Source organism: Prunus mume, linkage group LG1 (genome assembly GCF_029339155.1).
Source record: "Prunus mume cultivar Tortuosa linkage group LG1, ASM2933915v1, whole genome shotgun sequence".
Classification (NCBI taxonomy): Eukaryota; Viridiplantae; Streptophyta; class Magnoliopsida; order Rosales; family Rosaceae; genus Prunus; species Prunus mume.
In genome coordinates this window covers 10533865-10594812 of record NC_142698.1, presented here as the reverse complement: position 1 = coordinate 10594812, position 60948 = coordinate 10533865, and the positions used below count along the sequence as shown (strand labels likewise).

General features: G+C 36.6%; 5 protein-coding genes and 1 long non-coding RNA gene across 8 annotated transcripts; 5 read left to right on the top strand and 1 right to left on the bottom strand.

The window, feature by feature from the left end:
- Window positions 1-4506: 4506 nt before the first annotated feature.
- LOC103336010 (L-type lectin-domain containing receptor kinase IX.1) lies at window positions 4507-6582 on the top strand. Its single transcript, XM_008239047.2, has one exon. It carries the CDS (start codon window positions 4507-4509, stop codon window positions 6580-6582), a length of 2076 nt encoding a protein of 691 aa, XP_008237269.2.
- An 11673-nt stretch (window positions 6583-18255) lies between these two features.
- LOC103335338 (Rhamnogalacturonate lyase family protein) lies at window positions 18256-23607 on the top strand. 2 transcript variants are annotated; one of them, XM_089043116.1, is made up of 17 exons: window positions 18256-18461; window positions 18672-18792; window positions 19587-19656; window positions 19787-19908; window positions 20346-20396; window positions 20488-20607; window positions 20703-20822; window positions 20900-21035; window positions 21142-21312; window positions 21405-21560; window positions 21644-21750; window positions 21839-21929; window positions 22049-22190; window positions 22302-22458; window positions 22674-22790; window positions 22875-23001; window positions 23093-23607. In XM_089043116.1, exons 2-17 carry the CDS (start codon window positions 18683-18685, stop codon window positions 23330-23332), a joined length of 2037 nt encoding a protein of 678 aa, XP_088899242.1. In that variant the 5' UTR covers window positions 18256-18461; window positions 18672-18682; the 3' UTR covers window positions 23333-23607. The 2 variants fall into 2 exon arrangements, with proteins under 2 accessions (XP_088899242.1, XP_008236572.3); XM_008238350.3 differs by lacking the exon at window positions 18256-18461 and adding an exon at window positions 18572-18596.
- Window positions 23608-31089: 7482 nt separating this feature from the next.
- LOC103335323 (8-hydroxygeraniol dehydrogenase-like) lies at window positions 31090-33709 on the top strand. Of its 2 annotated transcripts, none has more exons than XM_008238335.3 (5): window positions 31090-31251; window positions 31353-31466; window positions 32399-32912; window positions 33083-33236; window positions 33318-33709. In XM_008238335.3, the coding sequence occupies exons 1-5, from the start codon at window positions 31154-31156 to the stop codon at window positions 33524-33526; spliced, it is 1089 nt and encodes a 362-aa protein (XP_008236557.2). In that variant the 5' UTR covers window positions 31090-31153; the 3' UTR covers window positions 33527-33709. The 2 variants fall into 2 exon arrangements, with proteins under 2 accessions (XP_008236557.2, XP_088897848.1); XM_089041722.1 differs by having other exon boundaries at window positions 33083-33248; window positions 33322-33459.
- Window positions 33710-34730: 1021 nt separating this feature from the next.
- On the top strand, window positions 34731-39006 carry LOC103335314 (putative mannitol dehydrogenase). Its single transcript, XM_008238329.2, has 5 exons — window positions 34731-34893; window positions 35126-35239; window positions 37589-38102; window positions 38214-38367; window positions 38566-39006. Exons 1-5 carry the CDS (start codon window positions 34793-34795, stop codon window positions 38772-38774), a joined length of 1092 nt encoding a protein of 363 aa, XP_008236551.2. The 5' UTR covers window positions 34731-34792; the 3' UTR covers window positions 38775-39006.
- Window positions 39007-46658: 7652 nt separating this feature from the next.
- LOC148921001 (uncharacterized) lies at window positions 46659-49335 on the bottom strand. The gene is made up of 2 exons (XR_016121903.1): window positions 48830-49335; window positions 46659-47529 (listed from the first exon to the last, which is right to left on the bottom strand). It is a non-coding gene; the product is annotated as an uncharacterized LOC148921001 (long non-coding RNA).
- A 4625-nt stretch (window positions 49336-53960) lies between these two features.
- On the top strand, window positions 53961-58687 carry LOC103335298 (putative mannitol dehydrogenase). The gene is made up of 5 exons (XM_008238312.3): window positions 53961-54147; window positions 56994-57107; window positions 57177-57690; window positions 57858-58011; window positions 58240-58687. Exons 1-5 carry the CDS (start codon window positions 54050-54052, stop codon window positions 58443-58445), a joined length of 1086 nt encoding a protein of 361 aa, XP_008236534.2. The 5' UTR covers window positions 53961-54049; the 3' UTR covers window positions 58446-58687.
- Window positions 58688-60948: the final 2261 nt, after the last annotated feature.

Below are 60948 nucleotides of genomic sequence, written 5' to 3'. Positions count from 1 at the left end.
TTTATTTATAACCTTTAGCTTTTCAAAATTGCACATCCGCCAAAATATTCATGGGTCCGCTAGGGGTCATAACTAAGTCAAATCCCCATAGCTCAATAAATTGTTGCAACTAGAAAACTTCATCATCATTATCAATGAATTAAATAATTATCTAATCTTAATATTTTATGGAACTTATTAGATCCACAACCGAGAACCAACATAATACCCAATACAATCAACCTTTTCAATACCAATATTTGATATGGCCTGTTTGTGATACACTCACCTCCCATTACAACCTTCTTTGGCAATCTATAATTTAGAAGTCAACAAACCAGTGAGACCTTCATCAACAAGAAAATATAGATGGGTGTCGAGGTAGCCACTGAACAATTGAGAAACAAATTTGGCCATGATTTAGGGGAGAGAGAGAGAGAGAGAGAGAGAGAGAGAGAGAGAGAGAGGACCAAGTCAGGCGGTGCGAGGTAGGCAACGGTTGGGGTTAGCGATTGCTTGTCACTTTTTATTTTCTTAATTTTATTTTAAATGGTGAAAATTATGTTCCAATCCCAGCTGTAAAATAAAGTGTGGGTTGTTTAAAAATATGTCACATGGCATATTTTAAATGGAAGTATCACCAGCAAATCAGTTAACAAGTGTAATTCAAATTCACGGATTGATTCTAGTTAATGTGTGATTAAGCCATGATGTATGGTCCTAACCTTGTATTCCTAATTCCTAATTAGATCCTTATTTTCTAATCTAAATTAAGCATTAGAAATCCATTAAGCATAGAAGAATGTTTTAAACAACCAAGCATGTATCTAATCCATGTTGTTAAATGTCCATATATACTCTTCATATTCATAGTTCAATTCAAATTAAGGCATATGGTGTCTACTCTTAATTCCAACCAAGATAGCTAACATATAAGTTTTAATGGTGATCAATCATTCAAACAAGCATATTAACTTATAAGTATAACGAAGAAGAACAAAACAGTAATTGAAACTTGGAAACTAATCAAACTTGAAAATTTAAAATAAGAAATTGCATGATAACGAAAAATAAAGTATAACTAAGAAAAACATAAAGGAAAATTTAGCAAAAGGGTTTTGTTACAACAATTGATAACTTAAAAGAAAAACTAAGAGAATTTGAGGGAGAGAAGGGAGAGGAGCCCTAGAGAGATGTTTGAGAGCTCCCCCTCCGGGGTGTGTTTGTAAGTTTGGAGAATCTCACTATTTATAGGCCTAAGGGAAGTAAAAATATGTTTTGAGTATTTCATCTATCTACAACACCCGCTTCACCAACTTTACCTAACTTCCCCACCAAAAAATTAGATCATGTGGAAAAATTCCTTGTTCCACTGAATCATTCCTACTTTTTCTGCTAAGTGACCCATCTTAGTAAGCAGAAGCACTTTTGACAACAGCTACTATTGTAGTCAACCGGGCATGTATGACAATGCACTACAGTCTGCTTGTAGCCCAATTTTGGGCTCATTCCTCTTCTCAATAAATTCTGAAAAAATATAGACCTTCAAGCTCTTTGTCGTATCTTTCTAACCATATGTAGCCCATTGCAAGGCAAAATCGGAAAGGCCTTAAAACATCTTTTTTGGCACAGTAATGCATATGCTTCTGAAATTCACCTTAAGTTGTCAAAACTTTCATAACTTCTTCTAAAAGACTTGGAATCATGAATAGTAAAATGCTCCAGAAACTAAACTCTCATATCTTTTTAATGGTGTAAGGCTCATTAGCTAGTTCTTCCTAAGCACATACAGTCCAATCCGTGAATTTGACTGATTTGTAGACACAATTTTGAGCTAACTTGACTCCAAAATGCATTAAATAAGTCCTAAAGCTTAATACACTGAAACAAAGATAAAAGATGATTAAAAGCACAAGTTTAACTAAAAAAAAATAACCAAATCATAAGCTAAAAGGGTACAAAATGAAATAAAATTATGCACTGATCGGTGGCCATACTATTCTATAATTTCTCGTAGTAAAGGGGGAAGTAAGGAGTTGGTATTGGAAGAAGTCATTCCTATTAAGTTGTTTATTAACCATATGAAATAATCACATAAATGAGAATTGTAAAGTTGTAAGGGTATCTTTGGAAGGCAGTAAGGGAGAATAGGAATGGAATTGGATCAACTACCTCCTAGTTGTTTTGATTCCTTATTTTGAGGGTGTGTGATTACAGATTTTAAGGTAGGACCACATTATTTTTTCATTCCTAATGTGTTAGTAAACCTGGGGCAGTCAGAAATTAGAATTATTCCTTTCTTTCTCATACTTCATTGCGTGTAAGTATACATGTCATGATTCCTTATAATAAGATAATGAATAGTCTCATCCCCCTTCGTTTGCTCTTTGAGAAATCCCTAAAGAAAAATCCCTAGCTGGGGGCAGCGGTTACCCTTCCTACTTCAACCCTTTTCTTCTCCCTGCATCCCCTTTCCTCTCATTGGCTTCATTTTCCCTGTGGAATCTTTTTTTTTTTTCTTTTGTGATGTAGAAGCAGACGTCGCCATGATATAGTTGTTGTCTATTGACCCACGCATGCAAGGAATTGGCTCTAGTTGTCAGCCTTTGATATAGATTTGGAGCTATAAAGCAGAGACTATTCAACATCAATGATAATTAAATAAAATATCTTTCTGAGTTATATAAAAGACATTGTGGATTTTTTTATTTTTTATTTTAAAAAAAAAACAAAGGAAAGGGCCTAACTGGTTTGAATCGGCGACCTCTTGATCTACAATTAAAATGCTCTACCGCTGAGCTATGGACCAAATTGATTTTTGTTATAACTACATTTATGCTACTCCATCTCATTACTAATCAGTGATTATCATGCCTATGACAAGCTGATATCATTGTAACTCATCTACATTTAATTTGTATATTGTAGATGGTTCTCTGTATTGTAAGATCGCATTATCTTTACGGACTACGATGAACACACACAAACAAATCGGCAAAAGTGATAAACCAGCACCCCACAAACAAACAAACAAAATTAACAAGAATACAAGAATTTGACGAGATTCGGCAGTTTGTGCCAATGCCATTGGTAACCAACCTTACAAATTTAACTAGTCAAAAGAGAACAATTTTGGTTACAAGATGAACCCCTTAGCTCTTTTTTAAATCCTAGGTCTTATGTACTCTCTCGCCCTTGCTCAATCCTCTTGGTGACTCTCTTGTACTCTCGTTTTGATTCCAAAATCCTCCTAAAGTCCTAATAGTACTTAGGACTAGTTTATACAAAGCAGAAGATCCAACACTTGTAGCTCACCCATCTCCTTGTAGATGGAATCTTGGGTAGTGATACAATCGACCAGAAATGAAAGACATGCAAATATAATGGGGTAACGAGGGGTTCTTAAGAGAGAAATGCCAAATATTTTGAAATTTAAAAGAATTAATATGTGATTAGTCAAATTTGTAATAAATCATATTTTAAATTTAATTAGGTAAATTAAATCATAGTAATTGGGTTTTACTTATAAACGTCGGGTTTTATTTGCAGAAAAATAAGACAATAAGTTGCAGGTAAGAAAAAATTAGTTTGAAGGGTGGAGAAGCCAAATTTAGTATAAAATGTATATATTACCATTGAAAGATTTTTGAAACAACCAAAAGAAAAGTATTTTATTTGTGGGATATATGACCACTCTGACCCTTGTTTCTCAAATCTTTTCTTATTCGGCAGGCTAGGGTGGAGATGGTTTTGTTTTCTTTGAGAATTCAACCATCCTATCCAGTCTCTTCGAAAATACACAATTAGGACGGCGGCCGGCGTTGTTCTTGAGGTGTGGAAGAAAATATCAAAACACAATTTTGTCCTGTTATTTTGTCACATTCTTACATTACTTTAATTCTTAGCTGTTCTCCAAGCCTGATGTAATGCATAGTTTAAATTAACGTAAGAAAACAGATTATTGTGTTTAATGTTTTGTTGAGTTGGGGTAGATAGAACAATTGAAAAAGTCAGAATGAAAGATACAGTCATATTCCTGGAAACCATAAATAATTTAATCCTGACCAACCATGGAAAAAGAAAAGAAAAAAAAAGCAGCTATCATCTTAGATACCTCAGCAGACCAGCAAGCCGACCACACATCACAATGGTTAAATTAATCAGTAACATCTGCTTCCACATTCCCCGCCAAATGCACAGACAAAACACTAAAATCCTGCAACTCAACCGGCACGATACACGTATTTTATGATCATATTAGCTAATCACATGATGCATGTAATTAATAAGTACACTTCAAGAATGATATCTTATGGTAAAACAAATATGATCAGAATGCAGTGTGTGTATTTGTGGAGTATTTGAGTGAGAACAGCTGAAAAGAATATCCTTTGATGAAATTGACTTGGTTATTAAAACCAAGTCTTGAAACAGGACAACCATATGGTTGAACTGTCTAGGCCTCTCCATCCAAATAAGCATACATCTGCCTTGCTGCTTTTCTTTCTGAATGCAGGCCTGGCAACCATGGCTTTCTTCAAACCATTTTCACACCTCCAAACACAAACTTTACCCTCACTTCTCACTCACATCTTTCTGTTGCTGTTATTACTAAAAAATGTTAAGTCATTCTCCTTCAACATCTCCAGTTTTAATACCAATACGAAGGATTTAAACTTCCAAGGCGATGCATTTCCATCAGGAGGAGTCATCCAACTCACAAAGAATCAAGTTGATGGTCCCTTGACTGAGAGCGCTGGTCGAGCCACATACTTTCAACCGGTGCGCCTTTGGGACTCCAGCACAGGGAGGCTCACTGACTTCACAACTCATTTCTCCTTTGTCATGAAAGCTCTCAACGACACATACTATGGGGACGGCATATCTTTCTTCCTTGCACCATTTGGATCGGAGATTCCCAACCATTCAACTGGTGGATACCTTGCACTATTTAGCTCTGAGACTGCTTTAAACGCCTCCAAAAATAACATTGTTGCTGTTGAGTTTGACAGTTATGAGAATGAATGGGATCCAAGCCCTGATCATGTAGGAATCAATGTCAATTCCATTGCCTCAGTAGCCAATGTTTCATGGAAAACTACCATAAAAAATGGATCAGTAGCAAATGCATGGGTGACTTACAACTCCACCACCAGGAATTTGAGTGTTTTCCTAACTTATTCTAACAATCCAACGTACAATGTTGGAGATTGTAGTGTCTCTTATATTGTTAATTTGAAGGATGTGTTGCCGGAGCTAGTTAGCGTTGGTTTCTCTGCTGCCACAGGTTATTGGGTTGAAATACATAACATCTTGTCTTGGTCATTTAGTTCAACCCTGGAGATCAAGAGTAATAAGGAAGCGCAAAAAAAGTTAAGGTTGGGGATTGGTTTAGGAGTGGGTTGCGGGCTTTTGAGTTGTGGATTAGGCCTGTTCTGGTTCATGTCTTGGAGGAAAAAGGTTAACAAGATGGATGAGGCATGTGACATGTCTATGGATGATGAGTTTGACAAAGGAACAGGGCCCCGGAGGTTCACTTACCGTGAACTAAGTCGTGCAACAAATAACTTTTCAGAGGGAGGGAAGCTTGGAGAGGGAGGATTTGGAGGTGTCTACAGGGGCTTGTTAAGTGAATCCAACACAGAAGTGGCTGTGAAGAGGGTGTCCAGAGGATCAAAGCAGGGGAAAAAGGAGTATGTAGCAGAAGTGAGGATCATCAGTCGATTGAGGCACAGAAATTTGGTTCAACTCATTGGTTGGTGTCATGAACAAAGTGAGTTCCTTCTCATCTACGAACTTATGCCAAACGGAAGCCTTGATTCCCATCTGTTTGGAATGAAACTCCACCTAACTTGGACACTAAGGTACAAAATAGCCCTTGGTTTGGCCTCTGCCATTTTGTATCTTCATGAGGAGTGGGAACAATGTGTGGTGCATAGAGATATCAAGTCAAGCAATGTGATGTTGGATTCAAACTTCAATGCCAAGCTAGGTGATTTTGGGCTTGCAAGGCTTGTAGACCATGAATTGGGGTCGCAAACAACTGTTTTGGCAGGAACCATGGGGTACCTAGCCCCAGAGTGTGTGACAACTGGCAGGGCTAGCAAAGAGTCTGATGTGTATAGTTTTGGGGTGGTTGCCCTAGAAATCAGTTGTGGAAGGAGGCCAGTTGAAGCAAAGGCAGAACCAAGCAGGGTAAGGCTGGTGGAGTGGGTTTGGGATCTCTATGGAACAGACCAAATACTTGAAGCTGCTGATAAAAGATTGTGTAGGGATTTTGATGAGCAGCAAATAGAGTGCTTGATGGCAGTTGGGTTATGGTGCTGCCATCCTGATCCTACTGTTAGGCCCTCTATTAGGCAAGTCATAAACGTTCTCAATTTTGAAGCTCCAATGCCAAGCCTGCCACCAAAGTTGCCAGTGCCAATGTACTTTGCACCTCCATTGAGTATGTGTAGGTTCTCCTACACATCATTTAACCTCACCGGATCATCGGTTAAAGATGGAACGCAGTGTTCATGTAGCAGCTGCGCTACTAATAATTCATCACAGTCAGCAGGTTCCTCAAAAGCTCTGTTGAATTCACGCAAAGTCGATGTGTAGCTATATGCCTCAATTAACTTTTTTTGTTTCATTTACATTTTTTGGTTTTGTTTATTTCTTGTCCATGGTTCAGAGAAAGAATTCTTGTGCTTTCTATTGTTTTCCTTCATAGAAAGTGTTGGCTTACTTAGTTTGTAAGTGTATTTTTTATGTGCTTGTTAATTAATAACTTGCAATGAATGTGTGTAGGTCAATTTGAACTTGTGTTAATGTTTCAGGTACAAGGTCATAGTAATATTACTAATTTAAAACGTTTTTACAGAGTTACTGAAAGGACGTTTTTCTATTTTTCTTGAGAGGTTTATCGGAAGAACCAGTTTTTACAACTGGAGGTAGAAATTGGTTCTCATATAATTTATTGCAAGTTCTTTGTTCCCACCATCAAGTTGATTGCAGGTTTAATTTTTTGCTTACTTTGCATATGTTATTCCTCTCCACCCCTTTCATCACGTAATAAGAGAGAGAGAAAGAGTGTAAAAACAAGTGACACCTAAGTTTTTCTCGTTTGAATGATCCTGTGTTTCTCACACAAAAGCAAATACAGAATAGTGCTTTGTACAGCTACCAATACTTCATGTTTGAACTGGATTTCTAAGTGTGGTCCAACCATTTTTAAGACCATCAAAAGTGTGTTTTGGCTTGAGTTATGTTCCTTTTTTGACCAGGCTTGAGTTCTGTTCCGTTTTCACTAGCTCTATTGCCAACTCATGCAGTCGGAAGAGACATATTATATTTTAAGTTGGCATATTGGCAATAGGGGTCAAAAAATACATATCTTTTTGGGTTTGTGCCGCCACCATGAGCATCTGGCAATGTGGTGCTGACATTTGTTCCTCCTATGGCATAATTGGTGTTGACATGTTTGACAACTTTGGCCGGCAGATGCTTTTATTTTCCACATTTTGGTGACTTGGATTTCATCGAAATTAGCTCATGATGTCCTTTTGGTTCATATCTTGGCTTACATGAAACGGAAATAGTAGAAGTAATGTTATTTCTGATCAATTACGATATGTCACGTGTGATAATTTTCTTACATAGCATTTTATAATTGACCAAAATAGCAAACTAGATTATCCCTATTTCATACAAGTTTTTCTGATCCTTTTAGCTCATATCTTGGTCCGTTTCTAGGAATCCATGGAATTAGCTTAGAGACAAATCTGTCCAAGCCATGGATACATAACGCAGCTTTATGCTTTTGCCAAATATCTAGTTGTATGTTCACAAGATTTGAACAAAGACTTTTTTTAACAAAGTAAAGATTTTTTCTAAAATAGTCATTGTTGCGTCTACCCAAGTGCAAGTAGTCACACGTAGTAATAATCTTGGAAGTCCAAGTACGCTTTTATCTGCACACAAAGAAATAATTAAACGTACCACAATAAAATTTTGGTGACAAAATGGAAAAGTAATTTGATTTGATTGTTGTGGAAAATTGAGTTTAAAAGTGTAATATCAATAATGGAAATGCTGAGGCATCAAGGTTCAATTCTTTAAACAAAATATGTTTCATGCTCTTTAATCCAAATTATAGCTCATCATTGAGAACTTTAACCGAAGATGATATCCTTTTATTAATGATTTTCAGAAAATGGAGTTGCTGAATATCTATCTAAAAGCATGTCAAGTCAGTTCTTAACAATGAGAAAAATATAATTGAACTCATGAAAAGATAATAGCACTTAACATCAATCAAAATGAAAGGATATGAAAATATTGAACAACAAAAATAAAAGTAAAGTATTGATTAAAGAACAATTCACAAACTTCACAAACTCAAAGAACATTCCCTTTAGCCTTAGCTAGAGTTCTAGCAACTCATACGAAGAAAACATAAACGATATTTTACAAATAAGTTGATGGGTGATTTATAGTAGTCAATGAGGTGAGTGGGAAGTTAATACATTCATGGTAGGTGATGAAGGGTCTAATTGAGTGATTAATTGGATTAAACTGGAAAAGAAATAACGGTGAGGTAAGTGGGCGTTAAATGGCTGACAGGCTCTTTGCTTCAACGGTTTTGGCCAAATCACACCTAGCTTGAACTTGGACAAATGTATGTCTTCATCTTTTGGCTTTCCAACTTCCTACGGAAGATAAATTCACCTAATAAGTTCACCAAATTAATATAGAAAATTCATAAATCCAGTTGGTGAGAATAAAATGTAACAACAAGTGAAATTATATTCATTAAGCCAAAATTATATCATAAAGTCTCCAAAATAATAGTAAAAAGATGTAATTTGAGACTCTCATCAGTCATCATTTGCTGGTAAAACATGATTTGAACGAATATTCAGGGCTCCTTCCCTCAGGCTCATGAAGGAATTTGTTCTGACTTTATAAAGTTAAATATTATCATACGTCAAACCATTCTACAGGTCACCCCAAAAGAAAATAAATTGAGAGAGAAATGTCTATTTTGCACAAAAATAATTTTACGCTAGCTGTAAACGTTTATGAAACCAGTTTATGTTGAAACAAAATATTATGGAGCGAAAGCAAAGAAAATGCTAGGAAATTGCTTGCCTGCCTGCTCTGGTATAGGTCGGAAAGGCACTTTGTATTTCTAAATACGTTAATAACCCCAAAAGTTCACATCATTAAACTCTGCAATCTTCACAAAAACTGAAAAAGAAAATAAAATTTGCATGTGATTTCTAACATATAGAACCATGGATGAGCTAGAAATTCCTGAACGACTCTTCAGTCCTTTCGTCTTTGGTGTGGATGCCCTATGCAGCAACTATCTCAATATTATTAGTACTATTATTGAATCCTAACATTTCTATCACACTCCGTTTGGATGGAGGAAAATAACTCGAGATTTAGCTAAAAGTCAGGAATTGAAGGGGAGAATTTGGTATTTCCATCGTTTAACAACTTAATAATGGAGCTTATTAAATGACACAAGGAAAAAATTGTCAAAATTGGGTATAGAGATTTCCAAGTTTAATTTTAGCCAAAAGATGCGTCATTTCACAATTTCTATTGAGCAAGAATTCTTTTTTCCCTGTAATTTCTATCATTTACAAAATTCGACATACATAAATACAAACATTGAAATTATTAATTGCTAGAAATTTAAACAATAGAGATCTAAATTCTGTCATTTAAGAATTCTATGCAATTTTTAATTTCTTCATCCAAATAGAGGGTTACTTCTTTGATATATTTCGGTAGCCTTTTGATTTCGAAAAGTCGGTCATATGTCGGTTCCTATATTTACCAAAACCAAACAAACTCTTTTTGGTATTTTTTATTTATTTTTATTGCGAAAACCGGTTACACATACCGAACAACTTGAAAATTTCAATTTGGTTGTTACTTTGGACAGGAAAAAGCCAAAGCGGTCAAAAACCTTTGACTAAAAAGTCAACAAAAGTTAAAAAAAAATCTAATCAAATTGATTCAACCCAATTTCGATTCTGATTTTATCTCAAAAGATGGGTCCGCACCGAACTTTTTATACTATATATATATATATATATATATATATATATAGAGAGCTTCCATTGCCTCAAATAAGCTTATTTGAGGGATTCTAACTTTCATTAATTGACATGCAAACCATGTATTTTGTAGATTCATTCAAAAATCTAACAAATAAATGTATTTTTTGTCCATATTTTGCTCAATTGAGTTATTGAAATTTTAGAACTTTCTTGAAGCACCGTGTTCATTGATTTTGTAAGACACAATTGGATGTCGAAACAATGTCCGATTTTTTCTAATTTATTTGTCATCTATTTCGAATGAACCGGTTACCATACAAAATTGGTAATTTGTCAATTGTGGTTGTTACTAGGCGGGTCCCTCAAATGAACAGGATTCGGAACCTAGTGGACCGATATGAACAAAAGCGGTCAAAAACCTAGTTCAAAGCCCATATACCTTTTACCTTTCTTTTTTTGTAGAAGTCCGTACGCTTTTTTTTTTTTTTAAGAAGCCCGTACACTTTTCTTTTCTTTCTTTATATTTTTCCTTTTCTCTCTTCCATTCCTCTCCGACTTCTTTTTTTTTTTCTTCTAAAAATCATAATGGTGTTTCACACATCATCCGGTCCTTTTTGGAGTTTTTTTTTTCTTTTCAATTTATAGCTTTTAGTGTTTGTATATAAAATCAATGCAAGAAATAGATTTATTTTTAAATTTATCAAATATATTAAACTAAAAGCTAGTTTGTGCACGAATATAGAGCTGGTTTGATAAACCGCACTTCTATGATTATAATTCCCTTATATTTGGTCAACCTGAGATTTTAACTGTAGAGCTTTCCTCTGAATAACGGGCATTATTCGAAATATTAAATCAGATTCAAATTGGCAATAGATTCATTAATTTACCATATATATGAGAGAATATCCAACCAGTTCAAGTTTCGACCCATTGACCTGTGAGTAAATATTATGCACCATGGGAGGAAATTTATCGGCTTCCAATCACAAGATCAGGAAATTTATCGGCTTCCCATCACAAGATTTCACGTGGACAAGAAGAATATTTCTTAGGTTAATTAATTGAGCCCATTTATTTGGCCAATTAATTGATATTAAAAATAAGGATATTATCTTAAATATGAGATATTATATATCTTTATTTGGGAATATAATCACCAATTAAAAGTTAATATCATCAATTTAGGTATTATCTCATTTTGGGGATAGTATCATTAATTAGTGATCTCAATCAAATTCATAATTGACTCAATCTCTACATTTTGGGGAAATAATATCTTCCTTCCAAATAAGAAGATATTCTTTGAAAATCATAAGGGAGACGCAGGACAACAATTATGAGGCGTCTTAAAGGAGGCGCAAGGCAACAACCATGAAACGTCCTAAGGGAGACACAGGCCAACCAGGCCCTAGCCCATAAGAACCGTCCTAAGGGAGACGCAAGGCAACCACCATGAAGCATCATAAGGGAGAAGCAGAAGAACACCCTTTAAGCAAGCAGTAGGTAAACATTCAAACAACCCAAGGGCAATGCACTACCAAGGCTCTTGCCAGACACTCAAGCGAATCACAAGACACAATAACGAATTGAAATGAAAGAAACCACTGAAGTTTCCATAGTAAAGTGACCAACCGACCGAGTTCAAAAGAAAGTATATTACAAAGCTTGAAAAGATAAAAGAGTCTCCATCTACTGGTCGGCGGCCTGCTCAACTTCCACCTAATAAAAGAGTTTAGTTACATGCTCATCGATGCAACCATCTCTAGTGCCTACTCGCCAAGTTTGCCGTCACCTTGTCACTCGCCCTCCTTAACATCATCCTTCTCAGTCTCATCAGCCCACCGCTCAACTTTGGCTACCTGCTCCATAGCATCAGCCTAAGCCTCATCGATCGACCTTCTTGGCTTCATCGTCCTCGATTGCAGACTTATCAACCATCATCTCACCAACTACTCGCTCCTGACTGTATGTGTTCGTGACAGCATCCTGCTCACCTTAAGCAAAAGATCAATTGATCGTCTGAGTCGAGACCATGATGTTTCCATCTTTCTACATCACCAACTCAGGGCAGAGCATCTTCCTACTTTCATGGCTTGACAAACTTTTGCCATGTACGGCTCGAGATCAAGCTTTTTACTGATCTTGTCAAACTACAAGCAGAAGACAAAAGTTGATTGCCCACAAAAACTCACATTTGACAAAACTTTGGATATGTGAGTAAAGCATATCAGTAATTTGAGACATATCATAGCAAGACATAGTAGCCCACGACCGCAGAAGTAGCCCATGGTTGTAACAGTCGATATCAACCGGCTAATTAGTCCTTATTGCAAAAAATAAAAATAAAAACCCAAGTGTGACCTACCGCAACTATTCTCTCAACAAGCAATACAATCCTCCAAGATCTCTCTCACAAGCTAGAAAGTAGAGGAAAGCAAGTTTACGATATGAAGATGAGTGAAGAGAAGTCTTACATTTATAGTCGTTGGGTATCCTTGACCAATAAGGAATCACGAGCCTATTCCTATTGGGAGCCCAACTCCAAGAAAAGTCAAAAGCCTATTCCAATTAGGAGCCCAATTTACAAAAGGAGTCCAACTCAAGGATGAAAACTCATATGCAGTTGGAAAGCCCAGAGAGTATTTCTCATCTCTTCCATGCCTCATAAGCACCATGCAGAAGATGGGGGGCATTTGTGGGAGCAAATATTCTGTCTTCCAATCACAAGGTGACATGTGGACAAGAAGAATATCTCACAGGTTAATTAATTGAGCCTATTTATTTGGCCAATTAATTGGTACTAAAAATAGAGATATTATCTTTATTTGGGAATATAATCACCAATTAAAAGATAATGTCATCAATTTAGGATATTATCTCATTTTGGGGATCCCAATCAAATTCTAATTGACTCAATCTCTACATTTTTGGGAAAGAATATCTTCCTTCCAAATAAGAAGATATTCTTTTATATAAAAAAAAAACCTAGGTGGCTAGAGCCCTATAAATACATAGCCACATTCAACACACAAGGTAATCCGATTTTTTTTACCCGAGAGCCCTACTCTCTCTCTCTCTCTCTCTCTCTCTCCATATTTTCCCCACACGGCTCCGACCACCAGACTCTCCCTATGAGAAAAAAAAAACTTTGTACCCTTTTTAGCTATTGCCACATCTTATCTCAAAGATCCAATCAAACTAACTTAGGCATCAAAGGCCTCCAACACTTCTTGGGTGTGGTCTTTTACTCCTATTTGTTTTGCAGAACCAAGAAAGAGAGAGAAAGAAGCTCAAAAAGGATCTACACATAAATACTCTCCCATGAGAAATTTGTGCAAACACACTCCACCAATCTCTCAAATAAAAAATGAAAACATTATGCACCCCAACAAAACTTTTTGACTTATCCACTTTTCTAATCTATATGTCGCCTCCTTTATTCCGAAGCTTTAATTGGACAAGGTACATAGACCATAGAATGTGCGTGATCTACAGTTTCAAACTATCGACTAAAAATCAGCTTTTAGCATGGAGAGGAACACAGGTACACTTGAGTGAAATTTGATGTTTCCATGAATTTGCTTATTTTATATTCATATTCATTATGGTATGTGTTAATATAATTTGTGTGAGTTCTTTTACCCTATAGCTTAGTGACTTGTAAGTTTTTTTTTTTTTTGATGTGGTAATTGTAGTATGTCTTGAGTTCAAATCTCATAAATCAGAGTTTAAAATTATTTTTACATACATTACTTGTGTTAATAGAAGTGCTAAGGTAATTAGTGCTTTGTATTTCAATATCATATTTTAAGTTAGAAGGATGTCGAAGGCCTAATAGAACAATTGATGGGGAAAAAAACCGGGTTAATGGAACAAATGCCAATTTTCTTTTTACTAGGAAGTATTGTCATTTACTTGCACGTTTTCTTTGTCCTAAACATTGATCGTAATATTATCAAAAGTCAGGTGGATTTTCATACAACGATAGTATAGATTTACCCTCAGATATAAGCGTGGACTCGAGAATTTTCAGCGGACATAAAAGCTAAGAACTCAGAAAAAAGAAAAAGTATATCATATAAACATTGCTACTAATCTTACTAATACAGAGAGAGCTAAATAAGTATTATTTAGATTATCACTCAAAAGGATTCGGATTTAGGATTCAAAAGAGGAATTATAGAAGTAGGTGAAACGTTTACCTTAAAAACTGCGCGACGGTATGAATGAATTCAAAGAAAGCAACCTACAATTCATGCATACTAACTGTAAACAACCGATTTGCTTATTCAACAAAAAGATACACCTAGTCGGGGAGAGTGTAAGGAGATTACCTCCTGGCCCTCACCCTATATAAAAACTTAACCAAAAAAAACTAAAAAAACAAATTAATGCAATGCAACAAAAAACTAAACTATTTAAATCTAAAACTAAATTAAACTATTAAAAAACTTAAGATGCATACATTTATTTTAGGAAAAACCCAATAGAAGAATACTTATTGGCCTTAGATATGAGAAAATGCTACCAAGAGAGAATGTCCAGACTCAAGAAGAAGCTGCAAAAGATAATGATTTGGGACTGTCGACTATTGCACACCGAAAAGGAATTGGCTGCTTACTTATATTGCTTCCCGGCCTTTTCTTTTAAGTTTGACTGAGCATATAACACGCTCTTAAGTTTGGGTAGGCATGGGTTCACACCATTACACGGGATGGGTAGGAATAGCTTTGCTTACATATAGTTTTTTTGGTGAAAAATTTGAGTAGGCAACTGCCTACCTGCCCTTGCTGTAGAATCGCCACTGTCTATACATGTTAAATTAACATGTTAGACATGTACTTTTTTTTTTTTTTTTGACTAAGTGATATTCTTTACTAGTCTAACGTACGAAGAAGGGAATCAAAATCAGGTTAGACGGGTACTTCTTACTCCAACATTTTTTAAGAGAATCATTCTTCAATTTTATTTTGAGAGACTGAGGGCCCAAAGACACCAACAGACAACTTGGGGTCTCCCACTCTCATAACCTTCCAACGCGGGAGGCCCAATAGAGGAAAGGCGAAGATACTAAAAACTTTAAGACCAAAATATCTAGGCCCATCAAACTTTTATTCCATTCGAGATTTGTTGTTCAATAAAAAATTGACTAAAATTAAAAAACACACACACACACGTACATAACAATACGATGTTGTCGTTTAGCTGTCAATCTATGGAAAAACTGTCATGCAAGACAAATCGTAAGTGCATGATGCATCATGATTCCGACACGTGGCACTACTTTAGTATCACGAGACTCGATCAAAACTCGTAAATAGTAATTAAAAAAGCTCATGTCAGCTCCCAATGGATTCTTGAGCACAACACCCCTTTGTCCTTGGGGAGTAGGTTTGCTCCAGAAGCAGCTTTGGTAAGGAAAGTTCTTCAAAACCAAGAAGATACTTATTTTAATATTGTTATCGGATGTCAAATCTATAATATTTTGTTTGGTTGAAGAAGATTTTGGAAGTATTTGGTAACATAAGTTACAACAAGAGCACATGGGATGCGATTAGGGAATGTCTTATTGGTTAAGTACGAGAGATTAAACAAACAAAATGTCCCATAAAGTAGGTTTAGGATTTGGAATTTGGAATGAGACATTTGGGTTTTGTAATCTTATATAGTATTAAGATAAGTTAATTAGGTACAAAGACATAATTGCAAGTCAAAAGGAGCTAGCTAGCTAGGGTAAAACCAAATTAGTTGTTAATGATTAAACTAGATTAGCTTAGGAGTTGGTAGACCAATCAAATTAACTCATACTCTTCAAGGATATTGAAACGAAAAAAAACAATTAGTGGCAAGAAGTGAAAATAGAGATATCAAAATACTATTTGTATTATATTTATCGACTCTAAGTCTTTAATAGAGATGGACTCCACTAGTGTATACCGAACTCATCTGTATTAAAAGGTAATCAACAATGTAATTAGTAAATATGGTACTCACCTGTATTAGATTGTGCAAAATGCAAGCGTTAATATTCCTCCATAGACTATAATGAAAAAGCGACCATCTTTTCCTGTCCTTCCACCATATATAGAAACAATGATTAATCAAGCTTCCTATCTTTATGCTATACTCTTTTGTCTCTGTCATTTGGGGTACACCATGTAATTATCAAACCACCATAAAAGAAAAAAAAAAAAATACATATTCTCTCGCATGCAACATTTGCATCCCAATACTGTTTAACTTTTGTTGTCTTGTTCCTAGAATTCTACATTTTCAAAAGTAAATTTCTATTTGAGGGATTATATATACATGGAAGAGGCAAAAAGTAGTGGTTGAAAGCATAGTGTGTTCAGATCAATGTCACGGGCGGGATGGTCTTGTTTTGTGTGTGTGGGAAAATGTACGTGGCTGCCATGTTCAATGTGGTTTGGAATCACATGAGGGGCGGATTCTTTTTCAGATTTGTTGTTCTTGCCCTGGTATGTGTCACAGGTGGGTTCTCTGTTGGAAATTAACATCCATCATGGTTTGGGTTTATTTTTATTGAATTTTGGTATGAAAAATTGGGGTGCATGTACATTGTTAACAAACATTGAAAGTTTGTAAGGAATTTTTAGCTCAAGCGATTTGAAGTTTCGATCTGTATACTCTCGAGGTTGTGTTTCCTTTCTCATTTTCCTAAAATCTGTAGGAGAAACAAAGGTGAAGGCTTATTAACCAATAATTATTTGAAAAAAAATAAAAAAAGGAAAGTTGAAGGCTTAATTTGATCAGTGCCCTATTTCCTTATCAAACAAAGAATTCTAAATAGGAAACATCTTGATCTAAACGATTAGGAAAGGTTCACATGTCCTCAAAAGATTAGGAAAGGTTCGAAAAAGGAAAGAAAAAAGTCTAGTCCTAAGGGGAGTAGGATTCGGAGGTGACATTGTTTCTTAACTTCTGATTTTATTCTGGCAAGAGTGCTAAAATCTATCGTTTCTTAACTTCTGATTTTGTTCTGGCAAGAGTCCTAAAATCGTTTCCAAGTACAAACAAATTGCTTTTGCGAGGTACGCTTTCTAACGTTATATTCTATATCATATTAAACTCAGTCATGGTGCGTTCTAGAATGTAAGATGTAGTTGTTTAGCTGTGGGGTTTCTGACATGGTAGAATTTTTGTTGAGGGAGCTGGTATTGATACTTTAAAAACGTCATCCTGCACTCATTTTGTATAAAAAGATAAGATAGAAATTGCATTCCGAGAAGTGTATGATTACTTTTTTAGAATGATAATAACTGTTCCTTTTATTAATCGTGTACAATTCGAATTGAGTTTCCATCTATCTTCTAGTGGTTTGAAAACTGAAGCATGAGACTTTGTGAGTTGCCGTTTCTTCATAGTCTACTTAAAAAAACACAAACGAAAGAAAACAGAAGTATTTCTGAGACTTTTTTGTGTGGAGAAATTAGTATTTCTGAGACTTCAACTTCAAAGAAAGAAAACAGAAGTGTTTCTGAGACTTGAACTTTGACGCCAACACCCAACGTAATCAAACTTTGACGGCCTAAACCCGTCGTCCAAGCAAACTTTGACGGCCTAATCAATACATTTATTACAACAACGAGATTTGAAAGCGCACGTCTTGAACATTAGGTTGAACCATTAGCATGTAATTATAAGCTAATGGAAGATTAGTATCTCCTGATTAGCTGATGATTACAGTGTATTTGAATGTTAATCACTTCCTAAAAGTTAGGCACCACTTGCCACCTTTCTTGACGCCCTCCAAAGGAAAATCAGCCGTCAGCTTGCTCTACCAAATACCAACAGGCAATTATAATAATTTAATTACGGTATGGCCCTTAACGAAATTTGTCAAATTTTGGTATAACAGCACAAACAGTTCCGGAAAAATACACCCCATCATCAGAAATTCAACCATATTAGTACTGGAATCTGAAAATTTGTCAAAAAGTTAGCACAAAATTCTAGAAATTTGTCAATGATTTCAGTTCACCTTACCATCCTAAGCCCACATAATATTTCCCCTGGACGAAATTACCCTTTCCTGAATGAGTTGGGAGAGTAGGCGGGTTGCCTTAATTGAAGCAGGTAATTATTGGGATTTCAGCACAAAATTGGGAAAATATGTAACATGCCAAACAGGAAAGCAGATCTCAATTGTCCACCTGCGGTTATATATATGTTTGCACGTTTTTGAAGCCTTAAGGATCCAAAAAGGAATTTAGTAACGACCAGAGATAGAGAGAGAGAGAGAGAGAGAGAAACAGAGAGGAGAGAGAGAAAGTACACATTCTAATAAGATAACTTGTTCCTTGTCGCCCTCCATAGTTTTTCTTTTGCTTCCAAAAGACGGCCATCGATATAGGAGCTTAGCTAGCTACAACTCCATATAATTTTGCGTGAATCAAGGTACATCCGATATTTTTGGAATTTTGCTTAGTTGGGTTGCGATTAAATTTTGGTGTAATTACCACACCATGCAGGAGTTTGTTGTCATGTATCTTAATTTACCATATGGAGCTGTTGTGCTGCTTGTGTATTCATGTAATAAAATACCATCGCCTTTCTCTCAAAAGTATGCATGTCTTCTGATACCTCCTGTGAAAATTCAATCTGCAGGGTGGTTGAAGATGTCATTTAACCTAAAGCAATGGAGCTGGGTTCTTGGGTCATTCGCAATGCTTGCCTTGCTTTCCTTGTCCCGTGACGATCACGGTTCCGTGAGGACCACCCCAGTAAGGTTCGTCCTCTATCCTTTCTCTTTCATTTTTCTTTGAATTCATGTTCGATCATCATATTATAGATAAATTCCAATGCATAGTTAACAGGTTAAAGAAATTCTCAAAAAATAACAAAAAAAATAGGTTACAGAAAGCTCTGTCTGCAAGATAGAGCTTGCATTGTCGTTTTAATGGCGATGAGCTCTGAGTTGCTAACGTACGTCTGCAAAAGATGGCCCTTGAAATTTTTTCTAACGTCTCAAGTATTCTTTTTTTTTTATTTAGCAAAAGTATTATTATATTATATTAAATGCTTTTAATATGTTGATTTCCCAAGAGTTCCGTATTATTTTTCTTTTTCTGTGTTTTTTTTTTCTCTGTCGAGGACTTCAACAAGTCTTCATCAACGTATATACTTTCTTGCTCTCATTGGAGCGCCTATCATGGTAACTGTAAAGAATTTTATGAGTCCTATGAATGAACCCCTCCCTTTTCAGATTAGTTGTCTTCGTCTGTCTCGTGAGTCACACGTCAAATATTTTCATTGACACCTATATAGCCTATACGATGTTTGTAGGCCCACCATGTTTTGCCTTTAACTTTCTTGCAGTCTTTACCAGAAGGTCACGGTTAGTACTAACGACTCACAAGACAACATATATGCTAATCATTAAAAAATTTAAATTAAATTAAACATAAGAGAACATATGTATTCACACTTCTAATTCGGGTTACCGAGAATTCTTATGTATAACGGAATTAATAATTAATGAGAATTTTTAGTGAAATATATTTGGTGTTTGTTTAATTGCAGAAGAGAACTAAGGAGCATTTCTAAACGAGATAATACGTACAATCAGATGCTATCGAAGACTGATAATCAGGTAATTTTATTGGTTATTCAAAGCTTTTTTTTTTTTTTTTCACATCTGAATTTTCTCAATATCTGCATGAAAGCTATCTCTATTCTATATTGTCAAAACATCATGTGACTCAGAGGTGATTTCTTTTTAGGTGGTGCTTAATAATGGCCTTGTCCAACTCACTTTTTCTTATCCGGGAGGAGACGTCATTGGAATCAAGTACAAGGGAATTGACAACTTGCTTGACATCAAGAACCAGCCAAGCAATAGAGGGCAAGCACACAAATTCCTTCAAACTATTTTTGAATAAAATTATTTGTACTAGGAGATTCATTATTATATTCAATATAGGGGCCCAAATTATAAAAACACCGTATATAAAATGGACTTTAAAGCACACCAAATTCCATTTACAACATATGAAAGAGACTTCAAACTTCCTATAAATTATAAAACTACCATCAATTTCTTAAAACAAGTCTAACCTCAAAACCTCATTCAAAAAACCCTCACTAGGACATCAAAAGTAATTTAATAATCAAAATTAAATTCAATAGAACCAGCTGCCTTTTTTTGGTTTTTTAAATGTTTGTTTATAGAAATTAAATGGTGTAGATTTTATTTGTATCATTAGTGTTAAGAATAGGTATATGACTAAATATCTCACTGTTCACGAAGTCTATAATCTAATTTGCAACTTAATCACACAGGTACTGGGATCTTGTCTGGAACAAGCCGGGAGAAAAGGGTAGTGTGGACAAGTAAGTACTCTTGCTTCTTCCCTTTTATTCATTTCATACTATAAAATGTTACAACTTTTGACTAAAAATTATGTACATAAATCACGTGCAGGCTACAAGGAACAAGATTTAAAGTTATTTCAGCGACGGCAGACCAAATAGAAATTTCTTTTACTAAAACCTACAGTCCTTCCCTCGGTAACGCCACAGTTCCCTTGAATGTTGACAAAAGGTATGTTCTTAAACCTTTTCAGTTAGAAAATAACAAGTACAGACTTTATGTTGGAAGTTCTCTCAAACTTTTGCATTAAACTTTGCTACGTACAGGTACATAATGCAGCGCGGTCGCTCTGGGTTCTATGCCTACGCCATTTTCGAGCGCCTCAAAGGGTGGCCGGAGGTGGATATGGATCAAATTAGAATTGTTTACAAGCTTCAACAAGACAAGTAAGTGTAAAGGGCGCATTGTGTTGGATTCTAACAAAAAAATTACAACTTACACTAATTATTGTGTTCAATTGCAGATTTCGGTACATGGCTATATCTGACGACAGGAAAAGGGTCATGCCAACAGCCGATGACCGTGCAAATGGTCAGCCCCTTGCCTATCCCGAAGCTGTTCTTTTAACCAATCCCAGCAATCCTGAATTTAGAGGAGAGGTACTGGCATATTATCTATCCCAGCAATCCTGACTTTGAGTATAAAGGGATTCTCAAAATTATTTTACTTGGGTATCTCGTGACATAATAATTTATGATTTTGCAGGTGGATGACAAATACCAATACTCAAGTGAGGACAAAGATAACAACGTCCATGGTTGGATTTGTAAAGACCCAGCTGTGGGCTTCTGGATCATCACACCCAGTGATGAGTTCCGTACCGCTGGGCCCTTCAAGCAGGACCTCACCTCCCATGTGGGCCCAACTGCCCTCTCTGTAAGTCCACCCATCTAATCTCTCTCCCCACCCGTATGTATCCGTATCCATATTTATGAGTGACAAAAGCTAATTATTTATACATTTTGCAGATGTTTGTTAGTACCCATTATGCTGGGAAGGAAGTTGGAATGACATTTGAAAATGGTGAGGCATGGAAGAAGGTTTTTGGGCCAGTCTTTATCCATCTCAATTCAGCTCCAAGCTCAAATGAATATCTCACACTCTGGGAAAATGCTAAAGAGCAGGTATGTATAAATAATATTTCATCTTTAGGCAACATTTATGCTACTAGTAATTTAAATTTATAATGACCCAAAAATTTTCTTAGTTGGTTGAAGAAGTGCAAAGATGGCCATACAATTTCACTCAATCAAAAGACTTTCTCAGCTCTGATCAGCGTGGATCCGTTGCCGGTCAATTACTAGTTCGGGATCTGTACGTGTTAATTCCTTCCTTTTGTTTTTATTTTTGGTTCTGGAAGTGTAAATTTTTGCATAAAATGATCAAATTGTTCTTGGTTTAGGTACAGGAATAAGAAGCTTATTTGGGCAAGCTCCGCTTATGTGGGATTGGCTGCACCTGGAAATGCAGGATCATGGCAAAAGGAAAGCAAGGTAATTTGTGACACCAAATCCGTTCGGTAACGTTGTTGTTTTTCGGGTATTGTTTGTTTACCCGAAAAACAAAAACATGTATGTCTAAGGTGATAACCTTACCTTTTTTTTTTCTCCAGGGTTATCAGTTCTGGACTCAAGCCAACAAACAAGGTTATTTCCTCATTAAAGATGTTCGACCTGGGAACTATAGCTTGTATGCAACTGTTCCTGGCTTTATTGGGGATTACAAATATGAGGCTAATATTATAATTGAACCAGGTAAGTTATCTATTGACATCTTTCATTGCCTTAAATTGGAAAGAAAAGAACGAACAAATATCTGTACCATGAAAACCAATTTTAACATTACTGAGTTTTAATTATATGCAGGAAGTGAAATTAAGTTGGCTGATCTTACTTACGAACCTCCAAGAAATGGCCCCACCCTGTGGGAAATCGGCATCCCGGATCGATCAGCTGCTGAGTTCAACGTACCAGATCCGTCTCCAACCCTTATGAACCAATTGTACACCAATCACACAGAGAAGTTAGTTCTCATATAAGCCCTCCTAATTCTTTTTAATTAGAGGGTCATGTTCTTTTGTGAGATAGTTTGACACACTCTTATCAAATTGTCAATTTGGATCGCACATTATAATTAATCTCGGGCAGTCAAACTATCTAATAAAAGAACATTTCCTTATACTTCAAATAGAAACTAAGCTATTTGTTTATACGCTTAACACATTGCATTGCTTACAGGTTTAGGCAATACGGCTTGTGGGAACGATACTCAGATTTATACCCTAACCATGATCTCATCTACACCGTTGGTACTGACAATTACCCTGACGATTGGTTCTTCGCTCATGTGACCAGGTACTTGTTTTTCCTTGGACATAACAATGCCTCTGCTTTATTAAATTTGTAGGTCCTGTTTCTCAAAATTTCGCACTACTACAGGAACACAGGAAATCAAACGTATGAACCGACCACATGGCAAATTCGATTTCAACTTAATAAGGGGGCGAATCCTGGAAGTTATACACTGCAATTGGCATTGGCCTCAGCCACTAATGCAGAAGTGCAGGTATTGCTTGAATCCCAGAAAATGCTAATACAAGGTGCAAGTGATATAGTGTAGTTTTTGGCTAATTTTTTGTTTGACGTTGTGTTCTTAGGTTCGGGTTAACGATTGGAGCGCAAACCCACCTCATTTTACAACAGGGCTAATTGGGAAGGACAATGCCATAGCAAGACATGGAATTCATGGTTTGTACTGGTTGTTCAGTGTTGGTCTACAGAACGATCAGCTACAAGAAGGAAACAACACCATCTATCTTACTCAGTCAAGACACAAGACAACCTTCGACGGCGTCATGTATGACTATCTGCGATTAGAAGGACCTCCTCAAGAGTGATGCATCAGTTATACTTCCAATAGACAGGTAGTGACATATAGAGGTTTCTTTCACGACAAATTATACATTCATTTACCCTGATGTAGATATAGTGTAAACAGGCCTCAACTACAGCAACTAATCATACGAAAATCAATCCCATTCATAATTTTTTTGTTTCTGGTCACAATAAGCTTAGAAGCTAGGCAAAAGTCATTCCATTCCTTGTATGTTTAATAAGGAATTCATGTTATTGATACTAATGGTGTATATTTAATAAAAGGGTTTTTTATGTCTCCACTACTTTATTTCTTTCAAACATGACACTGCACAATAGTACCAAACATTCTTCTGTATCCTCCAACTTTCCATTTGAACTTACTCATCAGACAGGGAAAGCAACAAAACCAGAATGAAAGAAACAAAACAGAGAGTACAAAAAATAAGCTTTGAATCAATTCTCTGTTATTCATATTCAACCATCTGTTTGATACAAGTCCTGAAACTGATTATCATAGGTAAACAAATAGATTAAAGAAAGGTGACTTTACTAACCTCAATTTATCAGGTCCAGTTGTTAAAAAGAAATACTAACAGTCCTTACCTCCTAAATTATCCCGAACGGGACTTAATCTTAACAAAATTATGGTTGGATATGCATATAACTTGTCATATAATTTTGGTATAATTTTGTTTTGGTCAGAAAAATGCCGGCCATCGAGAACGCACAACCTTTTGGCATTCCCATCTCTGTCTACATGCCTTTGAACCCAAACTTGTGGTTTCAGCCCTGTATCAACTCGTTTTCTACCAGCTTTTCCTGCTTCAATGGTACGATGAACTTGTATTCGAAAGTCACGAAACAAAATTTCGAAGCACGCAAGGGCATTTCTCAAACTTTGGCGGATCAATTACAGTTTTCCTGCAGATATACGTACAAGCCAGATCGGCTGCATGGACTCTCACATAAGTATTTTGGTAATTTTACTTTGTCTCCAAGATAACAATGTTGAAGGGAAATGTGGAGAAGATTTTGGGGAAGTGTAGAAGGGGAGAAATGAGCCGAAGCAGGAGGGAGAGATAGAAAAGAAGGTTCCTCGGCTTGTACTACAATTAGCTTGGGAAAAATGAGTACCATCAATGCCACAAGTTTCCACATTGTTAAAACAAATTATATATGTCTATGTCGTTTGTATAAAGTTTTCCTCACTCTGAAACTATGTTGTATTTTTTAAGGAAACGTTTTTGTCAAATTTATGTTATTATACTCGTTAACTCTGTTCCGACCAAATGTATTCCGACAAAAATCAAACTAATGAATGATTCATATTCATAATCTTACTTAACTAACTAATTGAAGGTTGTCTTGTCTTTCATGTGCATCACAAGCTTTTTGTTGGGATTTATCTGATCTTCCCGACTTCCATTTTTTTTTTTTTTAATATAATGTTTTTGTGTGTGTGTGTGTTGATAGGTTCTTATTTCTCATGAGAGGTTATGGTCTTCTTTGTTCCCCCTCACCCAACTATGTGTACCCCTTTATTTTATATTTAATAAATTTCTCACCTATTGTTAATGTTATCTAAATAATAAAAAATTCAGTTTTGCAATATAATATCTTATTTGCCATATAGTCTGTCCAAAGGTTTCAAAAGACATAATAAATTTTAGGTTTTATAATTGTTGGAGACGTATAAAGGCTCAATATGAGTTGGTATTAAGCTATTGCTCACAACGAATAGCATTAATTATCACAACACATGTTTTTTTTTTTTTTAAAAAAAAAATACAAGCAAAGGGATTTCTCACACACACACTACCAAAATGTCACAGATGTTCAAATATGAGATCACTAATATCTAAGTCAATGCCCTTGGCTATCACCACAAAAGTTTGTTTAATTTTTCAATTATACCCATATAAACTAAAATATAAAAAGAATGCATTTAATGCTGTATTGTAATTTTGAATTGTTAATAGGGACAATATGGTAATGAAAAATGTGTATTTAATGTTGGTTCATTTTTCCAAACTTTCTCCCTACTTTCTCATGTGCAAGACAATGATTTCTCATGTATGGACTTACCAAACATGGGAAAATAATTGATTTTTCATCCCCAAACCTCCTTTCCCATGAACCAAACGGGGCCTAAGGTTCATCATTTATAGCCCATGGGTTTCGTTTAGAGAGTTTTTTTACTTCTGTCGACATTTTTTTTGCAAGGAATGTTACCATAATTGTAGATGATACAAAAGGATTCAACCCAAATCCTACTCTCGATTCATTTTTTATAATGAAGTCATTGATGGCATATTAACGGAAGATAAATTAAAGATGGAGAAAATGACTATCTATGTTAAACTAAAGATTGATTATGATTTGTAAAGTTATGAATGATTGTATTATGATTGAAGGATCTAAAACTAGGAAGTTTATATGTTAATGACTAAAAAATCCAATTTCGAGTATAAAAAAAGAGATTAAAAAAGCCCATTACAGCACGACCCGGTTGGACTATTAAAGCCTAGCCGAGGGCAGGCCTAAGTATTGAAATTTTGGAAAAATGACAGCCCAGCCCGTTAATTTCATTTTGTTAATTGACGCTCAGCTCGACCCAACCCATTGACAAGCCCTAAAATACAACTACAATCAGCTTTCATTTTAGTTCAGTAGGCCACACATCAGCAAATAGGCATTACTCAGCGCGTGTAGGACGCATGAACCAAATGGTCCATTCCTCTCTCCTCCTTTTCCAGCTCTGGGGCCCGCCAACACAAGATGTAAAATTATATGTAAATTTTCATTATTTTTCCCATCTCACTTCCGACGGAGAGATTATAGAATAGTACAGTGGTGCTTTGTCGCGTGATATAATTTGTTCATGTGTTATAATATAAGTGGATATTTATTGATATTATTCTCTAGGAAAATATCAACCCCTGCTCGTCGACGCATATTATGACATTACATGTTTATACCACATAACCGTGCTATTCTATGATTTCTATGCACTATAGTTGACCTAAATGAATCTACATCAATATATGCCTCTGCATTGGAGAGGTTTTCGGCCAAAAAAAATGTAAATTTGGTTTACATCCTCTTATACACCTTTGCATTGGAGATGCTCTAATAAGCACCTTTGCATTTGGCACTAGTACGAATCTCTCTGTAATGCTATCAATGAGAATTCTAGAGTCTCTCCATTGGCAGCCCAAAGAAAAATATCAATTATGCTGAGGATTTACTAAAAACATTTGTTGTCAAGTATTTTCCTATGTGAGAGAAACTATCATTGGTTATTATGCATATTTAATACCTATATGAAGAAGAGGCCCGCCCGATAAGTTGGCAAGTTCCACTCACCTTCGGCCTTGTTCCCAAGCAGAGTGTCACCACACCCTTATCATTGGTCGGAATGAATGAGATGCTTCACAAACTCTTTCTTTTTCGGCAAGTCTATTAGAATTATTTAGGGGTGGTTGCGGTTGTAACGTGAATTTTTGTCTAAACCGCGAACCGACCGACTATTTGCGGTATGACGATAACCGCAAGTTCTCAAGCATTCACAAAAAATATGAATTCACGACCTAAATAAATAAATACACAACCTCAACTTCTCAAACATATTATAAATTCACAATCTCCTCAAGCATATTATAAATTGACAACCTAAAGAAAATTAAAGTTACAATTCCAAGCATTTCAATTAAAGTTATACTTCTCAAGCATTCCAATTCCAAATTCTTTAAAGTTACAAACCAAAAGCAAAATGCAAAGCAAAATGAATTAAAGTTACAACCAAAAAGAAAAATTCAATTCAAAGTTAATTAAAGTTACAATATAAAAGGAAAATGCAATGCACTAATGTTACACACTAAAGTTACAAACTCAAGTGTTGGTGGTGAGTGGATTTGAAGAACCCCGTTGTGTTGTTTAAGCACCAATGCTATCTACAAATAAAATAGGGAGTTTCACTAAAACACCCAAAATGGAGGTTGAAATTATAAAAAACCCAACACCCAAAACACTTTATAAACACACCCAAAACCCATCATTACACACACTCAAAACCTATTTATAAATTTTGGGTGTGTTTCTATGTTTAAATAGTGCTTGGGTTTTTTTATAAATACATGTCTAGGATTGGGTTTATTTATAAATTTGTAAATAAAATAACATAGTTTAGTACATTTTATTAAAAGAGTGGCTAGACTCCATCTATAACACAACACAACACAAAAGCAACAACATAAAAGAATATTAATAACATTAATGATTCACATATTCAAAACAACATTAACATATCCCAGAATTAACATTAACAGATTCCAGAATTAAGATAACAGATTCAAAACCAAGCTGAAACCAAATACAAAAATACAGAACTTACCCTTTGCAAAACCAAATGCTCCAAGCTTAAAACAGAAATCTCCAAACAGTTTCACTTCGGCAACAATCCCTGCAAAAATCAATAACCGGTTTGTCTTAATGGATCCAAAGACTACTTATTTTTCCATTAGTGAGATAGGTTCTGTCTGTAGGTATAAAAATAAAATGATGAATGTCTAAACTCTATAGCCACTAAAATCCCATCAACAAACTCAGTTCAAGGGTTTTGATTTCGATTGCCATTATAGGTTTGGTTTCTCTGACCTAAAAATCCCATCAAATTTAACATTACAAATTCCCAATTAAAATCTAAAACCCTATCTTTGAAACAATTAATTTCAGAAATTAGGAACACCATAATTTACCTCCAAAACTGGTTATAGTGGTGGCCGACGGGTTTGAGAGTGGTCAGTGATGGTGGGCGGACTGTTTGCCTAGGAACACCCTATCACCGAGAACGGCTGTTGAGCTTGAGACTGAGAGAGAGATAGAGAAGAGCTTGAGTTGGACTGAGCGTGCTTTGGAGGTTCAGTTGAGAGAGAAGAGATTGAGATAGATAGATAGAGAGAGAGAGAGAGAGAGAGAGAGAGAGAGAGAGAGAGAGAGAGAGAGAGAGAGAGAGAGATGGGTTTGATTCGGGTTTGTGAGAGAGAAGCGTATTTTCAGAGTTGAGAGAGAGAGAGAGAGTCGAATGAGAATCAGTGAGAGTGAGATCGCAATTGCATCTAACGGCTAGAGATAAGGCTACATACAATTAAATGGAAATAAGGCTGTAGAGTATAGCCGTGCGGCTATACTTTGCGGTTTATGCGGTAACCGCTGTATTTGAGTATCAAATACTCAACCGCTAACCGCAAATGCAGTTCGTTCTTAATACAAATGCGGTTCAGTTTACATGATTGCGGTTTTATTTCGATAAATTATCGGTTGATTTTTGCGATTTTTCGGTTTTTCGTCCAAAATGCCACCTAGAATTATTAACAAGTTTCGGTCGGGTACAAATTTAGCTAGCTTCTACCCAAAGACGCATATTCGTTGAATGTGTATATGTCACTTTATGGTCAAACAATTTCACTAGCAGCTACACCTAGGGGTGGCATTTTAAATCGAAAAATCAAAACCGCAAAACCAACCGATAATTTACATAATGAAACCGCAATCGCTTAAACCGAATCGCATTTGCGGTATTAAGAACCGAACCGCATTTGCGTTGCAGTTCTGATATTTGATTTTCAAATTACTTGCGGTTACCGCAAACCGCAAATATAGCCACACGGATGATGAAGTTGAATTTTATAAGGAAATAGAACATATGACAACTTGATAAGTAATTAGTTTATTTATACTAATGTTATTTATGCTTCTTCTTATAATAAAATGTACTACACTATGTTGTTTTATTTGTAAATAACATTGGTGCTCAAACAACACAACGGGGTTCTTCAAATCCACTCACCACCAACACTTGAGTTTATAACTTTAGTTTGTAACATTGGTACATTGCATTTTCCTTTTAGTTTGTAACTTTAATTAACTTTGAATTGAATTTTTCTTTTTGTTGTAACTTTAATTCATTTTGCTTTGCATTTTCCTTTTGGTTTATAACTTTAAAGGATTTGGAATTGGAATGCTTGAGAAGTTTAACTTTAATTGGAATGCTTGAAATTGTAACTTTAATTTTCTTAGGTTGTGAATGCTTGAGAAGTTGATGAGATTGTGAATTTATATATGTTTGAGAAATTGAGGTTGTGTATTTATTTATTTAGGTTGTGAATTTATATTTTTGTGAATGCTTGAGAACTTCGCGGTTTTAAACCGCTAATTCGCGATAACAAATCGCATTTTGCGGTTTATCGCATCAATCACCGCAAAACGCGGTCGGTTTGCGGTTTCAAAATCACCAAACCGCAAATAGTCGGTCGGTTTGTGGTTTGAGTAAAATTCGCGATTACCAACCGCAACCACCCCTACCTACACCTCACCCATCACGTCAGCCAACACAGACAGAATACTATATATACCAAGGCTTTTGGTGGTGATGTTTTCATAAACATTCCTGCGCCTTATTGTGTCCAAGTTTTTGAAGCATTACCATTACTTGTTTCTTAGTCTGTTATCGTTGTTGTTGTAATTATTTGGTACACATTGAATTTTGATTATAGGCTGCCATGGGCACGTTTGATGGCATCATTGACACAGTCTCTGCTGTGCATGCAATTTCACCCTTGATTGACCTTTTGAAGTCTCATGGGAAGCTTATTATGGTGGGTGCACCGGATAAGCCACTTGAGTTACCCGTCTACCATTTACTCATAAATACGTTTGCCATTTTATGCATTGTATTTCATGGAAAAATTTATACCAATCTTATCAAATTTTGCTTAGAGAGCCTAACATATTTAAATATGTGAATATGTAGGAAGGAAATTGGTGGCCAGTAATGCAGTTGGGGGTATGAAGGAGACACCATAGATGATTGATTTTACAGCAAAACACAACATAACGGCAGAGATTGATGTTATTTCAATGGATTACGTGAACACAGCAATGAAACGTCTTGCTAAAAACGATGTTAGATACCGATTTGTCATTGACGTTGGAAACACTCTAGCTGCTACCAAGCCATGAAGACTTGTATACTTCAATTTCAAGTCTCAATGTTTCATTGATATTGTATGTTGTTGGAAGTATATTTAATAGAATTATAAAACAAATAAAACTATGTTTTAATACATGTACATTTTATTTGTGACATTCTGGTCAATGCCTCCCACAAGCAAGAAGCGCAAATGGAAATGTAAAAGTGATTTTTACACCTTTAAATATACATCTTGCATTATGGATGTGATTTTGGCCAAGTCAATAGGACTCAAAACTTTTGGCAATAGGAAAAAAAATAAAAAGATAGCTAAATGATAGTAAATGGTAGACGTGTAAAAACATAAATAAAATGTAAAGGGTGAAATTGTTTAAATATATATATATATATATATATACATATATGTTTTAATAAATGATAGGACTCAACTCGAAAGAACACGTGTAAATATATATATATATATTATTTTTTTGGTTATAAAAATGATAGTTAGTGGGTTACCATTCCGAGTCGGAGCACTGTTTAAGGAAAGCTTTCTCCAGAAGGATCTTTACAGGACTGGAACCCTCGAGCCCTCTAAGGATGGTGCTCAAAGGCATTACCGAACTCGTGGACCTAGTCACTTGGGTAACACGTGGAAATATTTTGTTAATCACTTCACCCAACTAAAGTGGAAACACTGTTGACCAAAGAAAAAAAGAAGAAGTGGAATGGAAACACTAATATCATGCCTGCGGGCCCTACCACCCACTTTCAGTCTATTTATATCCAAACTTCGAGCTTTTCATGATCACTCAACATACTTTGTCTTCAGAGATTCGACACACTTGGGCTTCTCAGTGCGTCGAAAATGGCAAAGTCCCCTGAAGAAGAGCATCCTGTGAAGGCCTTTGGCTGGGCTGCCAGAGACGCATCTGGGCATCTCTCTCCCTTTAACTTCTCCAGAAGGTAAATATTCATCTAATTTATTTTCAGATTTTTAATTTATATATATAGTTTTTCCCCAATTTGTGTTTCCACATAATTTCTGTCGATATACATATACACAGAGCAACAGGCGACGAGGATGTGAGGTTGAAGGTGTTGTATTGTGGGATTTGCCACTCCGACCTTCACAGCATCAAGAATGAATGGGGCTTCTCTGTGTACCCTATGGTTCCGGGGTACGTACTATAACCATCAAACTACTTTTTATTATCCTCCTTTTGTATTTTCTTTTATTTTCTTCTCTGTTAATAAACATGTAAAAAGTAATTCATTCTTGTATATATATAAATTAAAGTTACATATATGTGTGCAAAACTTTTTCTTTTTGTAATTTTAATAAACTATTTATACATATTATATCAAACCGTGATTCGTCTGTCATGAAGTTATACAATCCATTTATTTTCATCTTTTACATTTGCTATCATATTTTATGAAAAAATGAACATGAGAAAGTGGCGATGATATTTTATTATAAAAAGCAAGTAAGTCATTAACTTGTTGGCGAAAGTGTGTATAGTTTACCCATCTATTTGTCTATTTCCTTTGAGCTTATGATTGCTGATTTGACAAGGTTTGACTTCCTTTCGCCTCATCCCTGGAGATGCTGAACACGAGTACACAATCTCAGCCAGTAGCAATATTTGGCTTAGTGGAAACGACAAGATTGAGAGTGTTGAACTTTAACTATTATTTTTTTGACACCTTTATCTTGGTACTAGTGTGATGTCATGCTTATTTTTGGACTTATACATGTATTGATGTCGTTTAGGTACAGCCTTTTGCTGAGTTTTTAAACATTTGAGGATTATTTCTTTTTCTAAGATAGTTAGCATTTGGATACTTCTGTATAATTTTAGTAAGAAAAGTAGAGGTGATCAGAATTAGCAATTCCTACTTTTGTAGAGAGATATCACATATGTAGTACATGAAGAAAAAAAATCATAGTGTCTCCGGGAATCTATGGGCAAATATTATAACTTGACGACGTTAATCTCCCACCATAATTACTCTTTATTTTGCAGTGAGATCCATTTGTAGTCTCGTTTTTTCAATACAGTACGAGTATTACCAGACCCCATTGGAATTTAAATTGGCTAATTTGCAGGCACGAGATTGTTGGGGAAGTGACAGAAGTGGGAAGCAAAGTGAAGAAAGTGAAAGTGGGAGATAAAGTTGGTGTGGGTTGTATGGTTGGTGCTTGCCATGCCTGCGACAACTGCAACAATGACCTTGAAAACTACTGCCCCAAAATGGTACCTACCTACGGTTCCGTTTACACCGATGGAACACTCACATATGGAGGCTACTCAGATTCGATGGTCGCCAACGAGCACTACATCGTGCGTTTCCCTGAGAATATGCCACTGGATGCTGGTGCTCCTCTACTTTGTGCTGGGATCACAGTTTATAGTCCCTTGAAATATTTTGGCTTGGCAGAGCCAGGTAAGCATGTTGGCATTGTAGGGCTTGGTGGGCTTGGGCATGTGGGTGTCAAATTTGCAAAGGCACTTGGGGCAAAAGTGACTGTGATTAGTACTTCCCCTAGCAAGAAAGATGAAGCTTTGAATCAACTTGGTGCTCATTCATTCTTGGTTAGCAGCGACCAGGACCAAATGCAGGTTAAATTTTCTAGCCAGTTTATGATATGTTTCCCTTTGTTGTTCTTCCTGCTTTTAAGTTTGAGAGATCGGATTAATTTTCATTAATGTATTTAATCAGAGGAATTAGAAATATAGTATATGCATAAATTTATATGCCTAATCCTATATATTGGGGTTTTCAATTGCAGGCTGCCATGGGCACATTGGATGGCATCATTGACACAGTCTCTGCTGTGCATCCCATTGTGCCATTGATTGGTCTTTTGAAGTCTCATGGGAAGCTTATTCTACTAGGTGCACCAGAAAAGCCACTTGAGCTCGCTGTGTTTCCTTTAATCGTGGGTAAGAATGAATGTATGTATGTATCTTGTCAATTATTTTGATCTAGACACTCTAGAACCTAAAATCAAAGTGTGAATACAGGAAGGAAGGTGCTGGCGGGTAGTGGAATTGGAGGCATGAAGGAGACACAGGAGATGATTGATTTCGCAGCAAAACACAACATAACGGCAGATATTGAGGTAATTTCAATGGAGTATGTGAATACAGCAATGGAGCGTCTTGCTAAGAACGATGTTAGATACCGATTTGTAATCGATGTTGGGAACACCTTGGCTGCTACCAAGTCTTGAAGACTAGGCAGGAGAAGAATGAAAATTCATCATCCAAGTGCTTGGAGTTATGCATTGCAGGGTTTGTTTCGTCGGTGTTTAATTTGATATCTCAAATAAGAACTCAAGTGCCAAAAACATTACTTGAATGTAAAAACAGTCACGTTGGCTGGGGATAACATCATAATTAAGTTCGTAACCCAACGACCTTCACTTAGCGTAAAAAATCCTCCACCAAAAGATTATTTTTAACCATACCAACCACTTAAAAAAAAACCAAATAACTGTACGACTTACGCACTCAGAAACTACTTCTTTTTTGGTTGGTCAGACACCCAAAACTATTATTTAAGAAAGTATTATTGCAACTTTTATTGTTCAATACATAGTAGTATATTTAGTAACGTTGCACGATATGTTATTGAATTATTCCAGCCAGGTCGTGGCACGTCTAATGTTTTATTATAATCGCTAGTCTTCTTCTTCTTCTTTTTAAATTAATCGGAATGGATGGTATAGTCAAAAATAAATATGAATAGACACTTTGTCATTTTGGCTCTTGTAGAGAATAATGTACCTACTGTCATTGAATCCCGGACCAATAGGACGTGGTACCACAAGGGCCGGTAGAATGTCGCTATTTTTATTTTATTTTATGAGTGATATTGGGGGAGAGGGTTCGAACACTGGACATGAGCTATAAGGGTAAAATGTTGTTATCGAAAATAATATGAGCTTGTTTGGAAGTGTTTCTAGAAAGGCTTTATGACAACTGAAAGCGTTTCTGACAATGTTTGGAAAAAATTTTAGAAGTGCTTATCGGTCATATAAACATTTTGTGGAGAAGCACTATTAAGTACTTTTGGATGTCTTATATATAAAAATTTCAACGTTTTTATAATAAAAATAGTTTTTTTTTTATTGAAATGCTTACGAGGAAAAGTGGTTTCTAGAGAAGTCAAACCAAACCAACCCAACTTTTAATTTTAGTTGAATTTTTTTGGAATTCTAAAGATATAATTTCAAGAGTAATCATCAAAAGATTAAATAGTCTTCTCTTTCCTTTACTGTTTTTTTTGTTGGATGATGACGTGCAACTACCGTATATATTTGAAATTTCCAGCTCTTACGTTGTACTTGTTATAAACAGGTCACCCAGGCAAGTGGACAACCCCTCTTTCTCACTATTTATACGTACCAAAGCTTTTAGTTATAATTCGTAAAGCAAACCAAGTCTCCACCTTATAGTCAAGTAACTCTCCTTATTAGTTTCTCTGTGCAACAAAAATGGCAAAGGCCCCAGAACAAGAGCATCCTGTTATAGCATTTGGCTGGGCTGCCAGAGACAGCACATCGGGGCATCTCTCTCCCTTTAACTTCTCCAGAAGGTGATAACTTGTTTTCAAATCCAGAAACAAAGGGGGCTTTATTTTTCAGATTTTTTCTTAGTACAAGCGATAGTCTAAAGTACAGAGAAGGAGGTTTTACACACACACACACTACCACAGTGCCATGGGGGTTCGAATTTGAGACTATTAGTCTGTATATCAAGGCCATTTTCAATCATCATTAACAGTATTGAAATGATATATATATATATATATATATATATATATGCAGGGCAACAGGTGATGAGGACGTGCGGTTTAAGGTGTTGTTCTGTGGCATATGCCACTCTGACCTTCACAGCATCAAGAATGATTGGGGCTTCTCTGTATACCCTATAGTTCCTGGGTAAGTATAATATCAAACTTTGATTATCTTCTCTTTACTTTATTTTTGGGTATAATGGATAGTTATGTTCCATAAAAATAATATTTATTATCTAATTTTTTTTATTTTTAATTTTTTTAAACATGAAAAAGTATGAATTTACCATATTATCCTCATTTAATTAATAATTTCAATTCTTAATGTTTGTTAACCAAGACATTTTCTAGTATTTTGAATGTTTTACAATTCTCTGCCTTTTGCTTTATATATATAGATATTATTACTTATATTTCATATGGATATATTATTAAGTGATTTCTAGTTGTGCCCTAGGACTTCCACCAAATTTTACATTCCACATATGAAATATATTGAATAAAATAATACGTAAAAAAATATAAGTCTAAAACAAAAAATTTGTATTGCATGTTGCTCTAGTATAACATAGTTTCTAATTTTTTTTTCTCCTTCAAAAATTATTTTCTTCTTGCTATTTTAATAACGGGGTGGGGATGAGGAACTCTTGGTTTTAATATTAAATGTACGAAGGCGGAAATGAGATTTTTTTTTTTCAAGAGAGTGGGTATAGGAACGTTATATGACATATTTGCACTATCTATTTTAGAGAACGGGTCATGCTAGGAAGACCATCTTTAGACATCACCTTGTGTATCATCTCTCTAATAGAGGTGGAACCCACCAATACACTGGAGTTCCACCTCTATTAGAGAGAGAGATGGTACACAACTTGGTATCCCTATTTATTAGAGAACAGATTGGTTTTGGGCTATTTTACTAAGAACTCCGAAAACATATATATTTGATAAGATTAGCATCTATGACAGTATGGATTAAAAACATTAGTAAATTTGGCTTACACCCTTCAAATTCAATTTGCCGTACCTAAAACCCTTCACTTTTTGTTCCTATAAATAATACCCAATTTGTATAAGTAAAAACCCATGACTAGGATCTAACTCAGCAAGTTACCTAATTAAGCATAAAATCTGATTTATTGTACTTTTCAGATTCCAAAAATACCCCCAACTAAGCCATTATTGCATTTTGTATATTAATATAGTAATCAATATGGAAATAGTTTTTAATTGGATTTTATATAATGACAGATGTTGAATTTGAAAAGATCTCCAAATGGTTGTAATGGATGTAAGAATTAATTTTGAAACATTTTAAAAAAATTTAACAATAAATTCAAATTTGGGTAATCGGTTTGTTTAATAAAATGTTTATGTTATTTTCTTTTTATGAATTATACATGACTAATAATTCACTTTATAATTGTTTATGAATAAAACTGTACATACTGATTATGTTGAAAAAATAATGTACCTATTACTTGTTTGTTTTATGAAAAATATAATTTACCTAGTATGAAAAGTGTACATAATTATCTATTCCAATATACCTACATTATACGACATCCAATATACCTACATTAATTTTAATGTACTTACATTACGATTTAGGTATTATATGTCATCCAATGTACCTACCATTTGAATAATATACCTACTACGAATAAAGTACCTATTATTTATCTAATTAATGTACCTATTTTTTTCTATAAATAATATAGCCTTTTTTCTCTGAATAAAGTACCTATTATTTGTTTTATTAAAAGCAATTTTTTTAAATGAACCTATTTTCTCTCTCCAAATAACGTACCTATTTTTTCCTCTAATAATGTACCTATTTTTCCTCTCCAAATAATGTACCTATACACATTTACAGGTATATTGTAAAATAATTTACCTGTGGGTAAATAATGTACCTATATTTTATATAAATTATTGTGTACCTATTTTTAATTATGAAAAATATACGCAATTACAAAGTAACTGATTTTGTTTTTTTTTTTTTTTTAAATAATATACCTATATTTTATATGTATATATTTATATTATATTTTTCATAGGTACATTATTGGATATGTAATTTACAGATTTTTTTTTTTTTTGTTTGCAATTTTAGTGGGCGAGATGTGAGAGGGAATGACAACTAAAAGAAATGGGGTGATTGATATGCTATTAATAGGGAGTATATTAATTACAATTATGGCAGTTAATGAAATGCTTGAAATAAAATTATAAATAAAATATGAAGTTTAGTGGCAACGATGTAAAAACATAGAAATACTACGACCTCTTATATCCTACTGGTCATTTAAATTTGAAATTGGATTCTACACATAGATTTATAGAGTGATGGGTATATGTCTAGGAAATAGAAAATATAGGAGTCTATATTGGACAAGCCCTAAAAACATCTAAACTCTTGCGATCTCCAGGATAAGTAAAAACGCAAAACAAAACAAAAAGAAAAGTAATTTAACATGGATGGCTGCATCAGGCACGAGATTGTGGGTGAAGTGACAGAAGTGGGAAGCAAGGTGAAGAAAGTAAAAGTGGGAGAAAAAGTGGGCGTAGGTGTGATGGTTGGTGCTTGCCATTCATGCGAGAACTGCAACAACCACCTTGAAAATTACTGCCCCAAAATCATACTTACCTACGGCGCCATTTACCACGACGGAACACTAACTTATGGAGGCTACTCAGACACAATGGTTGCCAGTGAGCGTTACATTGTACGTTTCCCTGAGAACATGCCACTGGATGCTGGGGCTCCTCTGCTTTGTGCTGGGATCACAGTCTATAGCCCCTTGAAATATTTTGGGTTAGGAGAACCTGGGAAGCATGTTGGCATTGTAGGCCTTGGCGGGCTTGGTCATGTTGGAGTGAAATTTGCCAAGGCGCTTGGGGCAAAGGTGACTGTGATTAGTACCTCCCCTAGCAAGAAAGATGAAGCTTTGAACCATTTGGGTGCTGATGAGTTTTTAGTTAGCCGTGACCAGGATCAAATGCAGGTTAACAATTATTTTTCTAGCCCATTTGTAATATATATGTTTTGGTATTGTTTAGGATCTTTAATTAGTTGTAATTGTTCGGTACAAATATATTTTGGGTTTCAATTGCAGGCTGCCATGGGCACATTTGATGGCATCATTGACACAGTTTCTGCTGTGCATCCGATTGTTCCCCTGATTGGCCTTTTGAAGTCACATGGGAAGCTCATTCTGGTGGGTGCACCAGAAAAGCCACTTGAGCTGCCTGTGTTTCCATTAATCATGGGTAAGCATAAAACCCCAGGATATATATATGTAATTTGACGTGTAGGATAATGTTTTCTTGTTAAACTATAAATTTGGGCGACATGTTTCGACAAAAATCAACATGATCAATATAAGCACATGATGTTTCCACATAATCTGTAAAGATAATTTTTCTTATTAATGTCTTATTAAAACTATTACAAACATGTGAGTGCAGGAAGGAAGATAGTGGCAGGTAGTGGAATTGGAGGGACTAAGGAAACTCAGGAGATGATTGATTTCGCAGCAAAACACAACATAACAGCAGAAATTGAGCTTATCTCAATGGATTATCTGAATACAGCATTGGATCGTCTCGCAAAAAACGATGTTAGATACCGATTTGTGATTGACATTGGAAACACTTTGGCTGCTACCAAGCCTTGAAGACTTCGTAAGGAGACTATTAAACGGAATGGTATATTACTGAATTAATGCGAATAATTAGTTGGGCTAAACGCCTTTATGGAATATTGCCTTCTTTATTTTGTCAGTATTTGATCTGACACATTGTCAACTATCGATTTCCTTGTAAAAAATATATCTCGAATAAAATATTAAACGCTAAATCATTGTAGAAAATATATATATATATATATATATCTTTCTTTTTTCCCAAGCGTACATGTGCCCAAATTCAGCAGCACCAATATAGCCAATCAAGATAAGCTAACCCGGTTCTGATCATCTCTGGACGGAACGAGCACCAAATCCTGGATATGTAGGCATCCGCTATTTGAGGTGCTTTCGGCTGTGATATGGGTGTGATGGAGTCTTTAGTTCAAGTACATTGCACCAGCAGTCAGAGGATGAAGGCTGCTCTCCAACCCCTTTTAGATACTATTATATCTCGTATGCATTTGCATGTCAAAAGCTTGCCATAAAATGGAGAGTGAAAGAGATAAGAGGGCATGCTGGAGCTAGGATTAAAGAAACTAATTACAGATATTAAAATAGGAGAAAAATAAAGGGCCAGGAAAATAATGAAATATAGATCTGGTATGAATAGAATAGTCTTTGTTAGTTTCAGGAACACTTATCTCCCCCAGTTTTGAGAGTCGATTGCAATTTCCCACCCATAATGGGTGTTTCTTTGAGCTCTATCTCGGTAGTCCATGGCTTTATGCCCTTTCTTTTATGTTGTTTCTGTTTTCTCCTTCGTCTCCAACCCCTTTTACCTGGATTTCACAGAAATCTCCAACCCTTATAGTGGTTTTTCATCCTCTTTCCCCCCATGGTCCTCATCCCCCAGATCCCCACCACTCTCGCCCATATCACTTGCTCTACTCCTCTCCTTCCTCACTCGTTGCAACCTCAATCCAAGCTTGCAGCTTTTCATCCTCAACACGCAGAGACGGATTCAGGAATTTTCCTTGCAGGGGTCAAACCTCTTTCCATAATCTCTTTGCCAAGAAGTTGAGCAATTCTTCCATTGTCAGTGCATGCAGGCGATGCTACCAATCATTCCTGGAAATCCTCGAGCTTCGGTTTTTTGTAGAAGCCGTTGGAAGTCCCTGGGTGTAGGTTTGCACAGGTAGTCCCTAGTGTACAGAGTTTCAACTGCATCATAAAATCTTACCAAGCTCTCCAAGGTAGTGGACTTCCCCATCCGGACAATCTCATCCACCTGATCAAGCAAATGTACCATATGCCAAGATTCGATAACATTGTAAGCTTTGCTAGGGAATAAGTTCCAAAACCCCAGTATCATCATACTTTTGAACAAAGTATTAATCATAATTACAGATATCATGCATGACTTTATTGAAAAAATGGGGTTGCAAATATATCGCTGTTGAGGCCCAAAATATTCACGGTTCGGCCCAAATAAATTCTCGGCCCAATGTGATGCTTTACCAAGAAGAAACCCGATTTGGGCATGCGAAAGTTCATCATATGCGCTTGCACACATGCCACGCTAAACGACATGCCACGCTAAGCAAGAAATTATCATTCCGCACCTAATCACGCCACAAGCTTAAGTGGGCCCCAAGCCACTCAAATACCCGGGGCTTGCTTGAGTGGGTTGTGGCATGGATGGTGATAAATCAACATGAGACCCATTGATGGACCGAGAAATGGAAAGTCTCGGGTTGCTTGGGAGCCTCGAGACTCAAGCCCGTTTCTTAGGCCCAAACATGTGGGTAAGCACAAGAAAGAAAAGTAGCCCAATACCCAAGCAAAACAACCCAACCAAAATAAAGTCCAAACTAAGAAGCCCAATGTTTAGTAAAAGCCCTTTTGCTTAGGAAATCACCTTGGCCCATATAAAAATCCTAAAATAGCCCACAAAAAACCTCGGCTTTTGAGAAAGCGGAGGACACGTGAAGAGCAGATGGCAGACTCCTTAAGCAAAGTCAGCTGAAACCAGTCTCAAGCCAGAGACATCCAAAGAACCGATGAATACCATCCCGCATGCTGTCGAAGCATCCCTTGGACCAGCATGTATTTTCACCTCTTTTCCTTCGTCAGATTCAGCCAAGGAAGAGGAAAGAAAAGAAGAAAAAACAGAAACCAAGAGTGGAATCTCCCATTAAGGAAAGGAGGATGTTGAGCCCCCAAATCCCCTGAATTCATGAAAATAGACACTGAAGCAATCTTTGCCAAGAAAGGGAAGTCAGAGAAGGGGAGGAGAAAGGAAGAAAAGCTTAGCCAAAGTAAGTAGAAGCCATTAGGGTTTCTTGAAAATTGGTGATTTCCGGCAGCTATAAATTGAGCCTTCCCCTACCCAACAAAGACAACTCACAACCGCAGAGAGCAAGCTTTTCTCTCTATCTTGCAAAACTCAGACTCGTGCACTGTTCATCTTCTTCTCCAATTTGTTTTTTCAAGCTGCGGAAGAACTCCTTTCTTTTTCCTCTTTCCCTAGTCGAATTCCTCACAAAACACCTCATTCCTTACTTAAACACTTTCTTTTCTCATAAACCAAGCCTAATTTCTCTCTTAGTGCTAAACCCATGTTGATTTTGCTCCCATGCCACATGCCACTCATGCTTGAAAGCTGAAAAGACTATCTAGCATGCAAAAACTATCTGCAAGTTACCATTATTCTAATTGGTGAAGATAACCAAAATACTTCCTAAGGCTCTACGCTTTTCGAGGTATTTTGGGGCTTAATTTTCGAACTCAGGCTCAAGGGGCAATTTCTTCCATTTTGCCCTTTACGGCAGTCGGCCCGTAGTAGCTGCCGGAAGAAAAAGCCCTACATAAATTGGCGACTTCTTTGGGATTAAGCCGCCCTTTATCTGCACCAATGCCTCCAAAGAAGAAGACCAGAATAATAAACCGGAGGAAATAAAGAGATAAGAGCATTCCCTCTTTCTTTTTCTTTTTCCTTTCGTTGGCTATCTACTTTGTAGAACAAACATAATATAGATTACTCACATGCTCCCTTTGCTTGTGTCTTAGATATCCATTCTCAAGCAAAACAATATCTTGTAAGACGACTGGGGGCTTCACCAACGTGCGAGCACCACCGTCGTCAATGGTTGAGGCTAGCTCTGCCGTTCACCTCTCCGCCATGATACATCATCAGCAAGTCTGGCCATCGCCAGTAAATCACCTTCATAGCAGCCCTCACCTCTCTAGAGTTGTGAAAACACGCGTTATATCGGTCCTGTGCAAGGGACCCAAGCCTCCAAACAACAAACAAGAAAACAAATGCTCTCATGTTTCCTACCCAACATCTCAACACACTGCCATTATCATTTATTCCTTAGACAAATCTCTCTATACTTCCAGTCATAGAAGTTCAAGCACCACTGAAAGAGCCGCTGGAAGGGTGGAAGAAGAACAGAGCAGTCAAAATCCAAACACCATCTCTGGAAGAGTCTGCCAGAAGCACATGCTACCACCGAATCATGTCAAGCTGTCACCATTGCAACAAAGGGATATCCCAAGTTCATCATGCCATGCAATAACCCAAACAAATACTAAGAAGGCCATGTTGCAAAGTTTTTGTAGCCTATGCCCATCAAATCCTTTTCTGATGATTATGGTGCACTTGGGGGCTGAGGAAGGAATTCATTGCAATCACCACGGCAGTGATTCGAAAACCCCAAATGAGCTTAAAAATCCATTATTACCAAAACCACTATTCCCAGACCAAAAATCTCCTTGAAATCCCAATTATGTTACTATGACCTCCAAGTTCGCCATCACTTGTTATTGTAACCCAACACATTTGCTGCAGTGACCACATACAAAGCTCAAGCTTCAATAGCCAAGTCCAAGCTTTTGGTTCCTAAAACATGTTCGCAACAGCTGCAACAAACAATACCTAAGTTGCCATAACTGATATGCTCCAACGCCTCAAGCACTTTCTAAGCCTTGACCATTCCAATGACCAAGTTTAGGAGTCAAAACCAAAAGGCTATCGGGATGTCTCAATTGCCACAATTCCATAATCAAGCATCATCAAGCCCCGAGCCTTAGTCAAGAAATCCAAGCACTATGCTTTACTCAAGAAGGAAAACATCTCAATTCATGGCAAATGAAAGGAAAATATTGCGAAGGTAGTGCTATGATACTACTGGAAGAACCTAAATGCTGTCAAGATGGAGTTTATTTTACCGAGCAATCAGAATTTTTGAAGCGATGTCAAGCTTTCAAGAAAAGGGGTGCTGGAAGCGTATTTTCCTATATTCATCCATTCTTCACCTGCAACATCCACCACTGCTTGCCATACTCTAAGGAAGTTCTTACACGCCGAGATACATGACAAAACTCTAAGAGGCAAGCTATTGACAAGGACCCCTTGCCAAAACGAAGGGGAAAGTAGATGGCTACTGTCATTACGTGCTTTGATGACTTGCTCGACGACGACGTATTGTGCCACCTGTGGAAGAATGACCCAAAGAAACCGGAGGCTATGTGGGAACCTTGTGGAAATATGAGAAGGCCAACTTGAGCAAATATTCAAAATCTGCAAGCTATAACACCCCATGGCTACTTGCTAATTGATGGGAGAATGGTTCCAGCAGTGAAGTATTCACGTTGGACATGCTGGAAGAAAGCCACTCGGAGGCTTCATTTGGTCATCAAGATTATCAAGAAGCAGCTATTGTAACCTCTCATAACTTCACAGAGGTTGAAGAAAGTACAATGGGTTAGGAGCTGCAAATCACTCTTTGATTAGTTTGGTTATGAGCTGTAGGCAAGCAAAGCAGCAACTGTGGCTCTGTTAAATATCTCTACAGAGCATGGCATCCTAGTACAACACATGCCAAATACATGCCAACCTAAGCCGCAAGCTTTCGTGCTATTGCAAGTCATGCACAACCTTGGGCCCTTTCATACTTGGGGGCTTAATTTGATGGGGGTACTTATCAATGCAAAATGGCTCAAAGCCTTACTACTGAGTTGCTTTTGCACCTATCCTTTTGTTTTTGGCTTTTCAAATTTATTTCAAAGATGAACTCCTTTTGTGTTTTCACCATATGTTTTCACAACTTTGGTAGAATGCACCACCATTATTGCATGCCAAGGCATAAAACGATATTTGCAAGGAGAATGGAGTATTTTGGAAAAGAAAAAAAGCCTCTAGAATTCTTTCCTTACTTTTGTCTTCTTCTGTTTTGCAAAACGTGTTCTTTGAAAAGAAAAAGAAAATAGACAAGCAAACTTCCCTTTTAAAAGCTAAGCCTTTTAGCAGTGACCATGCCAAGCAAAGTCACTTGGATGGGGTCCCGAACCATCAACAAGCATCAAGCCTAAGCAAAATGATGTGGGGTATGCAAAGTCAAACTATTACAAAGAAACGAGCAGTAAAAGTGTATTTTGAGGCGCTGGAATAACAAAACCGTTGACTCCCAATCGGAATGCTCAAAAAAATTCACAACATCCGGCAATTCTTACAGGAGCCTTCGTGGAAATCATGCATACAGTGGCATGACCATTTTTAAGGCACGGAAAGAGGGTGCATTTTAGGCCAAATGAGTAGACGAGCCTTGCAAAAGTTTTAAAGAGCAATGCATCGAAGATTTAGCTTAAAGGTCCTGTCAAAATTTTGGGCAGCATATACCTTGTTTTTAAGGCTTGCCAACTCATCAGAAAATTTCAAGAAGTTCACAAGAGCAAGTTCTCCCAACCAAGCAATATATATATAAGATGTACGAATTACAACATGCCTCAAGCATTCAGAAATTAATGCAAGTTCCAGTGGTTCAGTAGTACATTAAAAGTCATAATGACATAGTCATTAGATTATCTGAAAAGTACACACCATCGCAAAAACAAGGTTACACATGCTGGAGATTAGTACATCCTATGGTATCAAGAAAGATGGAAGTCTGTGCACCAAGCCAATCTGACCCCAAGCCAAAGAAAACAACCTGCGAAATAAAGGAGGCAGCATGTTGGAAGATGCAAGCGCAGCGCCGTAGCTATGTCGCATGTTACGAGAAGAGGATGAGTAGGAGGCAAAGATCGCCTTTGGAAGGTGCAAAGGCGTGCGCAGCTATGTTGGATGTTCCGAGAATAGGAGAAGTAGAATGCAGCACCTGTTTGGAAGATGCAAGGCAGCACCGGCAGCTATGTCGCATGTTCCGAGAAGAGAATGAGTAGGAGGCGCCTTTGCTGGAAGGTGCAGGCGTTGCGCTGCAGCTATGTTGGATGTTCAAAAGAATGAGTATGAGGCAAGACCTTTCGCTAGAAGGAGCAGGGCATTGTCTACCGCATCGGATTCCCAAGAACATAGGGGCTATGGGAATCATGCCGCCATGCGCTATTGCTAAAGCCAAGGGGAACACTGCGCATGATGCATAATCTTGGGAAAAGTCACAGAGGAGGAATTTCAACCATAATGATACAAACGCAGAAGACAACACTGGCTCTTCGCCACGCAACATCTTCACAAGCATTCTTGAGAAATGGAGGGGCCTTCCCCTCTTCAATTGATCATCCGTTGAATAAAGGTAGCCACTAATAATTGACAACGGGTTAGTGAATGCCATGGCAGGTCTTGACAAGCGATGAATCCCTGCAAGGAATTGCCAACAAAGAATACGCTGAAAAAACGGCAAAGCATAAAGCTAGTTCTCTGTGTTAAAGCCAAGCAATTCCACACTAGCATGCAAGCCCTATGAACTTTACAAGCCAAGCCAAGCAAAGCAAACTATCTCATGCCAAGCGAAATGCATAAACAAAAAAAATATTTTTGAAGCATCATGCAATCTATTACTCGAGCTCATGAGAAAATTTCTCATTCCATGCTCAATCAATCATTCCAGCAGACCCATTTTCACAAAGCAAGTGCTACAAACTGAGCACTATTTACCTCATAGTAACCTTTTTCACAAAAACGAAATACCTACGAGTTACACATCCTTGCAGACCCATCATACACATGTTTATGTCTATCCTTATAAAGCCAAAAAAATAAACAGTTACCCATGACCAAATTCTGAGCTCATAAAAAATAAAAATAAAAAGAAACCAATGGTGCTTTTCTCAAAGCTTTCAATAGCCTCTAATCCTATGCATTAATCATACGATTACAAGCATGCGCTCGTGATGCATATAGTTCAACAACAAAAAAGTGGGTCAAGAACGCAGCACACGCAAAATATACGCCAAGCAGGGCAAGTCAAACTCAAAGGCCAAAGGAAACACTTAGCAAATACCCAAGCAGATACAATTTATCCATGGTGAAATTTTCAAGCAATTCCCATGACAAGCAAATTCTTCCTCAAAATGCAAAAGGATTCAAGCATTGCAGAGCATGCACTCTATCAATTTCTATTTCCACAACATGGGAGAAAAGTCCAAATTTATTCAAGCATGCGAAAAACAAGCCTAGGCCAAGATATCAGTCTATATCTATTCCTACAGAGTTAAAAAGAAGGACCTGAGATTCCAGTGAACGAGCAAAGCCCATGGGCATGAAGAGCCCAACAAGCCCCTCGATAGATTCAAGAAATTGCAAAAAGGAAAGGGCATACCTTGTCAATCACCTCAAAGGACGACCTCAAATGCACCAAGAAAGAAGGGAGGTTGGTGCTGGAAGAAGGGCAGTAGGTGCCGGGAGAAGGGTAGTTGGTGCTAAAAGAATATCGTATCTTCTATTTCACGTTACCATCTCCTTCATCACCATTGTTGATCTCATTATTTATGCAACCAGCTGACCCATCATTGCAATTATCCCCATGTTTTTCTGCGCAGACTTTGGCACCATCATTATTTTCAGGCATACTTAAGAATTGGTCTTTCCTGAAGATGGATACTTCGGCAACCAATACTTGCAAGAACTTTTCATGGCCATACGACAACTCCTGAAAAATCACAAGCTTTATTCATGCAATTGCACTACAGCAAAATTTAAAGCTTTTCAGACAAAACATCTTGCGAAAGGCTTATGGGGGCTTAAGAGAATCCATCATAGCAAAGAGCACATGCAAAAATGACTTGGGGGCTTCATGCCAAGCAAAAGAAAGAGACAAGAATCCTGAAGCTGTTGTAAATTTCAGTTTTCCTCTTGGAGGAAAGCAAACTGTTTGTTACTTATCTGGAGGAAAACAAGCTGTATGAATCTCTTCCAGCAACTCGCTTAGCCTATTCCTTCTCATCTTCAGTCTACTTCTTCCAAAGATCTTCTTTGAAGCAAGTTGCAAAAAAATATATATATATATATATATATATTTACAAGCAGGCCTCTACTTTGTTTTTCGACCCTGAGTAAGCCAAAGAGAATATAACCCAACTCTGCAACCAATTGCTGACCTCAACAAGCTGACTTGAGGGCTTCATGCCAAGCAAATTCAAGGAAGTACACCATGCCATCCAAACAAGCAAACTCATCTACCTTTTTTTGCCACACAGTATAAATCATCTCTTTGATTACAACAAGCCTAGATAATCTTGCATTATGGTGAGAAACAGTTTTCTATTTCCCCTTTTTGAAACAAGCCAAGTTACATTCTTCTAGCACCTACTCCATAAGCAAAGAATTTTATCACCTACCCTATTTCAAACATCCTTCCAGTACATGCCTAATTTCAAACATTCTGCCAGTTTCAAATCTTCCAAAAGCCTTCATATCGCAAGTCAAGGTGCAAGCAACCAAAACTCACCTTCATGCTACCAAATTCCTTGCAAATTAGTAAGAAGATGGCATTTCTCATGCTGTGGAATCTCTCAATCAAGCCTGAAAAAGAAATAAGGAGTACGCTGGTCGATCAAAGTGCCGGAAGGGAACTAGTAAACAAAAAGGGGGTGCCGGAAGTAGAATTGCTATTAAAGCATAATGTTTTCCAAAGACAAGTTGCAAGAGACCAAGACTCACTTTCATGCTATCAAATTAGACTTCTCATGCTTTATCATGCTTTCGAGCTTTTAAAACAAGAGAATATGTTAGCCAAAATCAGACGCCGGAAAGGTACTCATACACAAACGGATGTGCCGGAAGCATAATTTTCTCAAAGTGCAAGCAAACTCATCTATTAAGCATTTGACAAAATTCACAAGGTGTGATACCAATTCACATGCCAAGAAATTTCATTTCATTCAAGCATTTCAAGCAATTCAGTCTGAAAGCAAATTGAAGAATTCATGCTCTTACAACAATACCAATCCACTTCATGCTCTCACGACAATATTGCTCAAGAACATGCTTTAGCAATACTCAGATCGGCACTCAATGCCAACAGAAAAGACATGCTAAATTCCCAAGCAAAAGCAACATGCCAAGCAAAACTTATACACAAGCTTTCCAACCATCCTAGCTAGAATATCCCACCTTTAGAAAATCACTATAAATCAAGCTTACAACCAACAAATCCCAGACTTTCCAGATTAGAACTAGACATATCAAGCTTCATTTTCCCAAAATTTCGTTGCATTTCGAGCTAGGGAAGCATGTCAAACAGATTTCTAAAACAGCCCATGCAGCAGAAACTGTACAGCTCCAGCACCTTAACCCTTACTTTGAAATTCCACCGAAAATTCATTTTTTCTTCAAGTGATGCAAGACCAATTCCAACATAACCATTGAGAAGTCCATTTTTATGTCTCAAAAGCTCCAACTCAGATTCGAAAAGAAACATTTCAAAAGTTCAAAAAACAGCCAGCAAGCTACTTTGAGATATTTTGACAAGCACTTGGCATGCATACCCAAGTGAGCTTGTATAACTCTTGTTTATCACCAAGCTAGAATCCTAAATCAAAAGCTCAACCTTAGAATTCGATTTCTAGTTCACAAATTCTGGAAATACAGAGGAACTCAAGCATTCAAGCATAGAAGACAAGCATGCAACAAAGGCATCAACATCAACTCATGAACATGCTTTAGAAAAATGGAGGTAGAGAGCACTAGAATGGGTGGATGATCCTCAATTTTGGATATGTTATAGACAACATAATTTCAAGCAAATTTTGTGAAGCAAGCGCAATCATACGAGTATCATAAGTTAAAGACACATGCAGAAGAAAAATCTGCAAAAACTCACCAGCCATGGATGAATTCAGAAGTTGCAAACCAGCTTTGAGGTATTAGAAAAATTCAAAAAATTCTGCAAATTTTACTGGCTATAGTACTCGAGCAGATGAACAACTTTGATCAAGGAAGTTTTCTGATCCGAGCTTCCGAAATATGACTTATGTACTGATGCACAATACCCACGGGTTTGGGTCTTGAAGAAGAAGAAAGAAGAGAATGAGAGAAAATCATAAAATAAAGCATGCCATGCCAAATGAAAGGAAAAGAGGGTAGACACTTGCAAATAATAAAAAATTCAAAGGGAAGGGGCAACAAAATTTTGGGGGCCAAGCCAGCAAGGAGACAACGTGCCCAGCTCTCTTATGCTCTCTCAAACTCGTATCTCTTCTTCCACCCATCAATACAAGCATTTGTGAATCAATCCACGCAAACCATGCAACTCAAGCATTTCACTTAGATGCAATCATTTCAAGCAAACCAAACCAAATATCACAATATCAAGCTTTTCAAGCAATACAGTCATCATAAAATGGCAATGTTAGAACTTGGCAGTTCTAGTTCTGGAAGCACATAGAAGAAGTCATGCTATCATTGTCCTCATTGCAACAAAGGGGTATCGTTTTTCCAAAACACCAATATTCATGCTACCGGAAGAGTGAACCCTCATGCCAGATCAAGCTATATCTTGATTCAACTCAACCATTAGATTATCCAAGTCCAAGCTAATCATGCCAAGCCAAGTCACATTTTTTCCAGCACCTATTCCATGCCAAACAAAACCGTTTCCAGCACCTATCCTATTCCAAATATCCTTCCAAAGACTTGTTATATTCCAAATATCCTTCCAGACATGCCCTATTTCAAGCATTCTTCCAATATTTAGCCATCATGTCGCACGATATCACCTTCATTGAAGTTTTGTCTATTAATTCCTTAAAGCCATAACATGTTTAACACTAACCTGAAGTCGACATGGTGCTGGCGCAGATTGATGATCTTTGGAATAGATTGGCGTGCAAGGTAAACAAAGTAGTCATTTGACAAGGCTGGCCTTTTAGGTCTCTGTGATCTCGAGCTGTAAATCTGGAGCGATTCGCTGATCTGTCTCGCATTTCTTCCGATTCTGGCTGATCTGGAGCGATTCTGATCATCGCATTTCTTCCAGATTCCTGGCTGATCTGGAGCCGCTTCGCTGGTTTTCTTCAAGGCATCAAAAGATTGGATGATGCTGGAATAGATTGGCAGTGCAAGGTATAGAAGTTCTTCTCTTGAGAATCCGATCCTTACAGCTATAACTCGATGGGTGAATTTGCTAGCCGTGTTGTGTTATTCGGATCTAGGAGAGCCTTCTATTTATATGCATCTCTCTAAGTGTCTTGCCCATCAAGAAACACTTAGAGATATCCTTCATGCTATAGGATTAATCCATTCCAATCCTTGTAGAACTAGGAACCCTTAAGCCTTCATTATCCTTATTGAACACTGTTTGAGGCTTGCCTAATCGAGATAGGTTTTGAGTTCCTAATAAACAATAAGTCTTTGTAATCCTAAGTTGATTAGAAGATCACTTTAGTAGGTTTAATGTAATAAACCTTCTTACATTGTCCTCTAAATTCAAAGTGTTCGGAGGCTGGTACTGTAAAGTCAAACACAATGGTGAATCCAAGCTTATTGCATCCGCAACTCTAAGATTGGATCCCCACTATCCACTAGCACGTCCGGCTACTGTCAAATGACATCCACCATGCTAAATGTCCCAAAAGCCATATTAAACCATGCTACCTTAGCCAAAACCAAGCATCCAAGCATGCAAGCCAAAATCAAACATACACGCCAATACCAAGTATCAAGCCAAAATCAAGCATACATACCAATGCTAAGCATCAAGCCAAATACCAAATATACAAGTCAAAGCAAATCATGCAAGCCAAAATCAAGCATACATAACTAATATTAGATACACAAGTCAATGCAACTCTTGCAAACCACAATCATGCAAAATCAAGCCTCTCTAGTCACTCAAGCAAATAAATCATGCGAGCTAAGTAGTTATCTTGAGCTAATCCACCAAGCATTTTCTTCTATATCATGCCACAAAATAAGGTCAACTCTTGGTAACTCTAGTAAGTGACCTTCAAAATTACAGTGTCTAGGAAAGTTCTTCAAGGCAACACCCTCGGTGTTTAAGAATGATTGGGTTTTAAGTGGGACCATTGTGACCCCTCCAACCTTCCCGGAAAAGACCTGGCTGTAATTTCAGAGACTCTTAACTTGTTATCCTTGAGTTGCTCATAAACCCATGCCATGCCATGCCACGGTAATTTATTTTGGGCTGAAAATTGATTATTCGGACCATTTCAATACACATTCATGGCCCCAATAATCAAGGGGGCTAATGTTGAGGCCCAAAATATTCACGGTTCGGCCCAAATAAATTCTCGGCCCAATGTGATGCTTTACCAAGAAGAAACCCGATTTGGGCATGCGAAAGTTCATCATATGCGCTTGCACACATGCCACGCCAAACGACACGCCACGCTAAGCAAGGAATTATCATTCCGCACCTAATCACGCCACAAGCTTAAGTGGGCCCCAAGCCACTCAAATACCCGGGGCTTGCTTGAGTGGGTTGTGGCATGGATGGTGATAAATCAACATGAGACCCATTGATGGACCGAGAAATGGAAAGTCTCGGGTTGCTTGGGAGCCTCGAGACTCAAGCCCGTTTCTTAGGCCCAAACATGTGGGTAAGCACAAGAAAGAAAAGTAGCCCAATACCCAAGCAAAACAACCCAACCAAAATAAAGTCCAAACTAAGAAGCCCAATGTTTAGTAAAAGCCCTTTTGCTTAGGAAATCACCTTGGCCCATATAAAAATCCTAAAATAGCCCACAAAAACCTCACTTTTGGAGAAAGCAGAGGACACGTGAAGAGCAGATGGCAGACTCCTTAAGCAAAGTCTTGGAAACCGGTCTCAAGCCGAGACATCCAAAGAACCGATGAATACCATCCCGCATGTCTTTGTCGGAAGCATCCTTGACTAAAGATGTATTTTCACCTCTTTCCTTCACGATTCAGCCAAGGAAGAGGAAAGAAAAGAAGAAAAACAGCAAACCAAGAGTGGAATCTCCCATTGCACATCGCGGGAAATGAGGATGTTGAGCCCCAAATCCCCAATTCATGAAAATAGATGAACAATCTTTGCCAAGAAAGGGAAGTCGAGAAGGGGAGGAGAAAGGAAGAAAAGCTTAGCCAAAGTAAGTAGAAGCCATTAGGGTTTCTTGAAAATTGGTGATTTCCGGCAGCTATAAATTGAGCCTTCCCCTACCCAACAAAAACAACTCACAACCTGCAGAGAGCAAGCTTTTCTCTCTATCTTGCAAAACTCAGACTCGTGCACTGCTTCATCTTCTTCTCCAATTTGTTTTTCTGGCAGCTGCCAAGAACTCGCCTTTCTTTTTCCTCTTTCCTAGTCGAATTCCTCACAAAACACCTCATTCCTTACTTAAACACTTTCTTTTCTCATAAACCAAGCCTAATTTCTCTCTTAGTGCTAAACCCATGTTGATTTTGCTCCCATGCCACATGCCACTCATGCTGATGAAAAGACTATCCTATAAGCATGCCAAAACTATCTGCAAGTTACCATTATTCTCGTTGGTGAAGATAACCAAAATACTTCCTAAGGCTCTACGCCTTTTCGAGGTATTTTGGGGCTTAATTTTCGAACTCAGGCTCAAGGGGCAATTTCTTCCATTTTGCCCTTTACGGACAGTCAGTAGTAGCCTTAGGAAGAAAAAGCCTACAATCGCCCTCGAAAATGAATATCGAGTACAGAGAAGTTGGGATAAAATAATCTTCCAGAATATTCTTATCCGAGAATGCCTATGTCTGTCTATATTCGGGCCACGGCTGACTTGTGAACCACGGCGGTGACCTTGGTTTTCTTCATCAAGCAAAGCTACTGCTATGACAACTTGTTGATCTAGTTCTCTCTGCACCCTTTTGCCTTCAGCTTGTTTACGCATTCTTTCTATTGTTTCTCGCTCCTGCCTCTCCAAGACATTGCTCATGTCTGACATTGAGAATGGAGTATGAATTCTAAAATATGAGAAATGAAAATATAGAGAAGATCCTGATGTGAAATGTATGAAGCTGAGTCTCTGGTTTTATAGAAAAATTTAGGCAGATAGAGATAACACTTGACTCGATTTTAGATAGTTAAAATCTTATCTGAAATTTGAAATTTGAAATCTATCTAAAATATGAATTTTGAAATTTATTTGAATTTTGAATTTTGAAATTTATTTGAAATTTGAAACTAAAAATCTTATTCGAAAATTTTATCCGATTATGATATATGAATTTTATAATAGATATTGACACATACGAATCCAAAAATCTTATCCGAAAATATTATCAAAATTAATTATTTAGGTAAAAAAAAATAAAAAAATGAATAGTATTTGCCCTTATTATAACAAAGAACGAATGGGTGAAAGTGCTCTAACATACGTGGATTATTGGCAGACCTACCATGTTATTAATGTGGCAGCCCACCCTTCAAAAAAAAAACAACCATCATATATAAACAGTATATGACACTTCTTTACCATGCCTGGCCCCAACCGCCCAGTAAATAAATAAATAAAGCATTCAAGCTTCACTGACGTAGCAATCTCACATGGGAGCACTTCTGCCTAAGCTTTGGGTTCCAAAATCAGTGGATAGCCAGTAGTGGTGGCTCCGCCGGTCTCCAGGTCAAGGGTCAACAAAAAATTTATATATTAACTATTTTTATCTTTCAAAAAAGTTTGAATTTTCTTTTTATCACATCAGATCTGACGAATCACACAGAAGGGTACAGAAAATCAGTGGAGCCGCCAGCCAAAAGCACGAGTTCAAATTAGAAGCAATGACACTTGGCCAAAATAGAACAAACTTCTGTTTCTCGAAGTTCAAATAAATTTGGAGTCTTCCAATCGTGTAGAAGAGCCGCGTGTTTTTCTAAACGAGTGAATTTCATGAGTCATAAATGGTGGCTTTTTTATTTTCCACACGAGTAAGCAAAACCATTTTTGTAACGTTTTACTTGAGATGCCCATGCCATCCACCACTGGCTATAAAAACCACAAACTCACTACAACTCTAGCACTTCTCGAAGTTCATTACCTTCTGGTTAGATATCTTTAGTTGGTATTTGTCCTATCAAAGATATATAAGAGAGAAAATGGCGGTCTCTCCAGAACAAGAACACCCCACCAAGGCCTTCGGATGGGCTGCCAGAGATTCATCTGGGGTTCTCTCTCCCTTCAGATTCTCTAGAAGGTTAGTCATTATTTATTCCATCTTCTACATCTCCACGCAATTTTTGTTCAATTTATTTATCGTTTTCTTTTCATCAATCTAGAATTTGTGTGCATTTCGTTCTTAGGAAATACGATGAAATTCAAGTGAAAAAATGGTAGTTAGATTTTCATCAATCTAACCCAACTTTAAGATTCCAATCTAATTTCTATAATATTTATAAATAAATAAAGTTGTTCCGATATAGATCCTTACAACTACCATATTCTAGTCATGTATCCACCTACTTTGAGATAGATTTATCCTAGTATTATTAACTAAATTACATTATGTGTCACCTACCTTCATATATATAGATCCTCACAACTACCATATTCTAGTCATGTATCCACCTACTTTGAGGTAGATTTATCCTAGTATTATTAACTAAATTACATTATATGCCACCTACCTTCATATTTTATTTATAATTTATTTTCAATCATGTCATTAACTTCCTTAATTATAATCAGCCTCTCTGCACCTGCTTCCAGGCCTGCTAGAGGTTTTTTAAAATTAAAAAAGATAATAGGTAGTTGTGTTCCATAAAAATATCATCCATTATCTAATTTTTTCTTTTCATTTTAAAAAGTGTGAATTTACCATAGTATCCTTATTTAATTAATATTTTCAATTCTTAATGTTAGCATTAACCAAGAGAATATTTTTGTATTTTGAATGTTTTACCATTCTCTGCATTCTCCTTCATATATATAGATTAATACTCCTTGTTAATAGTATATCAATCACCCCATTTATTTCGGTTGGCATAAAACTTCCCAGTCATGGTGATACCACTGTCAGCAAACCGCGTAAGTGTCCCAAGCCAATAAAATGTCAACAGCTGGCAACTAATTTTACTTCCATATTTAAATATTAAAAAAATGTTCAGCACCCAGTTTCTCTTCTCTCTCTTCCGCATCCCTCTCTCTCATCCATTAATCTCTCTTTCTCCACTTTAGTCACTCCTCCTCCATCATCATCCACACACCCCTGCATTCCCATTTTTCTCTTCATTCAGTAATCCTTCGTTACGCACACTCGGTATTGATCTCTGCTTTTTAATTTTAGTGAGGTATATTTATTGGAGAAATCTGGAAAATTTGTAAATGGTGGAGTTGAGAAATTTTGGGTTGGCTACGGTTTTGTGGGGGAGCAATATACTTTTGGGGAATCTCTTCCTCTTTTTTTCTTCAAATTTTATAATCTATTGGGCAGTTTTGGAAAATTTGGAATGGAAAAAACAGAGAGAAATCAATATATGATGTGTGGGTGTTGAAGAAGTGATTGAAGAGGAAGCAAAGGGTTTAAGTTGCTAGATTAACCCTTGAACCAGATGCGTAGGCTACAATCCCCTGGAGGTGGAGGCGAAGACATCGATATGGCGAGGGATCAAGACGATGGAAGAGTGCCAATTTGGGCTTTATTATTGTTTCAACTTCTGAAAGGATTGGGAGGGGTTTGAACTTTGATCCGTGGGTTTTTCTCATTGGGTGGTTAGAAAGCCATAGGAAGAAGATGAAGAGTAACATTAAAAACAAAGTTTTCTTTTCAAATCTCTCTGTTAAGTATGGGACAGGTGGCGAAATATTAAGAAAGAAATAGGAAGGCACAGGAAAATTGACTCGAAGTTTTTCTCCCTCCACACATTGCCAATCCCTAAAATTTCAACCAAAAAAAATTCCTAAATTACAAATCCAATACATACTGTACCTATAAAAAAAGTATAAATATGTATATAATATACCTTATTTACAACAAAAAAAGATTCTGTACTTCGTAATTGAAATCTCTGTAATTTTTTTTTTATAAATTAAAAATAGGTACATTATTACAACATCAAAAAAAGGTTTTTTGGGTCGTAAAATAGGTACGTTGTGTAATTCAAATATTTGCACATTTTTTTATAAATTAAAAATAAGTACATTCTTTATTTTAAAAAATAGGTATGTTATTTACAGGTACACAAAATAGTACATTTACAAAAGATATATAAAACATAGGTACGAAAATAGGTATATAATTCATAAAAAAAAAAGGGTGGAAAAAATAGGTACAAATAATATGTCATCAGTTTATGCTAAAACGTGATAGGTATATTAAATGTTTCTTCATAAATTCAATAGGCCTAAAACATGAATTTTTTAGATTCTAAATTTGATTAAAAAGGAGAAAAAACTTAACCTAAAAATTTCTAAATTTAAGCCAATTTAAAACACCATTTGAAATTGAATATTATAATGACATTGAATTGTAGCAAATATGTTCAAAGTATATTTAGCACAATCAATGGAGAAAACAACAATTGCAAATACGTAAGGGGTATTTTGGGAATCAGAAAATTATAATAAATGAGATCTTGAGCTTGATAAGGCAACTTGATGATATGAATCCTAGTCCCTAGGTTTTTACTTATTAAAAATGGATTTTATTAATAAGAACAAAAAGTAATGAGTTGCAGTTAAGGAAATTTTAATTTGGAGAGGGTAAACCAAATTTACTATAGAAAAAGCAAAATGAGAGAGAAATTTTTTAAAAGAAGCCAAAATGGACAAAATTGCCCTTATTTATTTTTGGATTTCCTAAGGAATCCTTTACATTTGTATGTCTTTGATTTGAAAGTTGAGAGATTTTTTCGTTTTTTTTGAAAAAGCTTTGGCTTTTTCCAAAAGTGAAATTTTTTTTATGGCTAAAACCTAAATTTACTTAGAATTAAATGAATATGTAGGACCAACTAAAGTTGCCGCTTCTTCAACAAACGACAAATGCGAATGCGAATGCGACCTACTCAATTTATATCGATTTAATGTGCTATGATTTGGATGCAGGGCAACCGGAAAAAACGACGTGACGTTCAAAGTACTATATTGTGGGATATGTCATACAGACCTAAGCATGCTCAAGAATGAATGGGGTATTTCTATGTATCCTCTACTTCCTGGGTACGTATTATGGCACAATTAAATTAGTCATATGCACAAATGTGAACTTAATTAAATTGGGCAATCCAGGCATGAGATTGTTGGTCAGGTGACAGAGGTGGGCAGCGACGTAGAGAAATTCAAAGTTGGAGACAGTGTTGGTGTTGGATATCTTGTCGGATCTTGCCAATCATGTGATAATTGTGGCAACAATGCTGAGAATTACTGCCCCGAAATGATATTCACGAGTGGTGCCAAGTACCATGATGGATCCACAACATATGGAGGTTACTCCAACATGATGGTGGCCGACGAGCACTTCGTAGTTCGTATCCCGGACAACCTGCCACTTGATGGTGCTGCTCCTCTCCTATGTGCTGGGGTTACAACTTATAGTCCCTTGAGATATTATGGACTTGACAAGCCCGGTATGCATGTGGGTGTGGTTGGCGTTGGCGGTCTTGGCCATATGGCCGTAAAGTTTGCAAAGGCTATGGGGGTTAAGGTCACAGTGATCAGCACCTCCCCTAATAAGAAAAAGGAAGCCATTGAAAACCTTGGTGCTGATTCCTTTTTGGTCAGCCGCGACGACGGCCAAATGCAGGTGATTATTTTCTTTGCATAAGGTCCATTAAAATTGACCCCAAAAAGTCCATTAAATAGATGACTTTAAGGGTATCGTCAGTGTGAGGATGTGAAGGAATGTCCCACCTCAACTTCCTTTAGTCAGTTTGATTTTTGTGAAGTGAATGAGTTATGTTGATTGTGTAGGCTGCCATGGGCACAATGGACGGTATCATTGACACAGTTTCTGCTGTCCACCCTCTCTTGCCTTTGCTTGGTTTATTGAAGACAAATGGGAAGCTTGTTTTGGTTGGAGTACCAGCGAAGCCTCTTGAGCTACCTGTTATTCCTTTGGTCAGCGGTAGGAATATGATTCACTAACTTCTAACCTTAACTGGGTTTGGATAGAAAAGAAAATTAGTATAGTCGTTAAATTGAGCGAATACATAAGTACTTGAGAAAGAAATGCCTTTCTTACTAACTGTTGACATTGGTAGCACAATAATTATCTTAATTTTAATCAGCTGTGCGTTATTTGGTATTAATTGATGATCAATATCAACAAAAATATTTTGTTTTGTAATTTCAGGAAGGAAGTTAGTGGCTGGTAGTAATATTGGAGGTCTGAAGGAGACACAAGAGATGATTGATTTTGCAGGTAAACACAACATAACAGCTAACATCGAGCTTATCCCAATTGATTATGTGAACACTGCTATGGAGCGTCTCATCAAAGCAGATGTTAGATACCGTTTCGTCATCGACATTGCAAACACATTGAAGTCAAGCTCTTAAATTCTACACCCAAACACATTCATATCATGGAATAATGGAATAATAAGAATAGAAACTAAATTCGATTTAGTTGTATACTATATGGTGAAAAATATTGTACCTTGTTGTGAGCAAAATGTATTAAGTACATTCTGATGAAGTGAAATTGATAGGTTTTATTCTAAAATTTCAATTTGAGTGAGAGGTTATTGTAACACCCCAACCCAATTTATCCTTTTTTTCAATTTATTTTCATTTGTGAATTTACAATTTGCCCTCAAGGGTAGGGGCACAATGGTCACTTTTTGTTTGGGAAGGATTTTGGGGAATTTAGTGGCACCATTGCATAGAGCTCGACGATACTAGTTCGTAGACACGTGGTGGGCCCAAATTGGAGTTGTAACGAATGAGGAAAGGTCTAAAAACAAAAAGGACGTAATGAGAATTTTCAAATTTGTTACTGTAGCAAACAGTATTGCTACGGTACCGGCCTCTCCAATTTATCTTGTTCTCTTCCTGACACTCCCTCCTCCTCTGTAGATTCGCAACAGTCACTATAGCAAATAGTGACTTGTTCGACTTCCCGGCCACCAATCGACTCCTTTTTTTATAGTTAAAATTTAGCTAAAAACTCACAAAATTTAAACTACCATACTCTCTAGTTTAAGAAGTCATAAATACTATAAATATTTTTTAATTTAAAATAAATGGTCCATATCTAAAAAAATAATAATAATTACCATTAATTAAAACATTAAAATATTCATAAAACAAAGTGGCATTAAATTATAGGTAGCCAATAGGAGTCCTTTCTCTCTCCTCAGATTTAAGAGCTCTTAGAAGTCTCCTAATTTTAAAAGGTGGTTAGAGAGTATGATTAGAGTTGTATTCCTCTCTAAAATTTGTCTAAGTAGGTGCTTTGACAAATTACTAAGATTTTCTCGTGAAATAACCTTCTTTTTTTTTGGAAGTGTTTTTTAAGAAGTATACCAATTGGAATGTAAACCTTGAAATGTGAAACAATGGACAGTCACTAATCCCAAATCTAAGTTGCAATTTTGTATTTCTTGTTTTTGTTCCCACAAGCAATACCTAGAACAATCTGTATAAAATCAAATTTAAACATCTTGATAACAAAGCAATGGAAAGTTCTTGATAATATCATTGGTTTTCTAAGTATTGAAAAGTGAGGAAATACATATTGAAACTTTGGGAATTTGAGTTGAAGAATCTGCTTAACTGGGAAAGAATAGAGAGAAACCCTTACTTGATCGAGCTAGACATGGGATAATTCATCCCAACCCAAATCAAGGAAAGTGAGTCGCCATGACACATAGAGAATTCAAAGACTTTCTTCTCGTTAGTTCCAAATGGCGAATGAGAAATCAAAAGAGAAAACAAGGGGCTTTCTGCTACTTTTGAATCAAAGCTTCTGAGCTATATGATATTCGAATAAAAAATTTAGTTTGCAAGCGGTTGAGAGGCCCAGATACGAACTCGCTTGGTGGTTTTCTCTTCAGGAAGAAGAAGAACAAAAAGTTAGCAAAAACCTTTTCAAAACCTCACATCAAAAGTGACAACTGCCAAATGAGGAATCAATAGGCATTTATACCCAAAAATTCCTAGGTCAGAATAGTATACATGGCAGTTGAGAAAATTTGTGTAATATGACAAAAATGTTTGTTAGGATCCAGCTGGAAACCAATGAATTGGAAATCCTATTGATGCAAAAGATGACTAGTCATAATCTTAAGAATTCTAGTAGATGAAATGCACAAATTACCTTTATCAATTTGATTGATCTTCCATAAGATAGCAGCCAGATAAGAACACTTAGAACAACTATTCTTAATCTAAACTTGAGCTTGGATAATTACAATGTATGTCCTATTACAATATTGTCAAGGAAACCCAAAAGAAAAACTTAAAAATCATAAACTTAATAGGTTCAGATGCAACTCAACTGGGTCTTCATGAGAATGATAGCTAGCTCCTCTAGCTCTTCATCTCCATGGTACCCTTGATCTTTGTACAAATCCTCATTTAAATCATAGTAGCTCAACAAGACTAGTCTTCACAAAGATGGCAGCTCCTCCTTGAGCTCATCAACTCCATGGTACCAGCAGCTCTCCAAGAGATCAACTTCAGTGTGTGATATTTTAGATTCAAAAGAAACTAGACCAATTTCTTCAGACAACACAATCATGAAAAAAATCAATCATGAATGATGTGCAAAGTTACGGTCATATTTTCTCAAAATAGAAGCAGCTTCCAAAATAAAATCTTAAAAACCCATTTCTATACCACTCTCACAAGAAAAGGCAAAGCCACGAAAAAAATTGTTGTCAACAATCCAAAATAAAAGTGTTGATTGTTTTCTACCTCAGCCACCCTTTTGATAAATTTGGGCATATCAAAACAAAAACACATGGCAGCTCATGATAAGAGCAACAATAGGACAAGTGGTTAGATAAAGACCTACATCTGGCAACAAAGGCAAGCTCACGTGAAAAATAAAATGATT

Excerpts from the sequence above, each read along its gene's own strand:
- LOC103335323 (XM_008238335.3), top strand. The coding sequence starts at position 31,154 with ATGGCAAAGTCCCCTGAAGAAGAGCATCCTGTGAAGGCCTTTGGCTGG. Across the intron at positions 31,252-31,352 it reads CCCTTTAACTTCTCCAGAAG|AGCAACAGGCGACGAGGATG; the intron begins GTAAATATTCAT and ends ACATATACACAG. Across the intron at positions 32,913-33,082 it reads GCGACCAGGACCAAATGCAG|GCTGCCATGGGCACATTGGA; the intron begins GTTAAATTTTCT and ends TTTCAATTGCAG.
- LOC103335298 (XM_008238312.3), top strand. The coding sequence starts at position 54,050 with ATGGCGGTCTCTCCAGAACAAGAACACCCCACCAAGGCCTTCGGATGG. Across the intron at positions 57,108-57,176 it reads ATGTATCCTCTACTTCCTGG|GCATGAGATTGTTGGTCAGG; the intron begins GTACGTATTATG and ends TGGGCAATCCAG. Across the intron at positions 57,691-57,857 it reads GCGACGACGGCCAAATGCAG|GCTGCCATGGGCACAATGGA; the intron begins GTGATTATTTTC and ends TTGATTGTGTAG.
- LOC103336010 (XM_008239047.2), top strand. The coding sequence starts at position 4,507 with ATGGCTTTCTTCAAACCATTTTCACACCTCCAAACACAAACTTTACCC.
- LOC103335314 (XM_008238329.2), top strand. The coding sequence starts at position 34,793 with ATGGCAAAGGCCCCAGAACAAGAGCATCCTGTTATAGCATTTGGCTGG. Across the intron at positions 35,240-37,588 it reads GTATACCCTATAGTTCCTGG|GCACGAGATTGTGGGTGAAG; the intron begins GTAAGTATAATA and ends TGGCTGCATCAG. Across the intron at positions 38,368-38,565 it reads TGTGTTTCCATTAATCATGG|GAAGGAAGATAGTGGCAGGT; the intron begins GTAAGCATAAAA and ends ATGTGAGTGCAG.
- LOC103335338 (XM_089043116.1), top strand. The coding sequence starts at position 18,683 with ATGTCATTTAACCTAAAGCAATGGAGCTGGGTTCTTGGGTCATTCGCA. Across the intron at positions 20,608-20,702 it reads CCCTTGAATGTTGACAAAAG|GTACATAATGCAGCGCGGTC; the intron begins GTATGTTCTTAA and ends TGCTACGTACAG. Across the intron at positions 21,313-21,404 it reads TGGGCCCAACTGCCCTCTCT|ATGTTTGTTAGTACCCATTA; the intron begins GTAAGTCCACCC and ends TACATTTTGCAG.